General features: G+C 38.6%; 1 protein-coding gene across 1 annotated transcript; it reads left to right on the top strand.

The window, feature by feature from the left end:
- Positions 1-13,999: 13,999 nt before the first annotated feature.
- Positions 14,000-47,157, top strand: FAM204A (family with sequence similarity 204 member A). The gene is made up of 8 exons (XM_069460235.1): positions 14,000-14,035; positions 20,174-20,415; positions 20,979-21,066; positions 21,199-21,229; positions 21,455-21,554; positions 30,635-30,724; positions 45,533-45,639; positions 45,948-47,157. The coding sequence occupies exons 2-8, from the start codon at positions 20,182-20,184 to the stop codon at positions 45,997-45,999; spliced, it is 702 nt and encodes a 233-aa protein (XP_069316336.1). The 5' UTR covers positions 14,000-14,035; positions 20,174-20,181; the 3' UTR covers positions 46,000-47,157.
- Positions 47,158-72,089: the final 24,932 nt, after the last annotated feature.

The following is a 72,089-nucleotide window of genomic DNA, read 5'->3' as shown; positions in this document are numbered from 1 at the left end:
GCTCCTTCCTTCCTCCTCCCAGTCTTCCCCAACCCCTTCTGGGTGCCCTGTGGCCTGCTGGTCTTCCTGTCCCTCATTAAAACCACCTCTCCTGAACCCAGATAGTCATCAGTCACATTGCCGAGCAGTTGACTACTAAAGCTTATTGTGTTTTCACTCCCAGGATAATTTTTGCTTTGACAGGGACAAATTCTGGAGAAAATATTTAGGGACCAGGAAAATGTCCCAATTACCATCAAATGATGTGACTTGGCTCAATGTTCTCCATTGTTGTACACATTTTAGTTGTAGAATTGTTGAATGACATTTGGAAGATCTGAGTTCCTTTCCGGGTCCATGTGACAACGTACTTTCTTTTTCTTTTTTTTCTTTTTTTTGGTATCTCCATATACAAAACTGGGATAATAAGAAACCTCTCATATGATTATTGTGAGGAATAAATTAGTTAATATGCATAAAAGCACTTGGAATAGTACTGGCATTTAGGAGGTACTCAGTTCATTTTTTAGATGCTCTTCTTTCCCTTCCTCATCATCCTTTTATTTCTTGAGGGAGGCACTGTGGTACAGAAGAAAGCACATGGGCCTGGAGTCAGGTGATCTCGGGCTCAGAGCCACACTCTGCCATTTGCTAGCTATGTGATCATAAGCATATGACCTTTCCAAACTTTAATTTCCTTTAGTATAACACAGTGATAATAAGAGTAACTCATATGGTTTTCATGAAAATTAAGTGAGATAACAAATATCTTATGCTTAGTAAGGTGTTTTGTACCTAGCAAACACACATTAGTGAATTATTATTATTAATGCTAATAAAGACAAAAGACATACAGATATTTAAATTCAACAACACAATTTAAAAAATATAAATCGTCTCTTACAGTCAATTAAATATGAATGTCAGCTTGTTTGCATTTAAATAGTGTTTTCAGGTTTATGAACCATAGACGCCATTTTCTTTCTGTGAATATTTTCCTACTATCCAAAGCAAACAAACAACTGAAAAACACAATGGTATTACTTGGAGAAACCATTTCAGTGAAATAATAAGGAGATGCTAGTGACTGAACTATTGGTATAAAGAAAGGTTTAATATATGGGAAAATATGAGGTATATGTTAATAAGACTTCAATGAACAAAAAAAGTAAAAAAGAAAATACAGAAATTCTGTTAAGCAAAATTATGGATAAAGGTTCTTGAATTTCTATTTAATTGAAAAATTAATAAACTTGGAAAACTATTTTTTCTCTCAGCATTTTTCAAGTCCCTTTACTAGTTAAAAATAGTTTATGATTATATTAAAATAAATAGAATGTAAAATAATTATCTTTATATCAGAAAAAAATGAATCCTATATATACCATATTAAAATAATAATATATAATCTACTTTATAATTTCAGGGTACTTTTTTTAAAGAAAAGAAATTGGTTCTAGCTGTTTCCATTAAACTCCCTGAATTTTACTTCTTTCCTTCCTCCATAGAAATAATTGCTAAATTCTTTATATTTATTCCCTCTTTTTCTTTCTTTCTTTTTTTTTTCAGAGCCTATGCCTGAAATAGAAAACACAATCTTTTGTTTGGGGTTCAGTCCTATCAATACTTTTTACCCAGATTATTGCTATAGCCAACTAATAGGCTTCCCTAACTACAGTATACATGTCTCTATTAACCTGTCTTTTAAGAATCTCTACAATTTCATCTGTACTCAATTTTTCCATTTTTCTGATGGTGAAACTGAGGTTCAGGAAGTTTAGATAGTTGAATATGGTCACACATCTTTGTGACTTCACAGTCCAGGGTCTTATCAAACCATGCTACTCTTCTCTAAATATGGCCTATAATTTCCCAAGTTTTCTTAAAATGCATTTTCCTATCATACACACCTGTTAAGCTATTTATGTCCTTCCTAAGGCCAATATATATCCTACCTTTATCAAGAAACTCTCCTGGAATCCCAGTCTGACTTCATTGCTTCCTACTTACTGCAATCATGATACTTCACTCAAATTTCAACATAGCACTTAAAATTTTCTGCTTTATATTAGGGTTATTTACATCTGTCTGTCTCCCCAACTAGATTTTGGATTCTTGGATGGCAGGCACCATGTCTTGACTGTCTATTTAATCATCCTTCCCTTTCATCCAGTGTTTCCCACATTCAGTGTTTCCCACAGTGCTTTGCATCTAACAGATATTATATCGATGTTAAATAAATTGAATTAAAATTCCATTTTAAAGAGAAGAGAGTGGGGTTCTGTGTTTTGTAGGAAATTTGAGTGTGTGTTTTCAGTTATAATGGCAATTTTTAAGAAAAATAGCAATTATTAATTGGGTATTCTTGCACAGAATACTTTTTCTCAACAAGGATACATTCTGTATAGGTGAAGAAAATTTGTGCCAAGTTTATTCATTATTTATCATTTAAATATTTACCAAGTTCCCAGTGTCTAGCACTGTAGATAAATGATGCAACTGTCAAGGTGGTACTGCACCTAAGTAGTATCAGTCCTTGATCTTAAAAAACATAAGCTAAAATGAATAAACTCTAACAACAAAAAGATTTCGTGAGAAACAAAAAGATTGTTTAAGAAGATATGCACATCTGTCTGAATTGCAAACACTTCTACTTCCCAAGTAAGCTCCTGTCTGACAAAACTTTCTGCAGATAGTAACTATAAACTCTGAAAGAAGCAAAATAACTGCCTGAAGGCATTGAAGAAGAAATAAAAGTAGGCAGATACTGGAGAGGTCAGATACTTGGAAGAAGAGGAAGGCAAAGGGTGCATTTACCATTGTTTTGCAGCTTTATAAAATTTATTTTTATTTTTATTTTTTTAGAGACAGGGTCTCACTATGTTACCTAGGCTGGTGTGCAATGGCACAATCATACCTCACTGTAAACTTGAACTCCTGGGCTTAAGGGATTCTCCTGCCTCAGCTTCCCAAGTAGTTAGGACTACAGGTGGGGCCATCTCATCCAGCTAATTTTTTAATTTTTAGTGGAGATGGGGATCTTGCTATGTTGCCCAGCTGATCTTAGGCTCCTGGCCTCAAGTGATCCTCCTGCCTTGGCCTCCCAAAGTGCTAGGATCAAGCCACTGCATCCAGCCTATTTTCCAGTTTTTATTGTGAGAGCAGGCCGTAGCCAGAGCTGGGTAGGAAGGCTAGAACTTGAATAGAAATCTGGTCTTACATGGGAAAGAGTTTGGGTCAATAATAGCTGCTAGACAGCGAAGGGGAATATTGGAAAGAAGAGAGACAGAGGGTGATCCTAAAGTCTACTTATAAACTATGCCCTAATCTCTGGATGACCCTTGAACTATGCAAGTGAAGCACAGACTTTAAGGAGCCCAGCTAAGGCTAAAATAACTGAACTTAAATTTGAATTGCACCTATTACCAGGGAGACAAAGCTTGCACTTTGGGCTTAACCAAGTTAACTGTCTGCTTTTTTTTTTTAAAAAAAAAAAAAACAACTAATATTCTTTGGAGAAGCATAATAGACTCCAGAGTGTCTACAACATATCCTTCATAATTTCCAGGATAAAATCCAAAGTTACTTGTTATATAGAGATACAGGAAAACACGAACCAGTTACAAGAAAAAAGAAAGTCAATGGAGACTAACTCTGAGATGACAACAAGGTTGGAATCAAAAGATTAGAATTTTAAAGTATTAGTAATTACGCTTAAGGGCTTAAAGGAAAATACATTATAATAATGAAAAGATATGAAACCTCAGTTGAGAAATATAAACTATAAAAAAGAACTAAATAGAAATTCCAGATCAGAAAAAATATATAAAATAAAAATTTACTGGATGGCTTAAACACAGAATGGATATGATAGAAAAATCAAGAGAACTTGAAGACAGATCAATAGAAATGATATACTCTGAATAACAGAGGAAAAAATATTTTAAAAAATGCTCAGAGCCTCAGAATCCTGTAAACAAATATCAAAATATCTAATATTGGAGTAAAGTAATGAGAGAATGAATTAGAGAAAATATTTGAAGATCAAAAATTCCCCATATTTGGCTAAAGACATAAATTTTATAGTTTGAGAAGCTCAGTGAACTTCAAGCAAAATGTATAAAACATAAAAAGCACATCTAGAAACATAGTCAAACTGTTAAAACCAAAGATAAAGAGACAGTCTTGCAAGCAGCCAGAGAAAAATGACCAATTTTCTACTTGGGAGCAATGATTTGAAGGACTTTCAACATCACATCAGGAACAACAGAGGCTAAAAGTGGAACAACAGCTTTAAAATAATAAAAGACAAAATCGTCAACCTAGAATTCTATATCTAGAAAAATATCCTTCAAGAATGAAGGTGAGTTTCACTTCTACCTAGGATGTAGAAAGCTGCGAAGAGCATTGATCTTATCCTAAAAATAAAAAAGTGCTATGTAAATAACAAAATTATAAATTGCCTTGAATCCACAGGACTCTAAGTTTACAGGGCAAATAAGTAACTGGAAACCCAAGGAATGACAGTTTCCTTCAGGAAGCAATGAGATAAGAGTACTATCTTCTGAGAAAAACACAGAAAAAAGGAACAAGGATGAAATGGCATAAATAGAAAATATCTAGAAAGATGGTACATTTAAACCTCACTATATCAATAATTACATTAAATATAAACGCTCCACCTATAATTAAAAGAGATTGACAGGATAAAAATGCAAGACCCAAGTATGAATTGTCTATAAAAAACATACTTTAAATGTAAATGCATAGATATGTTAAGAATAAAATAATGAAAGATATGTCACACAAAAACTAATTTTAAAAAAGCTAGAGTGTCTATATTGATATCAAACAAAATAGACTTCAGAACAAGGACTATTACCAAGGAGAAAGATGGCTATTACATAATGACAAAAAGGATAATTCACAAGGAAGTCATAAAACCCCTAAATATATATACACCTAAAAACATAGCTTCAAATACCAGAAGCAAAACATCTAAATGAGAGATAGACATATCCATAATAATGGTTGGAAAATTCAATATTCCTCTCTTAGTAATCAGTTGAACAAGTTGACAGAAAATCAGTAAGGAAATACAAAACCTTAACAATGCTAGCAACTAACTTGACCTAATTGATGTTCATAGAACAATCTACTCAACAACAACAAAACGTCTGATCAAAAATTTTAAATTATTTTTATATAATACCAATGAACAGTTGGAAATTGAAATTAAATATAGTGCCAATATGGTTTGCAATAACAATTTACAATATGGCATAAAACTATTAAATAGTTAGGTACAAATCTAAAAAAAAGTGTGTGATCTACATGCTAGAAACCACAAATTATTCATGAGAGAAATTTAGAAAGACTTAAATAAATAAAGACGTAAACTGCTCATGAGTTAGAAGACTTAATAATGTTAAGATAGCAATTCTCTCCAAATTGATTTATAGATTCAATGCATTCCCAATAAAAATCTTGGCAGTATTTTTTGTAGAAATTAACAAACTAATTTTAAAATTTGTATCCATAAGAAAACAAACTAGAATAGTCAAAACAATTTTGAAAAAAAAGAATGTAGTTGGAAGACTCACACTACTTGATTTCAAAACTCATCATAAGCCACTGTAATTAAAACAGTGTGGTATTAGAGAACGGATACACACATGGACCAGTGGAACAGAATTGAGAGTCCAGCACAAAGATCTACACATACATGATTAATTTGATTTTTAACAAAGGTGCAAAGGCAATGGATGAGGAGTTTCAACAAATCATGCTGGAACAATTGGATATCTAGGTGCCAAAAAATAAACCTTGACTTATACTTTGCACCACATATATAACTGATGCAAAATGGATCACAAACCTTTCTAGAATAAAACAGAGAGAATAATATTTGTGATCTTCAATAAAGCAAGGATTTCTTAGACGTAATGAAAAGCACAAACCATAAAAAAATTGATTAATTGAACTGCATCAAAACTGAAAACTTTTGCTCTTTGAAGCACACTGTTAAGAAAGTCAAAAGACGAGCCAGAGACATCATAATTCATTAGAGAAATTAAAATTGATACCACAATGAGATAACACTACACACTTATTTGAACAGCTAAATTTTTTTTAATGTCCATACCAAAGAATGTGGAGCAACAGGAATTCTCATACATTGCTGATGGGAATACACAATGGTACGGCCCCTTTGGAAAACAGCTTGCAGTTTCTTGCATGGTTAAACATAAACTTATCATGCAACTCAGCAATCCCATGCCAAGATAATACCCAAGAGAAATGAAAAGCTTTTTTTTTTCCTCCACAAAACCTATATGTCGGTGTTTTTAGCATCTTTAGTCATAACTCATAATTCCTCAAATTATGAAACTGAAAACAATCCAAATATCCTTCAAGTGATGAATAAATTGTATTAGAGCTAAACAATGGAATATATTACTTAGTAATAAAAAGGAACAAACTGCTGACACATGCAACAACACGCATGATTCTCACATGCTTTAACACATTGACTGCCACACTGGAAAAAAAACTTTTTCCCTGGGGCCATGGTGTTTTATTAAAACAAAACAATCCTTTCTAATTTGTTATTTTTTATTGTTTTCTGTGTGTGAGTTATATGCAGCACAATCCATGTTTTTAGAATTAAATTGTCAATATTAATTGTAACAATAAGAACATCAACAAGTAAGATTTTCATGAACCAATTGCAGGGTTTTGTTTCATGTGGCCCTGGGCTCAAAACTAGCCTGAGTTAAATGCAACTCACATGGCAGTCAATGTGTTCAACTATGTGAACTAGGTCTGACTCAAAAGACTACATAATATTTGATTTCATTTATATGACTCCATTACGGAAATGGCAAAATCATGAGCATAGAGAACCTTTCAGTGGTTTACAGGAGCTGGGGGTGGGAGAAGTGGTTGACTACGAAGTGGCATGAGGGAACTTGAGTTGATGGCAATATTCTGTATATTGATTGTGGTCATGTTTAAATGACTATATGCATTTGTCAAATCTCATGGTGTACACATTATAAGGGGTGAATTTATATTGTATGTAAATTATATTGTATGTAAATTATACCTCAATAAACTTCACTTGAAACAAAAAAGAATGAAGGTAAAGATAAAAGAAAATTAAGAAAATCTGTCGCCAGCAAACTTATACTACAAGACATGCTAAAGGAAATTCTTTAGAATGAAGGTAAATGAAAACAGATGTAAGCTCAGACTTATAGGATGGGATGAAGAATATCGGAAATAGTAAATATATGGAAGAAATAGTCTTTTTTCCCTTTATTCTTTTAAAATACATATATAGTTATATAGTTTAAAGCAAAAATGATTCACTTAAGTGTGAGATTTACAATTTATGTAGATATAGTATATATGACAACAACAAGAATGGGTCAAGAGCATTAAATGAACCTGTAAAGTTCCAAGGTTTCTACATATTAAATGAACTGTTAAAATATTAACTTTAAATGGCCTGTGAAAAGTTAAGAATGGATACTGTAATCCCTAGAATGACCATTAAAAATAAAACAAGGAGGTGTAGATAAAAAGCAAATGTATGAATTAGAATGCAATTCTAGAAAGGATCTGGAAGTAGCCTGGGAAGAAGCAAGCCCTTGCTCTAGGGGTGGGGAAAGGCTCAGAGCTGAGAGGGCAGGAAGTTAAGGTCTATGTGGCTCAGCAGCTGATGTGGTCGGTAGGCTGAAAATATGTCTATAATTCAAGACCACAGAGTGCAGCATGCTTTTCTTAACTGAAATTAAATGGGTATAAACTTACCCAAAGTTTATAGAAAGCAATTTGAATAAGTTTCAAAGACAGAATATAGTAAGATGAAGATTATGTGAGGCAGATCATTAAGGACGTTATCAATTTGCAAATACATGGTTTCAAGTATTTATTTCTAAATAGCAATAGGAAATTCAGAATAGTTATTTCTTTAGAGGCAATGTTCTGAGTGGTGATTAGATTCCTAGGCCATAGAAGATAATGCCACATTGCAATACAAACCAAACGAAATATTTAAATAATAACACTGAATAAGAAATGACTTCCCCTTACTTTGAATGGTAGAAACTTTGGAAATGATTCCGAAGGGTTCTTCTGGGCACATTCAAGGTGAGATGTTTTAATTAGGTTTTTCACTTTAAACTTACAGCTTTCTTTTTCTTCACAAGCACATTGTTGCCTTGTGCTCAGAAGTTATGATTACTGTGGTGGGTAGTGGTGTTTTGTGGGTTACAAAAAAGAGGATGGGGAAGAAGACACTGAAGTTACTGGACTAAAACTGGTGAAGAGGTTTCTAGATGATGTACCTGTTCCTGTTGTCCCTGTATTTGTGTGGAAGAGATTAGCTGATGTGGAATTTTCATGCCCCTTTGACCTTTAAAAATCAAAGGAGAGGCAGAGAGAACTTTTTAGGCTCTCTCTACACCAAAAGGAAAATGTGCTGGGTCATCCCCCAAGAGGACTACCAGGAGGCCACCTACATGATCACCAATCTCCTGGAACAGCTTCGTTGTTGTTTAGAATAAGCTGAAAATGTGGTGCTGAAGGTGGAAAGGAGGTTGTTTGTAGGGGGTGTTTGAAAGTCAGATTTAATTAAACATGTGAAAATTTTAGTAAAAGAAATTTACTGAAATTTACTTTACATTCTGAAAATTTTAGTAAAAGAAGTATCCCCAAGGGCTGGGTTGAATTCATAAAACTGAACACAGAATGTAGGGAGCCATAAGAAGAGTAAAGTCATAAAAGCAAGAATGGGAGGGAATGAATAAATGAATGGGGAAAATATTAGACTTGATGCTCAGAATTGCCTCTTATACTCCCATTGCTTTGGCCAGATGCTGATTATTTTTTCTATAAGGCCTTCTAGCTAGGTGCCTTTCATGTTGGTTCAGCTACCTCCAAATCCACCTTTCATAATCACCAGACTATAGCATCAGTCTCACTGGAGCACCTACTTCGACTTGTCACTCTCTCGACTGGGATCCTATCCTTCTCTCTACTGTATCAAGTTAGAACTTATCTGTTTGCCTTAGGGGAGGCTCCATAGTCTGGCCCAAGCTGGTTTCTTATGTCTTCCCTAAATGATGGCATTCTTGTCACTCTGCATTTGTTCATATGATGTTCCTAAGCCACCTTCCCCATATTCCTTTTCATACCATGCACTGACATCTCCACTTCTGCCATCCATCCATCCTCTCCACAAACATTTACTGAATACCTACTGCCTGACAAGCACTGTCATGCAGGAGCTCGCAACCTATCAGAGGAGATGACCCATGACAACTAATCGTATTTCAATCTGATAAAACCCTAGCTATGCTAAGTACCAACTATCTTTAAGACATAGAGAAAAAAGGTGTGAACTGCATGAGTCAGGAAAGGTTTAACTCAGGAGGTAATATTTGATCTAGGTTTTGAAGGATGAAAAGAAGTTTAACAGACATAAAAGACAAAGGTATTTCAGATAAAGGAAACAGTATATGCTAAATTCCATCTAGCTTATGTTTCCATTCTTAGGACTTCCATAGTTTGTACTTACATCACGAACCTCATGATTTTAGTACTTACTATATAAAATACATCATTTATAACCATATTACATGTCTCAGACTCTAAACTTCTTGACAGGCCAGTTCCTATACAGTACTTCTTATGAATTCTCAACCTTAGCACAGTGCTGAGCATTGGGCACAAAGTAAGGACCACAAAGGTATTGACAAATTAATACGATACTATATCAACATTTATGGGCTTCACAGTTTTTACATGTAAGGGAAAGAAGCTAATATTTACCGGCCATTGACTACAAGCCAGGCTCTATGTGAAAGTTTTACATGCCTTCCTCCATTTAGAGAGATTAATCAGGCGGTGAGGTATTTTGAGAGATGAGGGTATTTGGAAAAGGGAGACTAACAGCAACTTCAATGCAGTAAACCAAGAATGACTGAAGAGGATGCCTTGACAGGCATCACTCACTAGGTACTGAGGGGGAAGGAAAAAGAGGAGACATTTTGCTCCCAAAGCCTCTCTCTTCATGATCTCCCAGTGGATGAAAGATTTCACTGTGTAGTAATGAGGCCTAGACTTTATTGATGACATTGTGCTGGGATTCATCAGGAACCTCCTCTTAAAAGAGGCAGTATGCAACAGTGGGGAGAGTGTGAGCTTTAGAGTCCAGTGCAACTTCCTCACTCTGGTTCTGCATGTTACTAGCTGCGTAGCATTAAGTAAGTTTCTTAAATTCTTGAAGTCTTAAATTTCCTTATCTATAAAATAGATACAATAATAGCTATGTCACAAAACTACATAAGATATTAGATATAAAATACCTAGCATACAGAAATGCTCAATAAGCTTCCTTCTCCTGTTGTGCCTCTCTCCCTGTGTACAACCTGTTGGACCTGAAGAATTTAAAAGTCCTAGATACAGCCAATAAAGAAAAAATGGTTTTCTTTGGCAACCTCCTATACAATAGAAATTTTGTTTCCTTAAATGTCAACTCTCATTGATGTTATAGTGTTAGTTGTTCAACATATTCTTGGAATAATAACATTATTTATAGATGCTTCAGTTTTCAAACTTAAAAAGTAAATCCAGATATAGAAATTGTCATTCCTTAGTCATGAAGGATATCAACACAATCCTTAAATTCAGAACTCTCTGGTTTCAATTCTTTTGCTTAAGTCACTAGACCATTTTTTTCCTTCAATGTCAAAAACAGGCATTTTATACAGAAGGAAATTAATTATTTTCATTCTCAGTTTCAGCAAGAAGCACATTTATTATATGTTAACAAAGTTGTATTCACTTTTGCCAACTGACAAATATTTAAGGCATTTCATTATATTTGGAGAAATTCATCAATCAGAGATTTAGCAGCCACCATAAAGAACTTCACAATTAGTCTTTTGTATCATGGGTGTGACTGATAATCTCTACACTAAAAAATTATTAAATATAAGGAAAAACTGTTCATAAACTGTGATATTTCTTGGCAAAGAAAAACTGCTTTGTATTTTTAAAGATATGGTTGAGAATTTAAATGAAACTTACATGTTTGAAATTAGTGCCAGATGCAACACAATTCAAGCACAATTCACTAGCTGCCTCAAGTATTTCACTGTGATTTAGTAAAAGGTATTCAACAATTCTATGTTTCATAGAAATCTCACTAATACAAGTATTTCATTCACAAAATGCATGGCTTGGCAGGTTTCCAGGACAGGAATTTGCTGAAGGGAAGGTAAATTTATTGATTAAAATAAATCAAAGGACTGACATTTCCCCTAAAAAACCGTCCAAACAATAATACTCAGAAATTGACAGTCTTACAACCAGAACCAGAAGAAAATTCTGAGCTATTATTTATATTTATCATAGGAATCCAACAGTGTCATAGAGTAAACAATCTGATATTTGAGAATTCTCAAATTAACATTGAGAAACTTAATTTTAAAATGCTAGATATTTTTGAATTAGGACTTTCCAAAAGCCTTTGATATGAAATATGGTATTTGTAAGTCTTCAGAGTAGTTATAATTATATATTACCTGTATTCCTTGCACATTTATATGCACTAAATAATAAGCATTCTTTGAAGGAATACATATAGACACAATCCAGATAGTTCTTTTTTTTTTATCATTAATAACAATTTAATTTTATAGGATTAAAGAGTCTAACAGTATATCTTGTTAGATACAGTATGTCCTCATAATGTATACATTATTTCTTGTACAATGATATGAAATAATATGGGAAATATTCATGATAAAATATTAAGTGAACAATGCAAGTTAAAAACAACAGTTTCATTTTTTTTTTCCCCACCCCCCCTTCCAGATAGTTCTTAAACAAGTCAACATCACTTCCTTCTTACCTCATGCTTCAGTTCCTCCCCTTCCGCTCTCATTCCCCATTCTGGTCACACTTCCATCATCAGCAATTATCATGGACTGAAGGTTGGTGTTTTCCCCAAATTCATGTTGAAGCCTTATTGCTGTATTTGGAAATGGGGCCCCTAAGAAGGAAATTAAGGTTAAATAAGTTCAGAAGGGTAGAGCCATGATCCAGTAGAATTAGTGTCCTTATAAGAACATAGAAGAGACACCGGAGAGCTCCCCAAACCTGTGTACACAAAGAAATGGTCAAGGGGGGCACAAAAGAAGAGGGGGGCTGCTGTCTACAAGGCAAGAGGAGGGGCCTCAAAATGAAACCAAATTTTTTGGTACCTTGATCTTTGACTTTCCAGCATCCAGAACTGCAAGAAATAAATTTCTGTTGTCTAAGCTACCCAGTTTGCATTATTTTGCTATGGCAGCCTGAGCACACTAATAAGCAATCGAGAGGCCTAATGCAAACATTTAGAATACCACTTTCATACACATCCTTTCTTTAACTGCTTAACTTTTTAAAGATTTGGATTTAAGGAAAATCCTACTAAGAAGCTGAACAGATATGGCCAGGAGAGTTTCATACAAATCCTTAAATCATTCAGCCTTGCTTCTATTCTAGAATCAGAGAATGTGAGCATGAGAAGGGGCCTCAGCGACCCAAGTTTGTTGATTCAGGTTTCACTTTGATTCTGGGGTTACAGAAAACCACTCTAAACTTGGCACATCTCCTGGAAGATGTTGGAGGTCAGGTGGGGTAGTGTATAGTTAAGCAAAAGGCTTAAACATCTGTCTATGCTAAACAAAGATATATTACTGAGTGAAACACAAAACTTTTATACACTATTAGCTTGCTTCAAAGAAAGACATTGCTGATCATCATGTCAACAACAAATATCTAAAACTGAAAATTACTGTGAGCCAGGTAATGTGTTAAAGGGTTTATGTGTATGGTAATCTCCCCTATCCACCAGGACTACGTTCCAAGATCCTCAATAGATGCTTGAAACCTGGAATAGCAACAAATCCTATTTATGTTTTTTCAGTCTGACAACTGAGATGACTTCTAAGTGACTAACGGGATGGTAGCATATATAGCATGGATACACTGGATAAAGGGATAATACACATCGCTCAAGATTTCATCAAGCTACTCAGGTGTGCAAATGGAAACTTATGGATTGTTTATTTCTAAAATTTTCCATTTAATATTTTCAGTGAACCCCTGGTTGACCGCAGGTAACTGAAACCAGTGAAGCAAAACCTTGATTGCGGGGGACTACTGTATTATATAATCATCACAACACTAGAAAATTGACAAGTACTCTTAACCTTATTCTTATTACACAGCCCTATTTGCAAAAATGCAAGCATTTCTAAAATAGCCCTCCTCTCATCTCTATCACATTAGGCTACTTTATTTCCTTCACAGTGCTTTTTTCTTGTTTGCTTTCCCCCCCATGCTCCTCAACATTCTGGGCAGGGCATAACCCAGTGCCTTCCACGGAGAAGGAGTTGGGTCAATTTTTGGCCAAGGCCACACAGCTGGACAGTGAAGCATTCCGGACGGACTCCATCACCAGATGGTATTACCAGGAGAGCAGGAGTTGGAACCGGTATCCGCTAACCAGAGGCTGCCACGGTGCCTGGTACACAGTGGGCGCTCAATAAGCATGTTCAGGGGGGAGGACGGGGGAGAAAAGAAAAGAAAAGAAGGGAGGGGGAAAGGATGAATGAATGAAAACGTTTGCAGAAGGACCTAGAGAGCGTTGGCAACCATTCTCCCTCCTGGTGGCCTGAACTCAGTTCAATGTCTTCGTCAGCATTTTCCTCACCCAGATGCGCTGCTGTACAGCAGGGAATGGAGAAGGAACAAAGCCTTAAAAAACGTTCGGAAGGGGAAAGCGGTAAGAGAAAAGGGGATGGGGGAGAACAAGAAGAAAGAAACTAACCGCCTCCTTTAGGTCGCCAGAAAAAGGAAGCCAAGCAAGGCCAATTGCCATGGCGACTGTAGGGCCAGAACGGCCCCAACCCATTGGCTGAGACGCCGAAGCCAATGAGAAGGCGCGATGTTGGCGGGGTCATAAGATGGCTGCCGGGACGCCGCTTTTTGACGGGTGAGTACGGGTTATTGCAGGCTGGTTACCGGCCGGCCCGGGCTCTGGCGTAGAGAGTCCGGGAGGGCTCCGTGCGGGCAGCTGAGGGAACCAGAGTGGGCGGCCCCTCAGCTCCTCAGATGAGCTGCCGGGAGCGGGTTAGAAAAGCCCCTGGCCCGGGCCCAGGGGAGGACGGCGGGGCTGCCCGCTCTTCAGAAGGGGCGTCGCGGCGCCTTCCCCGCTCTGTTAGTGGGAGAAGGTTTCTCAGTCCCACCCCAGCCAGAGTGAGGGGGGGGGCGGTGAGGGGGGTTTGAATCGGGAAAACAGCATTATATTTACAATTGCTGTATCCCGGAAGACAGCTCCAGTTAATGGGAATGTCAGCAGGCCAGACGTCCTACGCTGGAATCTGGGGCGCTTAGTTCTGTGTCCGGGAGGGGATTCTCCCCGTTTGGGGATTGGAGTGTGGCACTGCCGCCAGCGAGTCTGCGGAGTTCCGGGTTGTGCAGCCAAGCAGGAAAAGGTGTACCTTTATAGAGCCACCCTTTTGCAATCTTGAACATTGTAAGTATTCTCACAGCAGAATCAACTTAAAATGAACCTTGAAATGTTACTGGATAATTGTAGAATTCCATGTAGGTCTGGGGAAGTGTTTTCCATGCCTCGACTAAACAAACACTTTAATTAAAACATATGCATACGTGGAAAATCCTACTAAATAGTTTATCTGGATAAGCAGATTGTCAGTTTCAATTCGAATTCAGGCCTACGATCACTTGTACTTTCTGTACCTTTTTGAGAAAAGGCAACACATTTATTTCATAAAAGTAAATAAGACATTTTTGTTAATGTTTATGTTACATGCTTAAAAATATTTTAGTTAAGTAACCAATTCCAAGTCAAAAGAACTGATTATTGTGTAGATTATTTAACAAGATCTTTAGATTGTTGAGTGGTGGCTTATGCTTGTTTTACAGGTAAGATTAGTTTTAGATCAGACAGGGTTCAGATTTCTGGGATTATTTCTAATTGAATATGAAATATGAGAAATAAGACAGCTTCATTTGATGAAAATGGAATTTAAATTCTGGAATATTAGAGACAGGAAACGTTTAGCCATGGAGCCGCTTAGATTATATCTTTTGAGTTTTGGTTATAAGCAGCTGCCTTGTCTTCCAGAAAATATGACACTATTACTCAAACCTCTGATTGTGACTTTGATGTATACAATTTAGTATAGCATCTTACATAGTTTTTTGTACTTAAGAAAAAAAATTCTTAACCAAATTCTAACAAGTCTATAATTAGAGGCTAGAGTCATTCTTCAGACCCACTCTTAAATCCTTGTCTCCATGAATATGTTACCACTTATAACTTTGGCCTCTAAAAATTCATAATGTAAAGGCTTACATCCCTATTTTTGTGAAATGAATAGATCACAATGCATTAGACAATTAAGTTGCCTCATCTGTAAAAGGGGTATAGATAGTGATTCCTAGTGGAAGGATTGTTGTGGAGATTACTGGTAGACCAAGACTTGCCACATTGTTTGTATGCCATGTGTAGCAGTGACTTGCTTTGTTTCCCCTTTCTGGTTCTGTTTCTTCCGTCTTCTGTTGTAACTAGAGTTTCCTTCCCCTTCTCAGTGTCCTGAGGTACAGAGCCTTTCTGTAAACTAGTAGTAATCTTGGCTGGGTTGCTAGGTAGAAGGAAAAAAACCTTATCTATTGGGGTATTGGGGTTTAATAAGAATTGGATCTCACTAGGAGAGAATGGAGTGTTACAGAAAAGAGTGAGTGAGCTGGGTCTGGGCATTTGGGGCACTTATTGAGATCATAAAGAGACATTTTAGAGCTTCAAGACATCTCAGAGATCATCTGAGCAAACCTTCATTTTATAGCTTAAGAATGGAGACCCAGACAAACACAGTGGCTTGCCACTAATCACGTTGCTTAAGACTAGAAACTGTCTTCTTTCAAGACAGTGTTTCCCCTCTGTAACCAATGGTTCCGAATCCTTGCACAATGTAGAACCATTTTTATTATAATTTGATATCGCCATAGATGCTGTGTTTTGAAAGATTGTGTCTACTATATTCATTAATTGCTTTTCTTATAAAAATCAGGCCTATAGCTACTAATCAGAGTCTTTGATGAGCATGTGGTGAAGAATAATGCTTCACTGAATTTTTATCTCCTCACCTAATGATGGATGATACTGTCTCACTGGCAGGAATAATAAAATATGTTGGGCTTTTTGAATATTGAAATTAGCTTAGAGACCCCCATTACCATCTTCATAAAGTTTGTGAAAACCTTAGATTAGAACTGCTGAACTGTATCCTGTTCTTGATGCATTGTTATTTGACCCAATATACTAAGTAATAATGACTATGGTTGATTTTCAAGGGCAAAAGAAAACTTAGCTATTTAGACTAGGACCGTACATAAATATTTTCAGTTCACAGTAAATTGTGTCAGGCCAGGACTAGAGATGCATTCTGTGCAGTACACCCAGAATGTTTTTGAGAATAATTGTGGGATGGAATAAATCTTGACTCTGGAGGTAGAAGGTGTCTAAAATGAAGAAGAAGGTAATATTCAAAACCTTAGAGAAAAAACATTTTCCTTGGGGCTAAAATAATTAAACTGAAAGTTATTTGTGTTGTAGGCTAAGAAAATGAAAGCTTATGATTTAATACCTTGACTGTTATAAAGACCTGGCTGTAATCTGCACCAAAAAAATTAAGTTTCTATTTCTCTGGTGTTCCACATCTCTTGAGAATGTCTGAGTGAATTTTCACAGTTAATGGATAATTTGGGATTATGTGCTTTAAAATAAAGAAATACACTCCAAAAGGCACGAGTAAGAGACATTTCAAAGAAATGCAGAATCATCCTTTAGAGCAGCCAAAACAAGAATACCAGGAGGCCTAACATGGTGCCAGTTGGAAGCTGTACGAATGACATATATATGCTATGAATAGAAAGACAGTGTTTTCAAACATGAGCCCAAAGCAAAAGTCACTAAGTAGCCTCTCCATATTGGCTGATTTGTGATTGAGCTGCTTCTTACATGGGCAACTCCATTTTGAGGCTCCACAGTGAGTGGCAGCAGTTATCTGTGTCTGTGAGTGGCTCCTGAGTCTCCCTTGTATTCGTTTTTTTTGTTGTTGTTGTTGTTTGTTTGTTTTTTTAACAGTCACAGGAAAATGGCTCATGACTTTAAAGATTTTTAAGAACTGAGTTCAGAAACATACCTTATTTGAATCTTGCCTTATTTTATGGATTTGGAGGTGGATTCCACTTTTTAAAAGTTATTTTAACTTTTGTTTTTTCTTTGGGTACACTTAAATTATCATACCAGGCAAATGCCACACTGAGGATAGTTCTTAATGCCACATCAGCAAGAGCTACAAATAGGTAATCTTGAGAAAGTCCAAAAAGCCATTGAAAATGCACAACTGCTTGAAGGTTGATTAAAAAAAAAAAAGACATGCCCTCTCCAGGGTAACTGAGACTGCTCCCCAGAGAGAAGCATGTTTGGGTGCCCAGAGCATAGACTGTCACCCTGCAGAGATGCTAAAACAGTCGTCCAACAGGAAAACCTGTGCCACTGCCCATTGGAGCAGCACATGCCTTTTTATGAGCAGTCACATCTGAAGTCCAAGTTGAATGATACTTGGCTGCTGATGGACAGAAACCTGCTGTGTGTGTGTCACTCCATGAGGCTAGGGATTTTTGATTGTTTTATATATTTCTGTCCCCAGGGTCTGGAAGAATGTCTGGCACACAGTGGACATGTAAAAGCTGCTGTGGACAGGAAAAGAAGACCCCAGTTAGCATCACTATTTAAATTAAGAAAATGTTACTGTCCTTAAGTCCTTAAATGGATAATGAATCTGAAGATATATTATATGCCAGTGGCAAGTCATGTTGGAGCTTGTTACTGCTCTCCTCCCGCTACTCAGAACAGTAGAAATCTTTTTATTAATAGTATAACATGTTTTCTAAAATTGGCATATTTTTCATGATGTCTTTTGTGCTATGAGAGACTCTCAAGAGTACCTCTATTCCAGCTTTTAAAATCCACAGGCGAGGTTTAGGGATGAGTCCAGGTTTTGTGGAACCTGGGATTATATAATTTTGATTCTCTTCTTTTAAAAAAGAAATGCAAATTCTGGATAGAAATTAGGTACAGTGCTTTGGAAGGACCTGTGCAAATGAGGAGCTTTGATGTTTAAGCTCCCATCATCTTCCTGGTAATTTGCCTCTTTTTTTAGTGCTCCATTCAGAAAACCAAATACTTAAGTTTTTGTAGACACTTGATGGCAGACTGGATATCAGGGAAGTAAATGATTTGCATCACTTGCTAAATGAATACAACACAAATATCAGAAACTTCAAAACTATTTTATGAACCCTGCCTCTGACAATAGAAATGACAAAAATGCAATACATGGCCACAGAAATAATAATAGCAAAAAGAACTTAATATTTATTGAACCCCTAGGACCTCCTAAACACTGTGTTGAGGGGCTTATCTCATTTAATCCTCAGAACAACCCTATAAGCAGTATAATTAACCAAGCATTACAGATAAAGAAATTGAGGGTCAGAGATGTTAAGTGATTTCCTCATAACAACACTGGTAGGTGGCAGAGTCAGGATTCCAGTTGGAACAGTTAAATGCTGGAGTACTTCCTCATAAAGAGCCAAGAAAATATTTGGTGAGGATATTGCAGAGACCCCGCAACTGATGAGGCAGGATCAAAACCAAAAAGTAAGGTCTGATTCTTTGGACCTAGGATGAGGTCCTTAAAAGATAACAGAAATTTATTAATCAGATGCCGGTGTCTCAGAGAATGGTAATGGTTTTCTTACTAGGTTAATCACAATATGAGACAGGAAACGTGGCCGAACAGATTTCTGTCCTTCCATTTTATTCCATTAGATTGGCAGTAAGTTGTGAGTGGTACAGCCAATTTCTCTATTTTAGACATATCTTTAAGGAACTGGTTTTGGCTCAGTATGTATTCTAAAATAAATTGTACCATGGAGACCAATGAAAATGTACTCAAGTATAATTTTAACAAATGATACAACTTCTGATTTTTAAAATCACTTTTATTAAACTTAACTGCTAATGGTTCTCTCTACCTGTATAGCTGATGATAAATGTTATCCTGAACTTTAACATTATTTTCCCAAATATAGTATTGTTACTCAGGAAAACTGTATGTTTTTGTTAAATTGTTAGGATTATATTTCGTTTAGTATTATTTTAGCAAATAGTATTAAATTTCAAACTAGGTACTACCATGCCTTCCTCAAACTTTTTACCATAGCTTAAAATTTTCCTTTAAATGATTATTTTCCTGCTCCTTAGACAATAAGCTCCCTGAAAGTTTTATTCATTAAAATATAGGTAAAATATCCATCTTTATTTTCTCTAATTGATGAAGTTTGAATATGGTATTTAAATTGCTTGCAAAGTATATTATTAGGCTATTAAAATTCTTGGGCAATGAATGCTTTACTGAATTTCATTTTTTTTAGATAAAACTATCCATATGTTAGAGAATCAAGGTCCTACTTTCCTTATTTGTAGGTATGTGTTGTAACCAACTTGTTTAAACTGCTTTTAAACTGTTTTTGGTTTTTACACAGTGAAGATTTTAGTTATTTTAATACAGAGGGTTCATCCCATCCCATCCCATTTCAGATTTCAAAAAAAAAGTTTAGGTGGACTGTTATAATCCCAACCATTGTTATAATCATTAGGTTCCTGGGGAGTCTTCTAATGTTTTTAACACATTAACTACCTAGTCAGTTGTATTTAACTCATGCTAGTTTTGAGCCAGGGGCCTCATGAAGCATATATAACTGCAGTGGTTCCTGAAAATCTTGCTTGTTGATCTTCTTATTGTTACAGTTAATATTGACAATTTAATTGCATATAACTCACGCATGGAAAACAACAAAAAATAACAATTTTTTTATTAGAAAGGATTGTTTTGTTTCTAAAATTTTTATTCTATTTTCATAATAAAATACCGTGGCCCCAAGGAAAAAATTTTTTTTTCTAGTGTGGCAGTCAATGTGTTAAAATAATTTCCATGGCTATTCTATAAGACTAAATTCATCTTTTTCTTCATAGAAGAAAAGATGTGGAGTGGGCTGCTACCTTCTGGCCTAAATGAAAGTGATGTTGAGTCAAATTCTGAAGATGAAGCCACATTAGGGGACTCGGGACTTAACTTACAGGAAGATAAAGAGGATGGAACCATTCAAAAAACAGAAATCTCAGATTTCCCAACAGATGAATCTAAAACTGAAACAAAGGCAAATGTAAATGCGTATGAAGAGTGCCCTTCTGGAATTTCCTTAAATATGTGGAATGTAGGTTTTCTCTGATGTGCTTTTTAACGCCATGTGTACGCGCGCGTGTGTGTGTGTATGTGTGTGTGTGTCCCTTGTGTGTGTCTGCCTTGGTTAAGATGCATACGTTCTTGGGACCTAACAGGTAGGGAAGATGGACTCAGAATACTTTTGCTATTCTTTGAGGCAGTGGCCACTTTGATACTTGCTTTTATTTTTGTTTTGTTTTCATAAAAAAAGGAAGGAGAAAAAAAACGCTATGTAGGATTAGCTGTTTTGCCTAACATGAATACATGAGGAATTTCTGTTTTTATTTTATCTCTTTTATCTATGGACCTACTATTATCTATACGAGTCGTTGAGTTTCACTTTTAAATTATCAAATGACTTATTTAGAAATAAATGAATATCAAAACTCAGGTTGTGAGACTCTCAGAGACTAGAGTATCTCAAGAATTGACTACTTTTGTTAGATTGGTATCTTTATACATGGTAGGATATAATTTTTTTTTACTTAACATGTTTTTAATTACATGTTTTTCTGCAAAGTATATTTGCTTCTTATATTTTTTTCTTTTACATAGAAATTTCAAGAATTGCACAAAAAACATTCTGAACAGAAAAGCTCAACCTCAAGATTCAGAAGGAAAAAAAGAAAACGCTCCAGAAAAGGTGTTTTGTTTTAATTCAGTTTGTCAGTAGTGTTAATGCTAAATTGTGGCTCAGTTCAGCTATTTTTTGAAAACATAATTTTGAAATAACAACCAAATACACAGGTATTGACACTTTGTGAATTCTTTTCAGATAAATTGAAGAATGAAAAAGAATCTCATAGGTGGGTAGAATTTAAAATAGTTATTTATTCTAGACAGATGTAGAACTTATCCAAATAGTTGAACTACTTATCTCTGATAGTGATCAAACGTAAGAACTAGTAGTTGTAGTATAATTGTAGTAACCAATTAAAAACGGGTAATATAATTGTAACTAATTAAAAACCGTACAAATAAAAATGAATACATTTTATGTAAAACAAAACTTATTGTTTATCTTCTTGCAGTGAACAGTCCTCAAATGAAACCCAGTGGAAGGAACTTACTCAGTATTTTGGAGTCAATGATAGATTTGAACCCCCTGTTAAAAAGAAAAAAGTTGAGAAGGTAAGAACTTTTTTACTGCATCTTACATTAGCTATAGGATATGTTTTTGATTAGCCTTTCCTAAGGTACTTGTCTTTATTAATTTATTCAGTTAAAAAGTTCACATGCCCTCTGTGTACCAAAAAGATGCTAGATAAACAAGTAAATATATAGTTACAAATAATTAAGAAATATTAAGAAGAAAAATAACAGGTTGTTGTGAAAAAATTAAGATGGATATCCCACTTTAGCTTGGGTGGTCATCCTTTCTTAGAAAATGCCATTTCATGGAGACCTGAAGGTGGGAATAAAACCATCTCTATAAAGAATGCTAGTGCTGAGGCATGGGGAAAGGTCCTAGGGAAGAAAGAGTGGTCCTGGGAACACTTGGCAAACTGTAAGAAGGCCAGCCTGGCTGGAATGGGGTCAGCAAGGAGGAGGGTAGCCCATGATAAGATTAAAGACGCAGGCAGGGAGGGACCAAACTGTATAGGGGCATAATAAGGAAATGGCTTTTATTCACAATGTGGTCAAGAGTCATTAAAACGTTTTAAGTCAAAGGAGTGACATGGTCTACTTTATGTTTAAAAAGATTGGTCTGGCTGTTACATGGTGAGTTGACTGTGAGGCAGCAAAAGTAGATGAGAAGAAAACAGGACACTTCTAGGCACATGAAGATGGTGGATTGAACAAGAATGGTGCTGCTGAAGGTGGAGAAAAGTGGATAGATTTGAGGTATAATACAGAAGTAGAATTGATGATATTTGCCTCTGGATTGCTAATAAGGTGATAGGGAAGGGGAGAGAGCCATTCCATCTTTTGCCTTAAGCAATAGTGTGAATAGTGATGCTAGTTACAAAGATAAAGTTTGGGAAGGGAAAAGATTTAGATTGAGGCCAATGCAAACTATAGTTTTGGGCATGGGTATTACGGAAACAGAGTACATGGTTAGCATAATGAGGTGGTGCCTCAGGAGAGTCTGAGCTTGAGATACACATTTGGAGTAGTCAGTCTCTAGGTATATTAATACTTAGTAAAGGCTTGAAAGAGTGAGTAACTCACGTATTCACATAGGTGAATGTTGACAGGGCAATGTCAGTAAACTCAGAAAATCAAGTGTGGAGTGGTAGAGCTAAAGGTGCAGGGGCTAGGTGAAGCCCAAGTGTATCGTATTCTGTGTTTATAGACAGATGCTTCTTCCATGGATCATTGCTGTAGACTACTATGTGTACTCAGAGATCTTTGCCATTATTCTGTTCAGTCAGTATTTCTTGTGAAAAGCCTCTGATTGTAAATCCATCATTGGTTGGTATTGTGTCATTGAGAGTGCACACATTAAGGAACTGTCACAACAGAATTTTATATGTGAGTTTTTTGATTCCAACTTTGCAAAGAATTCTTATTCTCTAAAAATAGTCCCTAGAATGCTAGGGAGTTGGAACCCTTTTGGCCGCAGCTAATTACTGCTGCTGAGCAACTTCCTTTTTACAAACATTGTGCAGAAATGCTAAATTTCTTACAAAGAAAGATCACTGGTAGAGTTGAAACTAAAACCCAGGTTTCATGACACCATACTCAGTTTCCTAGGCTCGCTGCAGAAGGGTTGGTAACTGTTTGAAAGAAAAATTGGCATGCTGTTGACCCTTGTGGTTTTGGTGGACTGAGAGGAGTTGCCTTGTGAAGGGGGATGCTCTTGACTATACCAAATCTGTTCTAAAGCATCAGAGAGAAGGATCATGCTGACAGCTTTGGCCCATGAGCCATCTCTGGCAGACCTGCTATATATAGTCTTAGCCACTGACTGGATTGTTCTTTTGAGAGAATGAATGGTTAAATATTGGTTCTACTAGGAAATATTTTTAAAGTTTTGCTTGTGAATTAGTTCGTCTTTGATTTTCAAGTATTTACAGTATTTGTTATGTTTTCTCTTAACTATAATGACTTTAGAATGTCTAATTGTTTCTTAGTAAAGTTAAAGCCATGAAATTAACTTTGTAGCCATTCCAAAGAGTAGAAATTCAGAGAAATTTTTTTTACAAACTATCTATATTAAAATTTTATTATCCTACATATTAAATTGTACCTTCTTGATACTGGGCAGAAATGGCTAACTCATTCATTGTCTAGAGTTTAGAATTTGTGTGGAGTTCCTTTAATACAGGATACTAGGATTCTTTGTGCAAAATCTTTTAAACAACTCACTTTTAGGAACTACTGTTCTATTTCACATTATGCATTAAATGTGTTATAGAAGAAAATTATAAGCCAAACACCGTTTTAAATATGAAATCTCTTTTAAGGGAGACTGCCAGTAAGTCCTTTTGTACTCACCCATTGATCTATTTTATGTTTGGGTGTTCTTAAGAGTAGACATTTCTCCATATAAATGGCATCTGGCTAAGAAAGTTGTGGCAGTCTTCTAAACAAGGAGACTGACCTGGCCAGGCTTACATCTGGCCAGGATTTTGCCAGCACTTAACGTCTTTCAATTAAACACAAGCATAAAAGGAACGGAAGGATTTAGTGAAACCAAATTCTTTCATATTCTCTTGGTAATTCAGTATAATTGCATGCTAGCAGGTCCCCATTTGTTCTTTCCTTGGGATCACTGTTTTATATGGTATCCCTTTTGCTGTTCTGCTAAAGTCTCTACTGTTAATACAGCAGAGTAAATAAACTTAAAAGAATGTCCACATTGGCAGCACCAAGATAAAAGCCAAGAATAAATGTAAGTCCAGCAGATAGTAACTATTGCTCATGAAATCTAGAGAGGATCATGAAAATCCGTGATGCAGTTTGGGCAAAACTAGCATGGATTTCCATCCATTATTTTATTTCTCTGGAGCAGAGTTTGATCTGTTACTGTATCTCAGAGAGCCTTTTTATTTTGTATTCACTCAACCCTCTAGAATGGTAAAACAAAACAAACTTCTTAATCTTACATCTATCATGCAGTCTTTTTCTTTTTTTCCTGTTCTTTTTTTTGTTTTGGAACACTGCCAAGCTGAAACTGTTGTTCAACCAAGAATGTCTATTTACAACACTGCTGTCACCTGCTTCCCAGACAATGCAGAGGCTTGTAGTTTTTAAGTGTAATCTTCCTAATATCCAAAGCTGTTTTAAAATGTTCTTTGTATTAAATACAGCTATAATTGTGTTTCTGGCAGCAGTTCTGGGACTTACTAATAATTCTGTAATCATAACATAATTATTTCAAATCTGTGGGAATTTCTTTAGAATAAATTTCACTCATTAATTTCACTATAAATGTCTCAGATATTCTTTGGTTGAATCAATTTGATTAGTCAGCAGTCATTATTGAAGTAGTTTTACATATACCTAATGGATACTTTTTGGCATGAAAAACCAGAGGTACTTTATTAAATTTTGGAGTGATTGTACAATGTCTTTGATGATTTTTTATAGTTGTTTATGAGAGGAAACTGCTATAGTGTAGCTTTTTCAAACTTATTTTTTTCTTTAGCAGAATGCTTTTTCCAACCAGATACTTACATGGTTACTCCAATACATAGATCAATTAAAAGGCTTGCTACCTTGAGTGGGTGGGGAGAGAGGTGTAGGAGTGTGAAGGGAGAGGTGTGGGGGTGTTGTAGTGGTATCATGAAGTTCCCCTAGTGTTGGTTAGAAAGCATTCTCTCTTGATCCCTATGTAATCCCTGTGGAGTCGGTAGGTAGGGCTAATAGTAGTCTTGTAATACAGATGAAGAAACTGAAGCTCAGCATAGTTTGCCTAAGGAAACAAACAGCAGGTAAGAAGTGAAATGAGACTTTAAACCCAAGTCATTTTGGTCCCAAATTTAGATTTTTCTGAAGTAACAGTCGAACTTAGTTTTTACTTACTCAAATAATTTAAGTGGCTATGATTTATATATAAAGGTAACACAATCATAAATAAACACATGACTTACATATAAAGGTAACTCTCCCCCAACCCTTTATGGAGAAATTACCTCATTTTTTTCTTCTAGTTGTTTAGGTCCAGTGAAGCCAACTTCAGTAGATAAGTCATAGGTATTAACCTTTAAAATTAAATATAGTATCCAAATGTTTAGTAGCAAAATTTCTGTAGAAATATAATGTGGTGCAGTTTGACTTTAGGAGCTTTAATCGTGTAAAGATAGTCTACATATGCACACATGGATGTTAGTCCATAATGTTAAACCTAGTACCCATAAATTTCTTAAATATTTGTAGTCATGTCTTTTGACATCTGCAGTAAAACTTTGTTAATTAGAGGTTAGTTGTTGCCTTGTGGGAACCTGTTTGATATTGCCCTTAGATGAATTTTCCACCTGTGGCCAAATTGCCATCCCAAAGTTGCTTTGTCTGCGTTCAGATGTATCTTAAGCTATATTTTGATTCTGGCCAAAAAGCAACTTAGAGGCACATGAGAACACTGCAAGTTGTCGGCAGCACTGCTGTGTCTACTGCCATGCCTGTGGTATGGAAGATGTCGTCGTAGATAAAGCAAATAAAGGCTACTCTTGGGTCCAACTTAAAATTTGCAAAAAAGCCTTATGCTCAAATTCTGTTTCATGAGACTACTTACTGACTCTTGGGTTGAATTCTTGGGTTTTTTGTGCTTGGATCTGAGTTCTTAAAGAACTATGATGAAGTCTGTAACCAATAGAGATGAGCCTTCTCTTTACATTAATGGTATCCTGATATTTAGATAGTAATAATAGAAGTAGCTTATTATTTATTGGATGATCACTATATTCTAAAAACTTGGCTAGGTATTTTACGTATATTTTCTTTAACCTTTATGTTAACCTTGTAGAAGATGTGGTTTTATTCTCTTTTTACTGCATGCGAGGTAACTGTAACCCACAGAGGTTTCCACACTCATTCGGGGTTGCTTAGTTCATAAGTAGAGGAGCTGGTATTTGAACCCAGGTCTGACCTTGCCAGCTGAGCTCTTTGTAACCTGCTATGAACTTAACGATCTTAAGGAGATGGAAATGTTTTACAGAGGATTTTTTTTTTTTTTTTTACTAATATAAGCATTTTGAATGTACTTGGAATGTTAATATGTTCTTATAGAAACAAAGTTTGAATATACATGTGGAACCAGAAATTTTTCAGAGCTAAAAGGCATGATTATACTTTACTTAAATAAATTGCCAGAAAAAAAGGAAACGGAGAAAAAGAAAAACAGTTGTATTGAGTGAAACTTTGTTGAAATTTAAAAAAACAAACAAAATACTATTGAAAGCGCTAAAAATGAAGTTGAAAATGCATTAGAAACTTAGGATTTTTATTTCTAGGAGGAAATTTTGATCATTCAAGCCACTCCTCTCATTATCTCTAAGGAAACTGAAGCTTATGAGTCAAGTACTTCATTTACCCATAGCTTTGACCACATTGTCTTTAGTCTGGTGCTGCCAATATATTTTGCCCTCACCGTTAGATGCTGCTCCGAATGGCTGGGGGAATGGCAGTTGGTTGATGGTGAAAAGATAGATTTGTAATTTTCACTGATTTATTTTCAAGTGGAAATTATACCTATAAGCTCTGCAGTTCATATGATTTTCTAGAAAAGAGGAGTGTTCTTGCTTTTTCCCCTTTGTGATGTTAACTTTTAAATTGTGGCTCCATGGTAGCCAAGAGGAAATTAGCAAGTTGATGCAGCAAAGTGACTCCATGAGCAGACCACCTGTTTATTCATGGGCATTGGTGGCAGAAATAGAGTGGATGCCTTGTTACGCACTGGTCTGTGCTCATTTTAGGTCCTGGTGTAAAGGAATGCAATACCCAGATCTTACATAATCTCCGAAAGCCTAGATAATTGAAAGGAACAGACCTGCTGTGTGGTACATACAGGACAGGCTTAAGAATGGATGCTGTTAGTGACCATGTTGCTGAGATGAACAGGTCTGGGTTGATGGATTGCTTGGATGTGATTGGATAAGGTCTGGGTTGAGATATTAGGCTATCCTAGAATTTGTGGTACAAGGAAATTGAAGTTTGATATTAATGTATTTCATATGTCTCAATGGCATTTCAAGAACTACCTAATATTTTGCACAGGAAGGAGAGAGTATTGAAATTACATTTTTTAAAGAAAATAACTCTATTTCCAATATAAATTTAAGAGTAAATATAAAGTTCTAGGTACAGGTACTGTACTAAGCTCTGGGAACCCAAAACAGAGAAGATATTATCCATGCCCTCAAGAAATATATATTCTAGTAGAGGGATAGATTATATCAAGTGCAATACATGTGACCCTTTTTTTAATCCTAGGGGCATTATTATTTCAATATTACAGTTGTGGAATTCTCTTGGGAACTTTTCAAAGCAGTGGATATATAATAAATGTTCGCAGTTGGGATGGAGTCCTTTCAGTGCTAAAGCGAGCATGGATAACTGCACTGTGAATATTAGCTCTAAGCACAGACTGAGTGAGTGCCTCCTGGGCAGAAGGAACTGATTAGATTCTGGGAAAAGCCAGTGACATACAGTCTGCCCTTGTTGAGCTCTTATTGAGCATAGAACCCAAGGGGAAGACAGAGGCACAACTCACTGCAGTGTGTCAGACCAGTAAGTGCTGTAGGGACACGAGTTATAGCAACAGCACAGAGTGGAGGACAGAAAGAGAAGATCAGTTTGGAAATTATTCTAATATTCCAAATAAGGGATGATCAGGACCTGAAGAAGCACAGGAGGACAAAGTGAGCAACTCTGCCAAAATAGAGCTCACATGGGAGCAGGGCTTAGGAGCATTAAAAATGAGGATTCAGTCAAGGGTGACCTAGTAGGAGGAGAAGCAGGGCAGGAAGAGATGAGTTTGTTGTAGATACAATAAAATGGAAGACTACCTTGGCAAGGCCTTCAATATGAAGATTACTAGTAAGTAGGTAGAGATGTAGATTTTGGTACAGGGGAGAAGTCAGATGTTTTGAATTAGAAATATAAATCAGCACATGAGAAGTAAGTGAAGCCCCAGGATTGAGTAGATTACTGGGGAGAGTGAAAAGTAAGAAGGAAAAAAAGCTAATCACAGAACCTTGAGGACTTCTAAGATTAAGGGACAATAAGAGATAATGGATAGTTTTAAGAATGAGAGTGTAGTTGACATAAATTTTAGCCTGCATCAGAACTGTGTGGATTGCTGGGCCCCAGCCCAGCGTTTCTGATGCAGGGAATTTGCATTTCTAACAAGTTCCCAGGTAATGTTGATACTGCTGGTCCAGAAGGTAAACTTTGAGAACCACTGGCTTAGAGTCTAGTTTGATAAGGTTAATCATGGGTTGCAAACTAGAGAGGGAGGATGAAAGAGTCTAGGAAGGGACTGAGGAACTGTGAGAATAAATATGAGAGTGCCAAGGATTAGGTTCCAGATAAAACAAAGTAGGCTTATTGGGTAGGAGGATAAGTGGATGAATTATATTTAGGAAGCAGAATTCTAGATTGTGAAGCTTGGGGGTAGAGCTTTCATGATATCTACAACATGACCTATAGCAATCCTCCTCAAAGTACTGGTCTGCAAAGATATAAGGAATGTGTGCCTGAATAACTCAGTGTACTATCTTCCTCAGTGAGAATGTCTTCTTACCTTCCTCCTGCCCAAAAGTCATGTAGACAAAACTGTGCTTAGTCATGAAGCGGATTTGCATTCTGGAACAAACTCCTTATTTTTCCCATGGATTGACACTGTACACTGACCAGAACTGGTACATAGGCACTGGCCTAGAGTATAGACTTCTGAGGTGGGTAGAGTTAGAGGTCCCTGAAGATGAAGAATGTTGGAAAAGTGAGTCCAGGATGGTGTTTGGACCATGAGGAGAAGAGTTATGCAGAAATACCAGAAGGGGAAATTTCTGGAAACTAGTAGATGATCACAGGACAAAAATCGGAGAAGACCATTAGAGCCATATGGCATAGGGTCAAAGACTACGAAGAACTATTGAGTGAAGGTCTCTAGCTGCAGTGGGGAGCAAGGAGAAACGCCTGTTGGCCTCCCAGGTACTTAGGTGGGGTCATGGGAAGGAACAGTTTTCTCTTAACAACAGACATCAGTGACGACCTCACTGGTCTTGTTTCTGTGGTCTTTTTAGGCAAATTATGTTGTAGTTATTTTTTAAGTTTCATTTCAACAAAAGCTACACAGGAACAAAATTTCTCTCGGTTGACTAGCATAATCAAGCATATTCTTAGGACTTCTGTTATTAGATAAGGAGGAAGAAATCTGTAGTAGATACAATATTAACTGAAAATGTGGAAGTTAAATGATGTACTAAATAATTCATTGTTAGAAGAAAATTTTTTCATAAGAATCATATTAGACTATATTTTAAAATTTTTATTACCTGTAATAACTATTTTCATAAGCTAGAACTCATATTATTTAAGTCTGAATATCTTTTCATAAATGTATCATGAGTTTTACCCTAGTCGGTTTGGTAATCCCATGAAAATTTCAGTTATGATTTCCTGAAGTATATGTCATTTCCTCCCATGTTTAATATTCAGCCTAATGTCCACAAAGACTATGAGGGGCTATTAAATAAAAGTCTTGAGTTATAGAAATGGGCAGTATAGACAAGGAGGAAATTGTGGTTGAGAACGGAGGCTCTGAGCACACCTGGGTTCACATGGTGGCCTTACTACTTACAAACTGCCTTTGGCCAAGTTAGGGAGTCTAAACCTCTGTTTCCTCATCTTTAAAACAGGGTAACATTACTATTTCATGGAGTTGTTATGAGAATTAACTGAGCTTTCTTATAGTACTAAGCCCAGGGTCAGCCACATATTAAGCACTCCATAAATTTTAGCTATTATTATCATCAACATTATTATTGTTATTAAGGGAAAGCATAGGCTTTGGAGTCACAAAAATCTGTATTTGCATCCCCTTTTTATTAGTTCAAGAAGTTATATGACCTTGGGTAAGCTATCTAATGTCTCTGAGACTTCTGGCACCAGTGGGCACGGTACCAACTATCTTATGGGGTTATTGTGAGAATTAAGTGGTCTATGTATGTAATGCATTTGGTGTAGTCCTGTGACATAATCTTGGCTAGCACATGTTTGCCTTTCCTTCCTGCCTTTAATTTTTAGGTTTCTTTTCTTTCTAGTCAGGCCTTGAAAAGAGGATAGACCAAGCTGTGGAAGAGTGGAATATTGAGAAGGCTGAGGAACTCAGCAACCAGCTAGCTACTCGAGAGGTGAGTCATACTGATGACACATTTTCTGTGTTTCCATATTTTCTAAAATGAATATGCAGTCATAGAATATGCATTCTTTTTATGATTATTAAGTTCAGCATTAAAATATTTGACCTAAGATTTTCCTGCTCGTCCGTTTTCTTCCCTCTTATTCCGTCATTTACTTTGAAATGTTATGTTTTATTTTTGTCTTTATTGTTTTTAAATTATTCTGGTCAAAAATTTATGTTGGAAATAACTCATGATTGATATTCAACCTTAGATTTTACCTAGATCAGAAGATTTTTTCCAGGTATGATTAAAAGGCTAGCTTTCTTTTTCCATTTGCATCTTTCACTCAGTTTAACTCTCCCTGAGGGCTGCTATGTATTCTAAAATCACATCCCTCAGCCTTTTCTTAACCCCTGCTAAAATGCTTTCTTACTTATGTGCGGCACATCTCCCTCAGCCCTAAAGAATTCTCAGGCTTTTTTTCTATAGTATAAAACTAGTAGATATGTTGAATATTCTTTTTCCAAGAAGGCCACAAGAAGATTGTGACTTATACTCCCCAGGGCAGGGGGCTAGTATTCCGCCAGTTGAGAATTAATGTCACATATAAAGAGCTCAATATTTGCATGCATTTGTTGTTGTTGTTGTTGTTGTTTTGTAATACCTTTTTGTCCTTTCTAGGAAAATCTTTACCATAGCTTTTATTTTAGTGCCCAGATCCTTACCTCATTCACTTCATACTTTAACTACTCTATTGTGTTTAGTTATGTAGAGAGCATAATGGGTTATCTGTGTAAACTGCTGGCCACACTTGCTATTGTATGTAACTCACTTGCAGGTAGACTTTTTTCCTAAACTGAGACTAGAGATAAGTGTATGATTTCAGCAAATTCTTCTATGGAAATACTTTTATACTCTTGCATCATTAGATGTCAAAAAATCTGTCACTGATGGCTGTTAGTTTGATTTTTGTGTTTTTCTTTCTATTTTTGGCTGTGGGCCTAAAGTATCTTGTAAATTTTACATTTTCATGTAGAAAAGAAAACAAGCTCAGAAAAGGGATTCAGAAATCATCTTTTTTTCTTTAAACCCTTGAAAATCATTTGTTACATTAAATACTTCTAAGGGCTGGTTCCAGTGGCTCATGCCTATAATCTCAGCACTTTGGGAGGCTGAGGCAGGAGGATTACTTGAGGCCAGGAGTTAAGACCAGCCTGGGCAACATAGTAAGACCCTGTCTCTAAGGGAAAAACAAAAAAATTAGCCAGGCTTGGTGTTGCATACCTGAAGTCCCAGCTACTCGGGAAGCTGAGGCAGGAGGATCTCTTGAGCCCAGGAGTTTGAGGCTATAGTGAGCTATGATTGTGCCATTACCTTCTAGCCTGGGTGACAGAGCAAGACCCTGTCTAAAAAGAAAAAAAAAAAAAACCCACTTCTGTGTACAATTCAACAGTGTGAGCGAGAGAGAGAGAGAGAGAGAAGTGTGTGTGTGTGTGTGTGTGTGTGTGTTAGAGGCTAATATAAAGAACTTTATAAAGCCATGGGCTTCAGTTAGGGGCATAAGCAAGAAGTAGCATAAATAGCAGTTACGTGGCCTTTCAAAAAATAAAATGACATTTTTTATGAAGTATTTTTTTATTGTGGCAAAATATATAACATAAAATTTATCATTTTCACTACTTTTAAGTGTACAGTTAAGTGGCATTAAGCACATTTACACTGCTGTGTGGCCATCACCACAATCATTTCCAGAACTCTTTTTATCTTGTAGAACTGAAACTCTGTACTCATTAAACAGTAACTCCCCATTCTCCTCTCCACCCAGCCCTTGACAACCGCCCTTCTGTCTCTATGGATTTGACTACTGTAGGTGTCTCATATAAATGGAATCATATAATATTTGTCCTTTTGTGTCTGGCATATTTCAGTTAGCATAATGTCCTCAGGTTTCACCCGTGTTGTAGCATGTGTTGTATTTGTTACATTCTGGGTATGTGTTGCATTTTGTTTATGCATTCATTCTGCAGTGGACACTTAGTATAGCCTCCACTTTCTGGCTATTTTGAATAGTGCTGCTGTGAACATGGGTGTACACATATCTGTTTGAATCCCTGCTTTCAGTTCTTTTGGGCATATAACCAGAAGTGGAGTTGCTGGATCATAAAGTATTTTTAATGTTTACTTTTTTTCTTTCATCATTTTCCCTTTCCCATCTTACAGTCCTTCCTATGCCTGCAATTTGACAATTACTCCATTTCGTCTCTAAAGTCGTCATATTTTGGTTCATTGAGTATAGCTTTCATTGTATATAATAGCATTTTATTACTCTATTTTAGAATAGAAAGGTAGACATTTTAGATTTTAATAAAGTGAATTTGAAAGTATGTTGAATGTTGCCACAAACTCAGTAGGCTTTCAGTGTTAATTCTTGGTTATTACAATGGCTTCTTCAGTATGAATAAGATAGGGGTCTTTAAAATTCTATTCAATAAATAGCATCTATTGTTTGTTAGTAAGTAGACTATTTTGGCATTGGAACTTATATGTCTGTAGAAGTACTGTTAGAAACAGTGGCTTTGTTTCTTGGTCAGCTTCAAAGTATAGTTACTTTCAAGTAACTCTGCCTAAAAGTATAGCAAAATTATACCAGTAGTATATTTAATCTCCAAATCTTGGAGTTGACCATGAAAATGTCAGGGAATGGCGGGGAGGGGCAGTGCTTGTGGGTTTGGAAGAGGAAGAGACTCCGGTGGGTGGATACCTTCTGTGACTGTAAGGGTGGGGATAGTGAGGAGTGACTCCAGGTCTAAGGGGGACTGAAAAGCATATAAGGCAGCAGTAACCAATCAGGGGGTTGTGGAAGGTGGTGGCAGCCTGGCCTGAATACCTGCCTGCCTCATCTGGATCAGGAGCAAAACCTTTCAGAGAAGTGGTACTTACATGCATCACAGGTGAAAGTATTCTATGTTGCGCCACATGGAGAATAAGCGTTTCTAGAATCCCTTAAAAAATTCTGGGAATATGTTACTGGTTGCTGTCAGATGCTGGCTGGTCTGGAATCTGCTAGATAAAAGCTTAAGGTGGCCACATAAGAAAAGCCAGCAGAGCCTTAGCGCTTGGCTGCCCTATTGTTTTTAGAAATGCTGTGGATTTTGTCTCTTTACTGGTCTCTTCAGGATCACGGGACTCAACAAGCTCGTGTCTCATTACCATTGCTTGTTCAGCCTTCCTTTTGGAAGACCCAAGAGTTACGTATTATATGATCTCTTCCAAATGACGAGGTGACTGACCAGCAGAGTCCCTCAGGTGGCTTAGTTTCCCAGACTTCCGCCTTGCTACAGTAAGAAAGAGTATGGCAAAGCCTAGTCTGAAGTGTTAAAATATGAGCCCTACGTGATCGTCAGTGGCTATTTTTCTTTGTGTCTTTTTCTATTTATTATTACCCTCACCTGAAGCAAGGGGAATTTACAGAGAAGCATTTATTTTACTGCAGGTTCTATGCTGCTTTTAGCAGTTAGTTATGCTGAAATTTTGAGATAAACACATTTTACATTTTTTAGAAGAACCTTTTATTTTGAAATTGTTTCAGACTTTGAGAAAGTTGCAAAATTTATAAAAAGATTTCCTATTTGCCCTTCACTTGGATACCTGGAATGTTAACATTTTACAACATTTGCTTTCAGTTTCTCCAATTTATGCACCTTATTTAAATTTGCCAATTCCACTAATTTCCTTTGTGGCAAAAGAAAATTTTCTTTTTCCTGGTGTACGACATTGCACTTTGTTATGTTTCTTTAGTCTTCCTTAATCTGGACTAGTTCCTCAGTCTTTGTTTCTTAAGACTTTAACATTTTTGAAGAGTGGAGGCCAGGTATTTTGTAACATGTCCCTTAATTTTGGTTTGTGTGATGTTTCCTTATGATTAATTTCAGGTTATGCATTTTTGGCAGGAAAATCACAGGAGTGATGTGTCCTTCTCACTGTAAGATATCCAGAGGCATGTGCTATTTTTCTCATTTATTGATGGTTTTACTTTGATTATTTGGTTAGGGTGGTATCTCTGGCTTTCTCTATTGTGAAGTTACTGTTTTTCCCATTGTAATAAATAAGTATCTCATGGGAGATGGGAGGTAATCGGAAACTGTGTAAATATTATCTTTATCATTTATTTGCACCCACTAGTTTTAGCTTCCATTACTGATTCTTTCTTCCATGAGACAATTATTATTATGGTGATTGCCAAATGACTTTAGATCTTTAAAACATGATTTGTTTGTACTTTTCATATTTACCTGGCAAACCAAATCTAAAATTTGGCTTAAGTGAGATATTGGATTATAGAATCTTTTATGTATCCATGTTAAATCTCTCAGTGTATCTGGACAATTGAGAATTGGGTATAGTATTCCTAAATGGTGCACTGGGATGGGGTCACCATGTGACATTCTGCCCACCAGCACCTGCCTATGAACTCAGTCCTTACCTGCTTCACTAGTAAGTAGTATGCACTGGTGAGCTTTCCTTCCTGTGTGCAGTTTGAAGCTGCTTGTCACAACATACAGAAGTAGTGCTTTAAAGGCTTCAGAAATGTGTTTCTTTTCGGGATATTAAATTTCTGTTTTGCTGTTTTATTTTGTCATATTGCTATTTTAGAATGGGAATTGTGTAATACTGACGAGGTGTTTTACATTTTAAGGACTATTTCCTGGCACACACTATAACAAATGAGATTGCTTTAGAAATACATGATATTTTCAGCACTTGTAAGGATAGTAAACGTTTTTCTGGTAAAGTATTTTATGGTAAAGTAAATTCATTTGGTATAGAATTATAGAATTCTAATTAAAAGAAAGAACAATAATTCGGGCCCTGTTCTCCCTGTATAAGTGGGAAAACATCTGGAAAATGTTTGCTGTTCAGGCACAGACGTTGGAAAGATACTGGTGTCATGTTCATTAAACACCCGTGAAGAATAACTAATCAAGATGGAATTCTTGAATGAACAGTTTAGTTTGAGATTTAATTTTTCATATTTATCCCTTGGTGCCAATCACTGTTGATGTGTGTGGATGGGATTTTGAGAAGTAAGTGTGAGTTTGGGGGCAGAAGCCCTTTATGAATTAAATGTATACATGCATGGTAGGTGTCCTTTTGGAAATCAGGTATATTGGTTTTTAATCAGTACCATTTTCTTTTTTCAAGCAGAAGTGACTGGGACCTGCTGATAAAGCCTTTGCTCAGAGGCACAGATCCCAGAGTTCTTAAAGCCTTTTCCAACCATAATAAGTGAAACTAATTTTTGATGTTTAACATTTATAAGCCTGTGAAACCAATAGGGCAGTATCAGTATTGAGAAAAATGAAGCCAAAAGTAGAACCATGTCTGAGAATAGGCCTTGAAAACAGTTCCTCAAAAAAAAACGGTATGCCAAAATAAGGCTGTCAGTGTGCTATCGTGGTGGCACAGCAAGCACATGGTTTTCCAGAATCTCATTCCCTTAAATTAATGATGACATTAAGGATGAATATAATCTGATTTGGGAGGGATGACTCAATCAAGATTGTGCTTTCTGTCATTGTTGGTTTTGCCATGTAGTAATGTCATCATTTTGAGACTGTTTCCTCCTCTTGGTTAAATACTTCTTAGTTAACAGGGGGGATAGATGAAGTAGGAACATATACTTGGGTTTGTGTTATACTGACAAAACTGTTCCAATTTAAAGTGTGTGTGTGTGTGTGTGTGTGTGTGTGTGTATTATGCACATACAAGTATTTGAGCGTATTTGTGGCTCAGACTTGGTTGGAAGTACATTCCATTCATTGATAGTAATCCTTGAGAATGCCATCCTTTGGTAATGTCTTTTCTTACATGTTATCTTTGTTACAATCCAGATCATACCAATTTATAGAAACCAGTAGAAACAGGTATTTTAAAATTAAGTATGAAAGCCTAGATTTGACTAAGTAAGAAGCAGTCACATTTTGTAAAGAGGTTTTCTCTCTAGGCATCTTTATGTTAGCCTACTATCGATAAAAACCAACTTTGGCAGCAAAACAGTGAGTTTCGACCACCCAGTGAGTCATACCTACATTAACTAACTGGGTATATTGCTCAGATTGATTTTAGTTATCTCTGTACAGTGTGATGGCAGAAATGAATGGGGAAGAGAGGTTGTCTATGAATTTCGTTTAAGCATTTTTATGTTCTTAAGGATTAAGCTTTTTTTGTAAGGAACTGAAATAGGATGGTCTTTGACAACACCAAGTAATTGACTCCTTAAAAAAAACGCCAGTAGTTCATGTTGTAACATTATAACAATTCTTTGCAACCTAGAAAGAGTAGTCATATTGTTTTTTGATGATTTGCAAAATGTTAATATTCACATCTGAGATATTTGGTTATAATACACTTCCATCTTTGCTAAGAACAAAACTCTTCAATTTATAATGATATGATAAAATGTTTCATATTTCAAAGCTCATTTTATAGAACTTGTAAGTAAGGACCTGAGACACTGACATCAGCTTTTAGTGCTGTTGAGTTTAATATTTATTTAGAACATAACCAAGGTATCACAGGTAGAAGTGATTAAAAAAGATAAAAAATATATATCTCATTTTAATAGTATCTTCTTTATAGATATAAGTAAATATTATATTGGCAGGATGAATTAAGCCAGAAATTTATTTTTACTTTTATTATATGAAGTAGACTGCTTAAATTTTTAGATTGTAAAGTGTAGGTAAAGTTAATAATGTTGAAGTGTTAATAATCTGTTAATTCTTAAAGAAGACAGGAATGGCCATTTAAAAAAATTAAATTTGAATTGATTGAGTTGTATTCTTTCATAGCTAAGTGAATTAAGTGCTCTCTAAATTTGTGCAGACTATTAATTTGTAGCCTAACTTCTATTTTTAGAGTAATTCCTAGAAAATCTGAAGGTGTTCTTATCTAAGAGGGTTATATATTTACATTTGAGGAAGCAGGTTCTGCATTTTATTTTACCATAAAAAGTAGTCTTTTCTCAGAAATGCTTTGGATGCTGTAGCACTTGCTCTCTAGCATTCAGAATTTTTCCAAGTTATTGTTAGGCTTTGGTTTCCCTGAGAGGGTTTGACTGCAGTTCGCCCTTTTCGTTTCAGTTATCAGTTTTACGTAGATGTAAGTGCTATTGTCTTGATAGAATAGGGGCTTGAAGTCCCCTTGCCCCCACCCTCCAGAAAAATCCTTCCCAAACAATACAATTTTGACAGATTTACCTGTCAAAATACCTGGAGTATTATTATATCTAGAGTTGAAAATTGAAACATTTGCTTATATTTTTGAACTAGAGATGTTTAAAGTTCATCAGTCTTATCAGTGCTATTGTTTGCATCAAAAACAAAAACAAAAAAGAACCTGAATTGAAAGACATATTATAGTGAAGCAGATCTTTCAGTTCTAAACCCTTTATTCTATAATCCAGAGAAGAAAATTGTTTTCTTCTTGTTTTTGTAAATACTTTCTTTGGGTAGAAATATCTTGACAACCATGTTTCTAAGGTAAAACAATTTGCTTGGATAGAAAGGTGAACAGTATATTCCAATTAGGTATTATAAAAATTTATCACTGGAACCTGTTACCCTGTTGAAGGATGGCAGGTCCTTTCTGTTGTCTTAATTACTGTGATTTCTAGCTGTTGAAGATTGGGTAAACAGTAAAAATGCATTAGATTTTATTTATATATATTGATTTTAAATTTCCTATCTCCATTTCAACATTTGATTTTTATGGAAAGGAGGTTATTTTGTTACAACTACCAGGGGTGTATGTGATGAATACAATCTAACTGTAGGGGTTTTGCTCTAAAAGCAAATGGTTGTTTTTTTTTCTTAAATGATTATTTTATTTGGAGTCATATAATGTCTAAAAACTCTCTTGTAAAATACGTTTTATGTCTTTCTTTCAAATTTTTCTACTCTGACTTTAATCCTTTACTTTTTCATTTATTTATTTTTTATTTTCTCTTTCCAGTTAGGCAGTAGAATTTAGGACCTTTTTTTTGTTTTTGGTATTTTTTCACTGATTAGCAATGGGAAAGGATATAGGACTCTAAGGAGGGAAAAACCTCACTGAATAGGGTTCTGCTGGTCAGCAGCTTAAGCAGCCACCTGGGAAAGTTGGGAACTCTCTGCCTTTGGGAGGGGCATGTGTTTCTGTTAAGGATCATTTAGAATTGACTCCCTTTCCTTAACCTTGGTCATCTCTCAGTGCTTTCTAATTTAAAACTTCCTCTGTGTATCATTTGTAGTCTGCACATAGTCTGTGGGAGGCTTTTAAATGGTTATTTTAATTCTTTGAAGCCTTGTTCTCCTTAGTTCTTATAAATAATTCAGTTATTACATATAGGTGAATAGTTAAGACAATGTATGGAAAATAAACTATATCTGTTCAACTAAGGGAGGGCCTGAATGAATTCCTTTACATCTAGTTTGAAGGTATTTTTGTTCCCATAAAAATTGTATTCAGCAGTGACATTAGAGCATTTTTAACATCAGAAAAGTAAGATTAGTGCTCAGTAATGGTTTTTTTCTCAGAGTTTTAGGTGTGCCTACTCAGATCTCATTGCATTGAGGATGTTTTCTTTTAACCTTTGGGGTATGATTGGGTGATCACCTCAAATGGTGTTCCTTGTGCTGTCTTTTAATTATGTTTATCTGTGCTTTTAACTAACCTTAAAAAAAGATTTCAGATGTTACAAGTCTAATTAAAGAGACAGACAAAGCACAGTTTATACTGTAGATTTTTTCTGCAGTTCAATTAATCAGCATGTTTTCTCTTTTAATTAAAACCATTTTAGTAAATTAAAGCCCACAGCAAAACACATATATAATTTGTTTGTAATTAGCTCTTAATTGGTGGTAGTTGAAGCTTAGCACCCTTGGTTTCTTTCTTCATGATTGCCATTTTATTAGCAGCCAGTCATTAATTAATCTTTTTCTAATTAGCTTATAAAACTGTTGATGGCACATTATTGTAAATGTGATTTTAAGTTCAAAGCTTGTTAATAGGCTTTCTTACTTAGAAGAACAGAGATAAAGAAATTGCTGAAAACAGTACTACAGTTCTTTAAAAAAACTGTCTTTCTGATGGGGGCTGTGTAAAGCATCTTGCAGCTTATGGTTAATTTTTTAATGCTTTTCTTCCCCCTTATGAATGGAATAAGTTCCTTGAATATAAATGTATATATCCAGGACTAATTTCAACAGTATAACATCTTTTCTCCCTCGTTCGGAATACTTGAATCTACGTATAATTTCAAGCCTTAATAGTCATCATTAAAACAGGTGTTATGTAAACTATTTCACTATGAAATTGAAGTTGAGTATATGAGTCATATCTTACGTACATAGACACACGATGAAAGGTTTTTGTGAGTGGGTGATGAAAGGTATTTGTGAGTGGGGGTGTGTGTGTGTGTGTATATATATATCTTTTTGGTATGTTTTAAAAACAGGATTTGTTGGGTTATGCTTTGAAATAAAGTGATAATGAAGTTGTAGATATAAAAATCAATAATAGGTGTGTGCATAGTTTTACACACGTAGGTATATGTATAGTAAGCAAATGTATGCAAACTTGTGCATGTATGTTTTAAGATGACAATGAAATTAGGTGATTTCTTAAAGAAAATGATTTGATTTAAAGTCAGTTATATGACTGGATATGGTTTAGCTTATTGACTGTCAGCAGAGCTTTGGCATTTCAGGTGTGACAACGGAGGGAAAGGTACCAAACCAAATGTACATGTCCTGAATTTACTATAGCACATACCATATTGAATTGTGGTTTGAGTGAAACACACTAGCCACATTATATTCTTTATTTGAAATATACCCCCAATTTCTTAAAACTCCTTAACTATGTGGCATTCTGAGCTGTTTTTTTTAATCAATATTAGTGCAAAGTTTTGAAAGTTATTAAAAAACCCACAGCATCATTAGTCATTGGAAGTGCTTTTTCTTATTTGCTTCTTGAACTTTGCATGTTATTTCAACTTTGGCTATTTCTTTGCTTGTTTTTTGGAAGGCATTTTATGATGCCATGCAAGAGACACTAGAAAGGGATAGCTGACAAGGAAAAAATTAAAAATTGGATAAAAAGTAAATGAATAATGTCATATTACTAAAAAGATGAGAGGCTAATTTGTGCCGACTTTTTGCTAATTTTGTTCAAGCCTCAAAATGAGGAGCTGTCACCCGTTCTGTGTAGCACTGATGACAGTGCCAATGATCCATGAAATAAGCTGCCGCTGGCTTTGTTCTGATAAGAATGAACAAATCTGCACAATGTTCGGCTCCCAGAATCTCATTTTCATACTTGCATGCAGGCTAAAAGAAATAAGCTGTTTGCAGGCTTGATTAATCAGACATTGGAGGGGTTTTTGTCTCTTTGATCTCTTTCGTCTCCTAGGTAACTTGCTTGACATTAATGTTGAGCTTGAGTAAAGACAATCAGGAATTGTCGACCAAACTGATATAAAAATTAAAGACCTTAACACTTTAAGTACTCCAGTAATGGTTCCGCTTTACTTCAGAAAACATCTGTTTTCATTTAATTAAAGAACAAAAGAGAATGGCATAAATATTTTTCATAGAGACCTATTATTCTATAAAAAGTTAAAGTATGATAATTGGTATTTTTAAATAAGTGCCTTGAAAGTGTTCAAAAGGGAGGAAAACTTTATAAATCTGTTACAAGCTAGTAATTTTGAGTTGAGTAAAATATTTTTATGAAATGAATAGGAAATTTACAGTTATGCTAGATTAAGCTGTTTGAATCAGATGCTTCAAATGATTATCAGCAAACTTTATAATGACAAGATTTTGCAAGAAAAACTAACTTTATTTTGAAGTTTGTCTTTTAAAAATCTGTACTGAGTTACAAGGATGTGCCATTATATCTATTTTACAACCCAATATGATTTACACAGGCTAAACCTGTAAAATTGAAAGGAATTAAAAAAATGTCGCTGTGCATTTGCTTGAGGTTATGCAGACGCTTTTACAAATCTTCCAAGTGGCTGTAAAGATGAATGCCTCAAGGGTCCAGCCAGGGCCCTGCTTTTCCAACCAGCTAAAGCCCTTATCTTAAATCCAAGCAAAGTACCATTAATCTTTTTGAAAGACCTTTTATGGCTTTTAATATATCCCAAATTAGAACATTTTACACCCTTGGTTCCTGAAATATGGTGATAAAAAGCCTTTAGAGCTTAATTTTCCTTACTGCATGCTCTGACCAATTTGCAGTTCTTTGTGATAATGTTTAGACACCTTAATTAAAATGCAGCAAAATATTGGATGTTCTATATGGAAAATGCTGATACTTTGGCTACAAATACAAAAAATTTTGTATGTATTTTTATTCATTTTTAAAAAAATTCTTCCCACATTGTGTTGCTATAGTTATCTGATGACCTGAAACTGTTTTTTTAATATAAAAACCATTGACCAAGCTTTTGTGATGTTTACATTGGGCATGAAGATGCATTTTTCTTTTTATAGAAGGGAAAGGGGATTCTTGTCGGCCTATTTTATTTGTTTGTAATACTGAAACACAGCATGATATTCTTTTATATTCTGGAACTCGAGTTTGTCATCTTGACTGGGAAACTGCATTTCTTCTCAACCGTCTCTTCCATAGAAGGTCTTATTATCCTTTTATACTTTCAGATATTTCTGTCCTTTTTTTCTTCACAGAAATAAGTGAAACACATTCATTTTAAGCATGTGAAGGACACAAAAAAGCTATGACTTTTCATCATCATTACAAGCTAAAAGATTTTTTTCTGTAAAGAATACATAGACCAGGTTTGTTCAGTGTTTACCAGTTGAACATTTCACGTAACCTAACCCAAGGTAACTTACAGTTAGAGAATATATACCTTTTACAGGAACAGGTCTGTCTGCAAGTGTTGCCTCTGTACCTAATTGTTTATTATATTTATTTAATTCACACAGTGATGAAATAGTTTAATGTGTTCTAATAGATTATTTCTAACCATTTTATACTGTATTAAGGAGCATATGTTCTAAATCTTTACTGTGATGCTGCTTATGCTGGATTTGGTCTTAGTGTTGCTGGAACACTAAAAGCTTTTATATTGTTAGAGGACATGATCATGTCAAAGTGAAGAGTCCATTGAAGTTAAATGACTGCATGTCCGGACCCCTGAGATGCTCTTTGGTTTGTCTGTCCTAAATCCAGGACACTCATACTGGGAAAATGTCAGCTATCTCTTAATTTTCAACCAGTTTTAGAAAATAATTTTCTCACATAGTTAACGGTACATGACAAGTATGGTTCAGAGCATTTTTGTTTCTTACTCAAAGTATAGGCTCATTTAAATATAAGATAAATTAGCTGACTGGGTCTTTTTTTGGTGGGTGAGTTTGGTAAAACTATATTATATGTCAAATTTTGATATGTAATACATAGGAATGGTGTTAATGGAATAATATAGATTTTTATGTTTTACCTTTGGGGGCTTGGGGGAGGGGAAAGAGACTAAATCGTCCACATGAATGTGGAGAGACCTATGTATATCTTAAGCACAGATAGCAAGCTGTGGTGTATATCAGAAGACAGTTTATTAGGTACATCTACTGCTCCCCTAGTATTCCATTGTACCTCCACATTTCCCAGCCCCCTTGCAATTAGCTGTAGCCATGTGAGTAGTTCTGACCAGTGGGCTGTGAGCAGAAATGTGTCACTTCTGGACTAAAGCATTTAAGAGCTAGTATGAGGCCCTTCAGCTCTTGTTCTGCCATAGTGAACCTGAAAGCCGTATGTTGAGTTGCTGGCCGCCACAAGGTGGAGGAGAGCCTTGCCTATCCACAGGGACTTTAAGTAAAACAAGACACAAAAGTTCAGCCAGTGAGATTTGGGCATTTAATTCTGCAGTGTTGACTAGCCTAACTAGTTGACAGGTACTAACTTGATGCTTTACGTGTATGACAAATGGGATAGCTCTTCAGTGTATAGGAATTCCATCTTCATGATAGATAATGCCACAGCATCCTTCCAGACTTTCCTTTTCAACTGGGATGATTATGTTACAGCCCTGTGAGTCATAGCGTTTTTTTTTCCCCCTTTGGTTCCCTTAGGTGACCTTTTCTATGATAAAGAACTGGAATTAAAAAGAGAACCAAAAGAACAGAGCCAGTATTGAAGCAGTCAAATGTAACCGATAACCCCTTCCTCCCAGCCTCACAATTTGAAAACTTCCTGTTTTTCTCAATGCTGTATCTCCAGCACCTAGGACAGTCCCTGCCAAAAGCAGTTGTGCCTCCATAAAATTTATTGAATGAATGTTATCCTGTAAAAAGGATGACAACCACATTGCTGCTAATACTGGTTTGAGTTTTGAGAACAGACACTGAGGTTGGTCTGTTATACAGTTAATCATTCTTTCTTCAGTGGCTTTCCTATTGGTGTTGACCCCCTTGGCGTCTTTGTTTGATTGTCAGCTTCCTTACGTTTGCTTATGTTCTTTATATGTATGCTTCCTGGACTGAAAAATCAAATCTACTTTTGCTTTCATTTATAAACTCCAGCCAGTGCTTGATTACTGCTTGTCCATTTCACCCTAAAGGGAACTCTTCTCCAAGATAAGCTGAAAGACATTTCAAACATGCCAAACCTCGCTTTCCTAAATTGGCCTCTTTCCTTACATATGTGCTGTTAACCTCCTGCCATGCAGATCTCTAAAACTTAGACTTTAATACATTGACTTCAGAGTGGCTTCCAGGTCATTTCTTCTCTTCTACAAGTCTGCCTGTTAATATGAATTAGGTTGAGTATAGGGATAGAAAAGGCAAGAAACACCAGAATGAGATTTTTAGCTTTTGTTGTTTAACCTGAGTTCTTAATGGATACTCTTGAGCCATCCAGTGAGCGGGCATTTTAAAACTAAGAGTACCTAAAACAAGACGATACCACTATGCCCATCCTGGAGTCCTTGCTGTGGAACAGCTCTGCAGCCAGAAAGCTGTGTAGAGCAGAGTGTGTAAACTGTAAGGTTATGGCATAGAAGCTGAAGGGCTGGAGAAATACAGAAACAAGGACTGTTTTAGGTTGAGGTAGAGAACACTTCTGGGATGGGGGATTTCATTTTGAATGGACTTTGTAGGACTGACATATGGGTGTGAGGGGGTCACACAGAGGGCTCTGCACAGGAGACGCCTCGGTACTCTTCGTCCTGGCGTCCAGCCTTTTGCCTCTAAGCACTCCTATATTTTTTCTCTCAGTGAATTAAAAGCTGTTGCCCATCATACAAAGTGCATTTATGAAGTAGTAATTAGTTTTGCCATGTTTTATTAATCACATCTATGACTGCCAATCAGAGCTTCTGATCAGCATGAGATAACTGGTGTGACCATACTGAGTTGCTATAATTCTAGCCCAGAGCAAAGAAACTTGATGTCTCTGTCAGTGTCTGCAGCCTTATCAGGCATAAATTCCTGCTCAGCCTACTGCAATGCTGAAATAGCTTGAAGATCCTCATTACTACCTTGGTGGACCCTGGAGGGGCCTCTTTGGGAAGGATTCTGTCCAGGAGACTGGTATAACTAGGGTAAAGAGTCTGTTGGGAGTTAAGGGAAATATGGGCCATATCGCTGTATTTGTTATACTTTGTCTGAGGGCGCCTAACATAAAATTTCTAACTTCTAGACATGGCTTTCTTATCCACAGGTTCTCAATTATTTGTATTATTATTGTTGTTGTATTTGCTGGAATTTTTATTTTCCCCTTTTTTCCTTCTTTGTAAATTCTTAGCTTGGTGTAAAAATTGCCAAAGCAATTGCCTGCCACAACTTCGTAAAAGCCAAAAAGGAGGCTGAAAATTCACAGGCTGCTCGAAAAAAGAAGAAACTTGCATGGGGGTAAGTTTACTTAAGATTTTTATTATTAATTCTACTGACTTCATACTGATTGCAAAACTCCTGCTAATATATTTTGTGAATCCAGTTTGTGTGTAATTGTTATTATTTTTACTCTTTGTATCTTTGTTGAATGCTTATCAGATTATAAATATAAAGGCATTTCCCTCATCCTGTTTGATGTTTATTTTGTAATCATTGGAGTATGACAGATTTTCAAGTCTGTCTTACTTTGGTCTCTTAGTAAACATGTTACTTTAGCAAAGTATTTTTTTAAAAATACATTGAGTTTTTTTTGTTCTTCATTTTAGGTTTGAAGCAAAGAAGAGATGGGAAACCAAAAGCAACATGGGATATATGTAACTTGTCAGAGTTCTTCAAGACATTTGTAGACTCAAGTGCTCAATTTACTGAAAAGATTTTCCTGCTTATGTTAAATATGTCAGGAAATTGATAGAAGTAGGAAAAAATCAGCATAAAATTTGGGAGTTGATTATCAGCTCTTTTCAATCTTTCTCTAAGGAATTCATCCTATTGAAGTGAATAAAATGAAGCATTCTGTTATTTGTATGAAGAAATCTAAGAAAAAATATGGAAAAAAAGGATAGGATTTTATTCATTTGTATAGACCTACAGTATAAAATCAATTTTGCTTTTTATCCATTTGGTATAGCATAGCCAGTGAGCTCCTTGTACTTTCTTATCTGTACTTGGTATAACTGCACTTTTATTGGAATTGTGTTTTTAAGATTGGCAAGTGTTTATAATGGATTAGTCATAAGTGCAGAAACATCTCAATTGATACTGTCTATACAAATGATTTAATTACTTTAATGTTATAAAAGTAATTTATTGATTTTCTATTGGAGGCAATTAGAGTTGACATTTCAAAATTACATAGTAAAAACAATTGATTAATTTTTGTGTTGATAAAATATTACAATAAAAAGGGACAGAATATAGTATTTGGAGGATGATTTAAATTGAACTTTGCCTAGAAATATCTTCCTAAATATCTTTCTTGGCTATATCATTCTTTAAATTATGAGGTGGTTCCTAGAAGAGAAAAATGGTATAATTGTATTAAACAGACAATTATAACTCAAGATAATATAACTTTGAACCTTCTAAGACCTCGTTTGTTTTTAAGACCTAAGACTTCCTGTTTCCCACTACTCTTTAAAAGATGGAATGAATTAATGAGGAGAAAGGGAGGATTGGTACTATAGGAAGTAGTTTTCCTTAGATGTGTGTGCTCCCTGGTCTTCCTGAGAAGGAGCTTGGAGGAGTGACGTGACAAGCTGGTAGAGAAGACCACAGATGGATGTTTTAGCACCTCCCCACTCAGTGCTCAGCAGAGGTAGAGAACTACTTACTGTGGTTTTCATCATCTCTTTTCCTCATCCTTTGTTAGAGGTTTTCTAGCTGTGTGATATAAACTTTCTCTGGGTTGATAATATAACCCAGGAACGTATAAAATGAGACATGATCATAATTATATTACTGTTATTTTTAGACTTAAAACAGTAACAAAATTTTATCAATTAAATGGTGACACATTTTATGTTTTTTCTGTGTTCTGGAATAAGTGAATACCTAGTTGCTATTTAAGAGGCTAAAAATCATAGCTTGTTTCCATTTAATTGAGAAAGCCAAGAGAAAGCACACTTTTAGTAGATTGCATGTCATACTAATTCATTATGAAAAGGTATCCAGACCTCTAAGATAAGCTTGGAAAATCTTATATTTTATGATTTAGAATTCCCAGTTCCATTTTATGGATACAATCATGTACAGTTTACCTACAATATCCACTTCAGACTGCTAGTAGGTAAATACAAACTTACAGGAACCTTTCCTCTAAAAATCCTTTATAGGGAAATATCTACCACACTGTCCAGTGGTTTTGTCTGAAACATTAAAAATGTTATTTTTGAGCAGGTGAGTGGTGTAGATATTCTCACACATGGGGCCCCGACACAGGCATTTCCCTTTGGCCTCTGCCTCATTTTTGTTTTCCTGTATCCACTCCATAGAGCGCTGAGTGACACACCTGCAGGCACGTTTCACTACTCAAGCAGAGGCTTTGCCAGAGTGGCCTCCCGTAGGGTCTGTTCTGGGAGCCTGTCTGGCCATGGAAGCCCTTCTTTAGCCCACTCTAGTGCCAGGATTGCTCCTTCAGCACCTCACCCAGGGTTCTCACGTAGAGGGGAGCATTTCAGCCGAGTGGAAGGCATTGTGGTGGAATCTGATGTAGCAGGGGACCCGTTTGATAAGGGAGGCTACATCTCCTAAGTTCCCACTTTTTTGGGGATGTGGGTTGTGGAAAACTTTAAAACATGGCACAGCAGAAGAGAAGGGGTGGGAGCAAAGGATTTGGGGGAGAGGAAGGGACAGGTTGTCTTGGGTTGACCCTGCTTGCATATCATTTGAGACCAGTTTTATTTAATCAGCTTTAATGTGAATTAGACATTTTACTCATTAAAGCAATAAAATGGGAACATTATTCCTAGAGTACCTGTGTTGCCTAAAGGGTATAGTCATTTGTCCTCTCCATTCTGGTCACGGCAAAATAAAGATTCTTTTTGGATCAGTAATAACTTCAGTTCCTAAAGCTTTAACATGTGCATTTACTACCACCAGAATGCCTGAATTAGATTAGTAATGTAAACGTCAGTTATTGTTAACTGAGATTAATATGTTTCAGGCCATCGGTATGGCATTAATGTAACTGTGATTTACTATTTAAGTACTTCAGGCTAAAACAACTTACTAAAGAACAGTAATTTTGAGCTTTACAGTACTGGTTTAGAGAAGCGAAGTTGGCAGTGCATTCTTGTTTGGGAGCCCTCAGGATGTTTCTGATTTTCAGCAGAACATTCTATTTCTTTTACCAAAAGGAGAGTTTGAATATATAATCTTAGGTTTGCTATAATTAGGTCTGATGACAGAGTTAAATACCTCGGCCAAGAGTATAAATCAGTACTTAAACAGGTTTCTGCAACTGATCATAAATCTTAAACTCCATATTTTAAACACTTATTTTTTTAGGCAGACAGATAAGGGAGGAGCACGCCAAGGACAAGAATAAAATGTTATCTGAACTTTAAGTAACAGCTCAGAACCTCACATTTGAAATCTACTGATTTTTTCTTTATATCTTTTATCTAAAATATTATCTTTTAGATATTTTAATAACTTAGTAACTTTAATAAGATGTTTGCATCCTGAAAATATGAAGATACAGTTTGCAAAATGTCTAAATTTTTAGATGTTAGGTAAAGGTACTACTTTTAAGAAATGTATATCTTACAAACTGTAAAAAATACTGTATGAAGTTGATGTTTAAATAAAATGCAAATTGTGTTATTTTTTTTAAGAGATATTAGGGGAAGCAAGCTGATGTTATGTCAGATCCCATTTTGGAAAATTAACTTAGTGAAGCCTAGTAGTCAAATTCAGAACCCACTGAATTCAAGTTTTTCCATGTTGGCAGAAGTCGCTTTTATTTTTAGTATCTGGCAGAGCAACAAATGCTTTGCATGTCAATTTAATATTTTTTCAAGCCAACTGTTTATTCATTGGCTTAAAATTTACACTCTACTAAAGTCTTAGCTCTGACTTTCATGAAACAAATAGAAATATTTGGACAAAATATGTACATTAAAATCTTTTTCCAGAACCAAATGTAGATTGGCATTTGTGGCATCAGTGCCTTCTAACATGGTAACAGTCTGAAAGTACTTTGGAAAGTCTAAGGCATTGTACACCCACAGCAATGCATTTCAAGTAATTAATTTTTATTATAAGGTAATCATAACATCTTTCTAGATTTTCAAATTTAAATGATCAGGAATCTTTATGCTAGAAAGTAGAATATGTGCTAGAGTAAGTTTCAATGAACTATCAAGAGATATTTTTATTACTATATATTTGTTCTTGACCTTTGTTACATACTGAGACAATAAGGTCCATTTTTCATTTTTGAGGTTGGGGTACTCTGTAGATATTGATAAAATGAGCAGAACTTCATTCTGTAGTCTTCATTATTTTATCCTTCTTCCACACTACTCACTTTAAAAGGAAAAAAAAAACCACACGCATTTCTTAGTGTGTAGCTGTAATCAGCACAGAGACTCCCTGGGAGGGGATTCTTGCCTTCAGTAAGGGACGCGGCAGCATGTGGCCGAGGATGATTGCCGTGAGGAAACTTAGGAGTCGAACCGTTTTGCTCTAGTATCAAAACCAAGTGTGTCTCCCCTTCAGCAGTATCTCCTACTCACTTGTGAGTACTCTGGAGGTATGTGTTCACTTTGCTGGAATTTCTTCAAATACAGGCGGGCTGTCAGAGTAGCTTCCTGCCACATTGGCTTTCGTGATCTTAATCCCTGAAACACAATTATAGGCTTCCGGGGGTACAGTTTATTAAATGCCATGTGGTATGGTAGGTTTTCAGATGTGCTTATAAAATCAAGAATTAGCTGAGGGATAATTATCTTTTTATTAGTAACTCATTTTTAGATTCAAGTAGAAAAAGCATAAAATTTTTCTAAGAGAGATAGCATTTTTAAGAAACTGAGTTTAAGTGCATGTCTTTTATATCCAGACCCGTTTTCTTAGGGAAACATAGAATACAGAGGAATGAAAGGGGAAGGGAGGGTAGTGCCCTGGAGAGGCCTCGGCTCCTAAGGGTTCCTCTGCTGGGTTTCCCCTGTGCCTGCTCACTGGCACCATCCTGGCAGCTCCAGCCCACACCTCCTGGGCCCATGGGCTGCCTCCTGCCGAATTGCTGCAGGGGGCCTGCTTTGTGACAGGTATGGAATGAGGTAATCTTTTTCCACCTCTAATTTCTGAAGGGTGTGTCTGTCCAGTTATTACTTGTTCACTGAACTTAAAGCTTTAGAAAGTAACAGCTATGGTACAAGCTGTAATTATTGATGTCTGTTTCATATTCATCTGTAAGTTCTGGCATTTGATCAAGAAGTTAATATATCACTTCATCTTCAGGCTGAATGCCTCAGCTATAAAGGTTTTATTGTTTGATGGATAGCATATAATTATGACTGCCCAGAATAAAAAGTGTTTTCATTTGTAAGGTGGGTGATACTAGAAGAAGTAATTATGAACGTCACAGGGAATAGTGAAACAATGAAGCTTTGCATTTGTTTTTCTTCTTGAGACAGGTTCTCTTCCTGTTGCCCAGGCTAGAGTGCAATGGCGTCATCATAGCTCACAGCAACCTCAACGTCCTGGGCTCAAGGGATCCTCCTGCCTCAGCCTTTCAAGTAGCTGGGACTGCAGGCACGCACCACCTCACTCCACTAATTTGTTTCTTGTAGAGATGAGGTCTCCGTATGTTGCTCAAGCTGGTCTCAAACTCCTAGCCTCAAGTGATCCCCTACCTCAGTCTCCCAAAGTGTTAGGATGACAGGCTTGAGCTACTGTGCCTGGCCAATGTTTTCTTTGAATTTCTCCCTAGGTAATTTAAGAGAAACATTTACTGAATACCTACTATATGTCAGCACTAAACTGACTTGCAGATTCAAAGGTAGATCAGCACAGTCTAACGGGAAATATATGTAAGCTATATTTTGGACAACTTGATTTTTAAATGGGCTGTTAGAAAATCAGTGACTTTTTCTTTGCTGAATATGAGGAAATAATCTACATGTAATAACCTAGACTTGAATTTTTTAGTTACCTGAATATATACAGGATGTTGAATTTCCCAGTGGGGCAATTAGCTACCGTTGCTCACTAACTTAGTGACTGATGCACACGTGCTTACATCAGAGTGGGTGGGATTGACACCCTGTCACCTTATTTCTTACGCTTACCCTACAGGTGAGGATCATTGTTGGGCTATGACTCAGGAATGAATGCAATTATCTGTTCTGCACATTAGACTCAGTAATTTTAAGCTTAAAGTTTTCTTACACTGTATCAACATGTCCTTTAGGTTAGAATGGCTGTGTCACAGCACCTGCCCACGTTAGGGTAATGCCAGCTTCTGCAACAAATATTCCCCCCAAAATATAACGACTTAAGCCCAACAGAAGTTTATTTCTGCTCATGGGACAAATGAGGATGTCACTGTCATTGGGGGCTCCATGTGGTCACACAGACCCAGGCTGACAGCAACCCTCTACCTTCTTTCGCTAGTAATGCTGGTGTCACTGTCTCAGTCAGCTGGAAGGGAAGTTACAGGCCTGGCCTGAAAGTGGAACACATTCTAGCACTGGCTACAGTTTTGTTACTTCACCTCACCTGACTGCCAGGGAGGCTGGGAAATTTAGACTGGCTTTTTCCCAGGAAGAAAAGGAAATAAATTATAGTAAATAGATGTAGTATCTGCCACTTTGCCGGAATCACGTATGACCTTGAAGTGGTGACTAAGTTTTGCTGATGTTAATAGCACAGACTGCTGTTTGTGATTTGATGTGGTCATTTTTACTTGGACGTGTTGACAGAGCTGAGTCAAAATAGCCATGCATGTAACCATGTAGTGTGCACGATGCCTGGTGAAACAGCATCGGGCGCTCAGGGAGGCAGAGGTGGTGCCTGGTGTAAGTCACAAAGCACTACGGGGACTTCACCAGGTAGGTGCACTGAAGCAAGTGCATCCCAGGCAGAAGGAGCAGCACGACAGAAGGAGGCACAGCAAGGGCTTAGCGTGGGGCTGGGGGGTGTGAGAGCAGGGAAGTGGGGCGGCAGAGAGATGATGCTGAAGAGAGTTGGCTGGAACCAGCTCACACAGCTTTGGAAGACACACTGGGGAGTTTGCACTTGTGTGGGGAGGGTCGGGTGCCTATGGGATGAGCAAGGTAGAAGAGCAGGCTTTTGAATAAGAGTAATGTCAGTAGTTTAGTCATATCAAATTAGACATTTAGTAATATATTTAGTAATGTAGTTCATATTTAGACTTGTGTCAAGGTACCTGTGGAATGTCCTGGAAACGTCAAATTGACAGCTGTATGCAGAAATCTGGAGGTCAGAAGAGAGCGTTGTTGCAGAAGTCAGGTTGAGGAAACAGGTTTTAAAAGGTGGCATGTCAACAGCAAGAAGCACCGCTGGGCTGTCAAGCAAGACAATGGTGGGGAGGCGACTGTTAGAGTTAGCATCAGGTGCCACCAGTGATAGTGGCCTAATCAAACATCCAAGCCAGCATTGCAATCAGTGATGCCTTAGGTCAGGTTTCCTAGAAGCAGTACCTCAGGTATCTCCTGAAGGTGATCCATGAAGGTGATCTATGAAGGTGTGCACTTTATGTGCCTGTAAGGGAGAGAGCAAAGCCGAAGAGGAAGGGGAATAGTTGAACAGGGTAAAGCCTTGGCCTGGTGCACAGGGGGAAGGCCCTGTGAACCCCACTTGTGGCAAGGGAGCTGGCCTATAACTTCGTGTCAGTCAGTGCCCGGGGTGCAGGCCAGCTTTCTACAAGGATGAAAGGATGGGTGGGTGGATGGATATATACGTACATACCTGGTCCTTTCAGTTAAAATGTTTGAAGTCTTGTCTTGATGTCCTTAATAAATATTCATTACTGATTGAGAACATAAGCCTTGGAACTACTATTGTTCTACTGTAAATTTTTTTAAACACTTAGGATTTATTATTATAATATAGCTCCTTGCCTTAAAGAGACACTTTAGTTCTACATACATCTTAGTTCTATATGCATATAAATGTCTAGCAGATTAAAAATCTAAAATTCTTTTGTTACTGTTTCCATACGATGCTGTGTTCCATCCCTCTAAGGAAGCCAAATACACATTATGCTTGTTGTATAGACGAGAAAACCAAGGTGCCAAAAAGCTTAAGGGAGAACTCTGCAGCCATCCGTCTGGAAAAGGGCTGGGATTAGGACCCAGGCCAGTGGTTTTTGCCTCTTCCCTCTATTCCAGTGATTCTCAAAGTGTGACTCATGCCCACCTGCCAGCAGAGTCACTCCAGGGTCCCTCTTTGGGAGCAGAGCATGGGATTCTGCATTTTTAAAAGCTACTCTATGATTGGTGCATACTAACAAAGACTCATTGTCTTGGAGCAGCCCCTCCTTCCTACACGGGGAGTCTGGAATGGGAACGAGGAAAACAAGCCAATGAAACGTGCACATGTCTTATCACAAACCATGGGGTGGGAAGCTATACCGTGTAGTATAAATTCTGAGTAACTCCGTTAATATAAATGCTCACATCCCCAGACAGGTTGGTTGTACTCAGTGTACCACTTCCATTTTGAAAAAAAAGAATGGAAAAGACAGGTTCCGTGTCAAAGAAAATTGGAATCCTCACTTGTTACTTGCTTCCTTGCCAGCAGTGGGCTCAAAAAGAAAAAAGAGAAAGAAAATCCAAAGCCCATGTACATAAAAGTTCCATTCCCAATGGTGGAGGGCTTAATTAAAGTCCTCAGATGTTTCTTTGCACCTTGGAAAGCATTTTTATGAAATTCATGTGTTATTAGAAGTGTTTCCAACAATCTTGCCATCAAAAACCTCGTGAATTGTGTGGCTCCATCAGGAGCAAGCTGCCTTTTTCAAGATTCACTGTCCTGGACCCTTTACATCTGCGGTCCCCAACCCCCAGGCCCAGCACCGGTCCATGGCCTGTTAGGAACCTGCTGCGCATCACCACCTGAGCTCTGCCTAACCCACCCGCTATCCCCCAGCCCCCAGTGGAAAAACTGTCTTCCATGAAACTACTTGAGGACCAGGCGGCACAGCAGGAGGTGAGCGACAGGCAAGGGGGGAAGCTTCATCTGTATTTACAGCCAGTCCCCATCACTCGCACCACCGCCTGAGCTCCACCCCCTCACCCCTCCCCACCTGCATCCGTGGAAAAATTGTCTTTCATGAAATCCGTCCCTGGCGCCAAAAAGATTGGGGACCGTTGCTTTACCTCTAGCCTGTGGCAGTGAGGACTGCTTAAGGGCCTTCAACTGCCAGGATGGTACTAGAGGGTTTTCCAAAGTTAAGGTCAGATAACAGAATCTGGATGAAATGGATCCTCTGCCCCCATTTCCTTTCCTCATTCTTTCCATAAATATGTATTGAGGGCTTTTGATGTGGCTGGCACCATAGCACACAGTGAGGATGTTGCGCTGAACAAAACAGAAAAATCCTAACCTTCCTGGAGCTCATATTCTAAAGGGAAAGACAGATAGTAAACTCGAACATCACAGTGGTCTCCAAAGCAAGGTCCAGACCAGCAGCACCAACAGCACCTGAGAAATGTAGAAATGCAAGTGCCCGGGCTCCAGGCCAGACCTGAATCAGAAACTGTTGTAACGGGACCTGCAGAGGCTTCTGATGTGCACCAGAGTCTGAGGAACACTGGACTCTCAGATGGTGATAAGCTGTGGAGAAAGAGAGGGCCCAGAAGGGTATGTTGCTGCACATTGGGCAATGGAACAACCCAGATTCTGATTCCAGCTCTGCCACTTACGAGGTGTGTAACCTCAGGCAGGTTACTTAATCTCTCTGTACCTTGCGTTCTCCTGAGAAATGGAGATAATAATAGTACCTATCTGATAGGGATGTGGGGATGAAAGAAATTAATGAGTATGAAAGTGCTTAGATAGATCCTGACACATAGCAAACAATATACTTGTTGGGAGACAATTCTTGCATTTCTGCACATCTTGCAAGCAAGGCACTAAGTACCTTTTTGATCCAAACTGTCTTTGCAAGGATGTTTGTATATAAACAACCTTGGGAGATTGAGATAGTGTCTCACTCTGGAGCAAAGAGCAGTCATGCTTACTCCCGTTATGAAAGATTCGGTTCCCTAAACTCAGAGATACTCTTCTTTAATGAAAGCCGTCAATGAAAGTGTACAGGTGTCATTTGGCCCTCTCAGTGTCACACTGTAGGAATCAGTGCAAAAATGCTGATAGCTACTTCTATTACTACGAGTAATAAGCTGTCTTTTGTCTCTGACCCAAGAGCCAAGTGTCTTCTATCAGCATTCATGAAACAGTGGCAGACTTGCTAACTCGCAAGCAGGGTGAAACCTCAGTCTCTTCATGGCTCCTGATGATACCGTGTAAGTGTGTAAGCGTGTTACAGTTATTGTAGTTATTACTCACCACTGTGTGCCAATATTCTGGAAGAAACAAAAGTGTAACAGATGGCTTCAGCCTTCGAAGAGTTCCCAAATGAGTCAAGGAGGTTAAATATCTATATAAAGACGACACAAAAGACATAGAATAATAGGAAAGCTCAGGCTTTGGAATCAAGCTTGAGTTTGAATCTAGGCTCTGTATACTCACCAGCCATGAAAATTCTCTAAGCCTCCATATCTTACTTGTAAAGCAGTGTTACTAATAATGCTTACTTTGTGAAGTTGTGAACATTGAGATAATGCACGTAGAAAGTTTAGCACAAGGTCTAGTATGCAGCAAGCGCTCAGTTATCATTACTGGTATTGCTGAATTCTTTTTGTGCTTAGGATATGGCCAGAGCATTTTCGATCCTCTCCCCCGATCTTTAGGGAAGTAAGTCTCCAATACTGTACTACTTTCCAGGCAGAAGCTGCTTCCCTTGGAACCCCCAAATAACAACTCAGTATATCCCTGGATTCTCCCCCAAAGAATTTCCCAAATCTAAGCTATGGGTGCAGTGGCTAAAGGACTGGCTTTGGAGTCAGACAGCTCTTAGTTCATATATACTTTGAGGTTTAATATGATAATATAATATAAAGTTTATGTGGTTGCTGGTGAATATTTTATTAATGCACATAAAAGTCCTAGCCCACAATAATGTGTTCAACCAGTGTTAATCAGTGCCCTAGGGGGGAACACCATGATTTAATGGGCCATTCAGTTTTCATGACTATCCCAAGGACCTTTCTGAATGACTCATACATAGTAGGTGTTCGATAAATATTTGTTGACTGACTTGATCTGAATGTCCAGCCCACTAAGACAGCCAAGAAATCACATCCATATATCTGTCCCAAATCAGCAAGATCATGGACAATCTACAACACAATTATTGCTATTTTGTTCCTCTAGTAAAGGCCACACAAGATCCACTTCCAATCTACTTGTTATTTGGGGGTAGCAAGGGTTAAAGTAATTTAGGTATCAGGGGTTCCTTTTAGTAGAGTTGTGGTTTTTAAGACAAGCTAATAGTTAAGTTATTTGTAAAAATAGGTTCACTCAGTCTTATTGGTCTTGCTGTATAATCTTGAAAATTCTACATATGCTTTTAATAATCATATTTCTCCTCCCCTCCATCCTCTAGTTCTGAGAAAAACCAATTGTCAAAGAATTATCAAGCATCCCTTGGCCCTAGGGGACTGGGCAGTCAAGACCGTTCTGGAAGTAGAAAGGAGGATAAGACAAGAGGAGGTTTTCCAAAACTTAATCCTATCAAGTGCCTTACTTGACCTCAAAAAATACTTAACTGGGGTTGGTAATTGATTGACCAGAAGAGGAACTCAAAGAGGGAAGTGGGGAATGTATGAAAACACATAAGTAGTACTGCCCAGAGGATGAACCTAAGAAGTTCAGCCATAGGTTTTCTGAGAAGATGAAAGTGTAGGTATTAGTGTATTCAAGAATTAGGCAGAGAGTTTTCCCCATTTGGAAGCTGAAAAAGAAATGATCTGACACCCAAGACAAAGAAGAAAATGATTTGGGCCCAGAGGGAACTGTCACTCACATGTACACTGTCCAGGGGGCTGTAGAAGGATTACAGCCGCCATTTTGGCTTCTCTAGAGTGAAGCAGCAAAACAATGTCTAGTGGTTGCTAGGCAACCATTAGCCCATCGCTGCCCTTTTCCATTAAACATTATCTGCCTTCTTAGATTGTTTTAATTTATTTTTTAAACAGGAAAGGTAATGCAACAGAGAATTACCAGTGCGACCTAACATTGAAAATGCGTTTGAAGTTCCCAAATCAGTGAAGGTTTTGCAAAGGTTAGATCACTCTCGAGTGGATGTTGAAGACAGTGACAGTTGACTGAAACACCTTCCCCAAACATTTCTTCACTTGTCCCCAGGTCTCCTAGCGCCAAAGATAATAACACTGAAGACAAAACAATAGTCTCTGAATGCTGTAAGACTTAGGGCCCAGGATCTTTACATTGATCCAGTTTGAATAATCTGAGTCCTCTGCTATGACCTGCCCCAAGCTAGATCTTGCCCTAAATCAAGTTTCTCTGTCAGCGAAGAGTGGTTGTCAGAGGTGGTAAAGTGGAGCTCTGGCTCTGGTCAGCTTCGCAGATAGCTAGAAGCATATTATCCACAGAACCTGAGCACAAACACTTGGAAATAACCACCTGCTTGTGTAAGGAACACTTTCTGGCACAACATTAAAAGTACCTGGTAGGAGAGAATAAGCATCTTTATTCAGAAGCCCATTTGCATTCAAGTTTTAAAGATATGCAGATGACTTATACAGCAAGAGGGTATTGAGGTGCCCAGCAAAAGGGAGTAAAATCAGGATGGGGAAAGAGTTAGGGCTGGCCTGTCATGCACCACGCACATAGCCTATCTTTTCAAATACCTGTGGGGACAGTCTAAGAAGGGAATCAGGGAAAGTGGAAGAGTTGATTCTGTGGACAGGCTCAGAAACTTAAAGCCACACACATAATGCTAGTGCTCTCACTCCCACGCGGCCAAGGTAAAGGAGATGGCAGTGGACCTGCAGCCTGCGGGGGGGCCCATGCAGATGGCTCGGTTCCCAGTCTCCTCCCACTCACTCGTATGACCTTGGGCAACTGTCTCGGGTTCTTTTTCTGGAAGTGAGGGTAATAATAACCTTGGTAATAATAACTGCTGGTTGTGACAATGCAGCAATATAACGGATGGTAAATGGCAGTTATTATTATTACTTTATGGTTGCAATTACCACCACCTCCACCTCTAGCACTGTCCCTCGACAGCTAGAGAAACCCAGTGTGGTGTATGTTGTTCAGGCTGCTTTAACAGGAAGGGACTCCAGACATGGCTGTACCCATCAGATTTCTGGCCTCTGAAGTATTAATAATTGATACCCTACCGGCAAGGGTGGGTCAACATTGTGACATCTGCCGGGATGTGAACCCTGGTGTGACAGGTGTCAGTCTGATTGTCCATGCAGATCCTCACAGGTACTGAGATACAGACAACATCCTTTTTTTTTTTTTTCGTATGTGATCAACACGGTGCTAAGTACTTCCTATGCACTATTTTATTTAATATTACAACTCTGTGAAGTAGGTACCATTATTATCTTTATTTTACACATGAGGAAGCTTACGTGCAGAGAAGTTACAGAACTTGCCCAAGACCAAACCCAGAGCTCTGCTAGTGCTGTATTCCCATGGTGGCCCTGGCCTTGCTGAGGCGGGCCATCTGGTTGTAAGGGAAAAGGAGGCCTGTGCAAGTCACACATCCACATGGTAAGGTCCCCATCTTCTGATTGGGCAGCCAGGTATAGGACTATAGAGGCTCCATCCAGCGCAAAGCATAGCAGGGGACAGCAGCAGCATACATGTGACCTGCATTCCCAAATGACAAACAGGTCCCTCCTGATGCAGCCAACAGGGGATCAGAGACATTTACATGAGATGTGCATTGTGGTTGGTAGGGGTAGAGAATAGGTATGTGAGTCAGTAGTGACTGGGGAAGGAGAAAAGTTGGAATTAGAGGAATTTGGTGTCTAGATTCAGCAAAATGAGAAGAAATTCACTCAGTTATTTATTCCTTTGGCATACACTCAGTACTGCATGCCAGCATATGCCGTGCACTGTACCAGGTCACGGTGCTAGAATGGTGAGCCAAAAAAAAAAATAAATAAATAAATAATGGAAGTCGATCTTCCCTTTGTGGTCACTTCCCTTTTACAGCTTGCAGTCTAGCGCAGAAAGACTTCATCAAAGAATCGCCCAAATAGATAAAAAGTCTACCTGGGTTAAATGCTATAAAGGAGTTTGATAGGGGGACTATGACAGGGATGTGACTTGACTGGGGAGACTTCCCCGAGGAAGTGAGCATGGAGCTCAGCTCTAGAAAGTGAGGCGGGAACCAGAACAAGAGAGTGTGGAAGGGCTCCCTAGGGAGGGAACAGCCTCTGCAAAGGCCCTCTGGTGGGAGGGAGGAGGGGCGTGGCTAGGGAAGCGCTTGCACAATCTCTAAAATTTGTCAAGCCCACAAGGAGTCCAGGCTCAGGGATCCCAGGGCTGCTCGTGGGAGCGGGGCCAACATGTGGACGGACCTTGCCCCAGCTCCCTGTGGCAGCAGCTCTGCCGTGTTCTCAGCCTCTGCGAGCATCACTGGGGGCCGTCTGCCTTTCTGGACATCTGTCACGCAGTTTTGTCACTGAGTCACAGCCTTTGTTGCCCTCTATTGTTAAAGAGCTTTCACTTAGAGCTTTTATGTCTGCTGTGGTCCTCTGCTGCCCCGGGGGGACTATGGTCGTGGAAGAGGCTGCACTAGGTGGGAAAACTGTCCCAGGAATGCAGCCACTTGACCACGGGACATCCCCGGGTGCTTCCCATGCATTCTCAGAAGGACCAGCCCGCCTGTCCCCCGACCTGGGCTCATATTCCTCCCCTGCACTTCAGTTTCGAGTTTTAACCAAAAGTCATTGCTACACAAATCCCCTTCATTTTTTGGATTATTAGTACTATGAAATTGGTACATCATTGTAAGAATCCCATTAAATTATTGTATTTTGTTAGGAAACGATAAAGTGTTTTTCGTCTGGAGAGTTTTAGGGGAATTATGGTCCAGCTTTTCAAATGGCAATAAATACTTTGAAACCGGAGAACTTGGCATTTAAGATCTATTTATGGGGTTCCTGAAAATCGTACATGACTGGAGCTGCCCGTGGCCAGGCCGCTTCACAGAGCGTCTCCAGCCATGAACCGTCTGCCGGGAGAGCACAGCCGCCCGCACCCGCGTGGCTGCATGTTCACGCCCAGATGGAGCACACACTGTTCTGGTCTTGATTGCAGGGCGTTAGTGCTGCCACTGTCTAGGCAGGGCCCACGGGGCATGATGATGCAGGCTGAGGCCACCCTGAAGACTGCCCGTTTGGTCACCAAGAGGTGTTGCTGCGAGGCTTTGCTGCAAGTCCAGACTTTGGAGGAGTCGCCACAGTCCTGGTCTGGCCCTCACTAGCGCAGACCCAGCCATCTGGCCTTGCCAGACCTTCAGCAGTATTCCCACGCAGGGAACTTGACTTGTGTGGGATGACTTACCTTACGAGAGCCTGATTTATGTAAACCAGACGCTAATTTATTAATTTACAGTGAGACACAAAACTACCCAGGGAACTGGACTCTTGCATCCGTCAAGCTAGCAGTCTCTTCTCGTAAGAAAATGACACAGGAAGCCAACATCCCAACCTGCCATCTTTAGCCATGATGCCTTCCTCCTCTACGCTTCTCCCGCAGGCCCCTGTCCACCCGCCACCGCCACACTCTGAGGGGCACCGTCTTCCTTTCTCTATGTCAGCACACTTCCATCAGCTTCCCATCCTCTAGGTCTTTCCACAGTGCCTTTGCTTGTCTATGTTCCAATCTTTTAAGCATAGAGTTGTCATTCAATCCTCTGAGACTAAACCTATTGGCGTTTCCCATCGCTGCAGGGGAACAGCCTCAGGATGGCTTCTGATGGTGTGTGTACTCCACAACCAAGCTACTTAAGCATCTTCACACCTCCCCAGAAAAGAATACAATTAGCTTTTCCCTTTAAATAAACTTTCCAAGCCAGTCTATTAACAGTTATCTGCTATCTGCCACCAGGGAGTGTGGGCAGGTGGGGAACAGCTCACTCGCCTCTGTTTGATGAGAGCTGGGCGGTAAATTATAAATGAGAACCCACCTGCTCAGAATGGCCCTGCTGGCACGTCTGACCCCCGGAGAATGTTAACTTGCACCAGAAGAAAGCAACCGGATTTTCCCAGAAGCGACCACGCTTACCTCCATGGCCCCCAAGTGGAGCTGGGCTGGGTAGACCAGGTGTAGACAGAGGTTCTGCCCGAGGCCACCTGCAAGGTCAGGCCACGTCCTCCCGGGGCCTCGCTCAGGCTTTGGTCTCTCAGAAGATGCTGCTTTGCCGGCCTTTGAGGGGTTGAAAACCAACAGGGTTTGTCACAAAGAAGTATAAAGTGTGACTCCGAGCAGGGAGCGAGCGTGGAGGGGAGAGCCTGGACAGGACACCGGGTGGGCGAGCTGCCATTCATGCTCCTCTGGCTTCATCACCCTTCTCTTCTTTCTTTCTCTTTGGCCCAGGAAGTGATTTAACATGTGGCTCACAGCTGACTCTCGCAGGATCTCAGATGAACGATGAGAAGACAGGTAACACCTGGGTACCTTTTTACCATTCTGTGTGGACAGAAGATGGGCCAGATGGCCAGTCTCCCCTCCCGCTTTGTTTATGGAAACCTTCCCTCGCTTTCCAACAGGGAGAGAGAGGGAGGGTTGCGGAGACACTGGGATTATTTGTTCAAGGACAAGAAACAGTGTGTGTGAGTCTTGGGGTTCTGCTAAGCCAGTGGGTGTGGTCGTGGTTATTGGGCTCCTGTCCCTTCCCAAAGCCCCCAGCTGATCAGGACTCCTTGAAGGTATAATAACAGGTAACACTCTCATCGCACTTACCCTGAGCCAGGCACTCTTCTAAGGGCAACAGCAATCTTTTGGGGTACATGTGCTGTTATTCCCATTTTACAGTTAAGAAAACTGAGGCCCAGAGAGATTAAGCACATTTATCCTGCTGTGTGAGTGATAGAGCAGTAACGCAGATCTGGAGCCCAGGTTCACAACCATCTCTCCACTGCTTTCCAGAGCGGAAAAATCCTTGAGGTCGACTCAGCGTTTCACTGTCACTCGCTCCTCAGCCACCTTCATAATCTTTGCAATATCTATAGTTCCACCTCTAATGTTATTTACTTAATATTTTTCTGTTAATAATTCACTATGTTTACTTGAATTCACTTATTTTAAGAGGAGTCTTGATATTCCTGGTAGAGATGAAAAAAAAATCAGCATTTGCCATAAATAGAACGAAAATGTAAAAATAAATGCAGTGAGAACAATGCTATTAAATTTTGCTTAGGTACTGCTGCCCACACAAGTCCTGGAGCCCTCGGTACCTGAAATGAAGGACGAAGCAGTACTTGTTTCTGTGGTATTTTGTGCTCTCTTGGGGCCTTTGAAACCTCCTTGCCTGCCTCCTGTGCTCTGAGAAAGCAGCTGAGGCCAGGGCTCTCCTCTCACCACCAAGGAAACTGAGGCTCAGAGAGGGAAACTGCTGTGCCCAGGAGCACATTGGTGGCCAAGCAGCCCAGCAGTCTGGGCCCCCAACTCCAAGCATCGTGGCCTCTGCACCCATTTCTAGGTACATTTTTGCACATGCCTCACCTGCCAGGTTGATTCCTGGGTTAACTCTCATGACTTACATCTTAACTCTGGCTCTGCCACCTCAACTTGCCCTCTGGTTTGCACGTTTCCAGAGCAATTCCAAGCCTCTGCTGTCCTAGCTGTTGTAGTCTATTCTGAAGTTAGCTCCTGGCCACGTGTGCTGGGGGTGGGACGCTGAACTTGGGATCAGGACCCCTCGACCCAGTGGAGTCTGCCTCTCACTGCGGCGTGGGGCACTTAGTCCAATCTGCCAACCCATCTATAAATTGAGGCCAATGGCACTGTCTCTGTGCACTGCAGAGGGTTGTTAGGATCCTAGTGAGGTCATAGATTTGCAAATACTCAGATGAAAAACGCAGCCCTAAAAATGCGAGTTCGTATTCACTCTAACACTCGCTTATCGGGCATGCACAAATATGAGATCCACGAAGGAAGGGAAAAGGTGTTCGAACAGACAAAACAGGTGCCCGCAGGTTGACTCACGCATTCGAGGGACATCTCCTTATTCTGCTGTGTCACGTGCCAGGGGCCAGCTGGGTATCAAGGAACACAACTAGGATACTGTGCGGCCTCTGGCTTGAAGAGATTCACAGTGTGTAAAAGACAAACAGTGTACAAAAGCGACGTCCTTCTTCATGTCACACACCCTTACCCGGAGCATTATCAGCCTTATTTAGACCCAAATCTGACAGGTTTGGTCCTTTGCTTTCCCAAATCACACGACTTCGCAGCTAGCACATGAGAAGGAGGGAGGGGTTGTTTCTGGGGCAAGGCCAAACTGCCCCCATGAAGATAAGAAAACTGAGAGTCAGGAATTTGTGCATTGAAGTCTGGGGTCACTTAGTGGAGGGACACAAAACCTTAATAAAAACTTACGAACTTCATAGACCCTGAGGTGTGTATTAACGAGTAACCAAAATTCATCATGATCTCCTGAATCAAGGGCTTTGTACTTGCTGTTCCCTCTGCCAGCCTGATCCTCACCTGCTTTGGTCTCTGCTCAAATGTCCCCAACCTCAGTGAGGCTCACCCTGACCACCCTGTTCTAAATTACATCCTGTTCTGGCTCTTGGAAAGCCTCCTCTATGTTTTTTTTTTTTTTTTTCCATAGCACTTAGCATCTTCTGACATACTATTTGTTATCGATCAGTGTATCTATCCATCTACCCACCTATCCATCTGTCTTTGTGTATCACTTACTGTGGCTTTTGTGTGACTCCCTCCCACGTCTGCTCTATGAGTGCAAGGGTGTTTGTCTTTCTGCCTGATAGAGCCTCTGGCCTGAACACGACCCGATCTCTTTCCATCTCTGCCCAAGCCAGGGCTGGGCACGTGGAAGCCATGTCCCTTCTTGGGCCCGGCCTCTTCCCATGGACTTCTCAAGAGGGCTTCCCTCTAAAGAGCTTCTACAAGAGAAAGAAGTTTAATTTTTTTTTCCATTTGCCCAATGTGCTTTGACTATTTCTGTATTTCTTAGCTGATTCTTCACAAAGTCATTTATCAGATAACAGTCAGGAGCCCTGTGATATGACTGACACGGGGAGGGCGAAAAAGCAGTCAGTATCGCAATTTACTCATCCATATGCATTCGCTTAAAAAAAAAAACTATAAAGGCAAAAGTTTAAAATTAGCAACCAAAAATGCCCCCGCTTAACTTAAATTCTTTTTAGGAATACTGTTGCCATAGCAACTCAAGGCCAATCTTGGTGGTCACTTTGTGCCCAATTCTATTGAAGCTGAAAATTACCTTGGTCTTGTGCATATGCTCGGCCGGCACAGTGAAGACTGGGTTACAGAAAATTAAAACTTTTTTAGGCAGTGAAATTACTTTTACTGGAGCAAAAGAAAACTCTCCAATCTAAGTGTTTTTCTTCTTTAAAAAAAAAAAAAGCATAATTTGTTGGACATTAAAATAACAAAAGGGCTTTGAGAAAGGATTATGGGTTTCTGATGTTTCACCACTAGAATAGATTTACTTTATATCCGACTGATGTTGTAATCTTGCATTCTGAGGTAATGTTTTAGCTCTTTCTCTTCACATAAATAAAGATTTCAATGATAGCCCTTCATTCCTTCTCTGGAGAATTCCTTTAGATTTTTTCCCCCCTCGGACTCTCAGACTTATAAACCATTTCACCGGGCCGGCGTACAAATTGGATGCAGGACTTCTGTCTCCGGCAGGGAACTCATTACCAGGGGTTTTATTGCTACAAGCTTAAGACGGAAAATGCTGAAAGTTTGGAGAGTTTGAATGGGGATGCTCAGCCTCGGACGCTTTTCCTCGCCAGGAGGAGGAGAAATTCAGTTTTTGAAACGGAGAGTTCAAAGTTCTGTTCTTAAACCAAAAGGCGCCTGACCTTGGCATTTCTCAGAGCCCAAGACTGCAGTTGAATACTTTCTGGAGGGTAATTCTGATTTCAGGGGGGAAAAAAAGCGCCTATGTTTATAACCCTGGCGGGTCTGCTAATCACATGCACCTCCTCTCCCCCTTGGAACCTTGGGCCTACTCGCCTGCAACTCTCTCCGGGCAGCATAGATTTAATTAGGGCTAAATCTCTTTAAAAATTCACATATATATTCCTTTCCATGTAAAGCAACTGCAGAAGCTAGCCCGGCTTTGAATATCTTTTGAAACCGAAACAACTGTATGTAAATAAAGGACTGTTATTTACCAACAAGGGAACAAAAAGCCCTGGGCACCCTCTCAGCTCCCAGCCCGCTGGAGGACTTCTCTCCCCAGCAACTTCATACTTATTAGCTTGATTGCCAACTTGGGTTTATTATTCACAAACTCACCCTGAGCCCAGCCTTTGAATGCAAAGAAAAAAATGGTGTTTATGTTCCAGATTTTTTTTTGCTTTATTCTCATGACTGAAGTAAATGATGAAGTATTTTCTGCTTCAGCAGAAGCAGCAGGGAGGAAGTACATGCTGTAATTACCTTAAACAAGCAGGCAGCAGAGAGGAGACCGCTTCTGGAACTGCGTGGTAGGGGCCCCAGAAAAGCTGGGGACACTGGACTGTTGGGTCTACACCCAGCCTTTCACATCTCTGCTCCCTTGGGCAGTAGGAAGAGACCCACTTACCTTGCAAAGGTGGCCTATGGCCAACTTAGTGACAGAAATGCTCTCTCCAGCCGGTAAAATACCTCCTATTAATTGAGTGTTCCTTGGATTATTTTTATTTATTTATTTATTTATTTTTAATAAGATATAATTTATTAAAATGTTCAGGAACACTCAAGGAATCTAACAACATTTCCTGAACACAGGGACATGCATGTCACTACTATACGTATCATGAAAAATGATGTCAATTTATGTATGTGGAGTGAATATCCTTGGATTATTTTTAAAGATGACTATTTAGGAAAATGTTTCAGTGTTTTAAAGGAAAATCATTTGTATTTGACCAACACAAAATGATAGGGGCAAAGCTAAACTTTACTCGAAAAAATTCTATTAAAATATTCATCACAGTAAACACAAATCTGAATCAAAGATGCCTTTGGATAAAGATCTTGATCAGGAAAAATAAATCAGGCAATTGTCAAAAATACAAATAGTGTTGTGTTTGACCTCAACAATAATCTCAAATTCTGATTTGGAATTTGGTTCCAATATACGCAACTTACCCCATGATCACTAAAAAATAAAATAAAATAAATCAACTATGTCTTCATTTTATTTTCAAAAGCATTTGTCCTTGGGGCTTAGGCTTAAAAAAAATATTTTTACTAAACACAATCTTCCGAGCTTCTCTGGCAAATAATAACTCCTGACTGTCCTTGCGGAGGTTGGGAGGGGAGCAGGTGACTAGTTTGGGTCATTTCGGCCCGCCCTCATCGCCGGGTGGCACTAAACTGTGCGCTCCTTGTTTCTTTCCCTTGAGAAAGGTGGCAGATTTATTTCTCCTAATTTCTCCTGCACCAGAGTGTGTGCGGTGTTCCTTCTACTACTAATTAATGTGAGAATAGAGAATCAAAGAGGGTATCCCTCCAAAGAGTTGTTTTTGAAGAGTGACAAATTAATCCCCTCGGATATGTCTGGAGGCAGGCAGGCAAGATATCTTCTGTTTTGTTCTGCAAAATTCTGCAAATAGATGTGCAAAAAATTCATTTTTAGAAAAGATTTTGTTGACAAATTTCATCCACTTCAGAAAACACACACACACACACACACAAACACATATGCATGCACTTACACCATTTCTGGGAACCAATTCTGAGAATATATTTTTGGACAATTGAAAAACTCCTGTGCCAAGTTCTATGTTTTGCTGCCTCCCCCAAATGCTATTTCCTCCCACCCCACCCCTGAGCAGCCAGGTGGGGGGTGAACACTGCTTTAAAGAAAGAACTTGGACATCTCTTCCCTCATCTGAACCCTACAATAACCCTGGGAGGTATTATAATTGCCCCCATTTTACAGATGAAGAAACTAAGGCTCAGAGCAGGTAAGTGGTTTACGCAAGTAGCATAGAGAGTAAGTGAATGCTGGAGCCAAGACTCGAGCCCACATGGCTTTAATGCAAATCGCAGCTTCTTCCCACCAGTTTCCCCTGACTTCCTGCAGATTTCATGGACAGGAGCATGAAAGTTGGATCTTGCAACTAACTCAAAGATTAATATACGAATGGAAGATAATTACAGGTCATGCTTTAAAGTTAAATATTTAGTTTTGCTTAATGCCCACAGAATTAGGGCATTAGTTTCTCATAGATCAATGCCCTTCAATCAATTATGCTCTTATTAATAGAAATAAACCCTCAGGGTAAGCCATAATCAGGCAGGCTAAACATGCCATCCATTGAAGTCTTTTTCCCCACCCCCTACTTAAAGAAGGTAGCTTACTTAGTAAATCACACTGGAATACCTTCCTTTCTCCAACTTCATTTTGTGCCAATTCCTCCTCTCCCCTCCCTGCTACCGGTTCAGGAATTGGTGCCCAGGGCATATAATTTGCTTTATTTTTTGCATCAGTTCTTTAAAGCATTATACTTCGGCCAGACTGCATAAAATAACATTGAGATTTGCGTTTTCTTTTTTAAACCCTCAAGGGGAAAGGAGAGGAACTGACATTTCTTGGGCTCCTGCTCCATGCTAGGCATTATGTGCCGCGTTATGTTGCTCTATCTGTCCAGCAGCGCTGGGTGGGTGGGAGGAATCGTGGTTTCTGTTTCATGGATGCACGGATGTGGTCTCCAGGAGGTTGAGAAGTGAATATGCCTAGGGTGCAGGGTGAGTGAACAGAGCACTACCGTGTCCTTCCAGCCTTGCACAACGCGTCCCTAACAGCAAATCAACAAGCACGTACAATAAGATGCTGGAACAAACAGTTCTTGCGAGAAGCTTCACTGCTGCAGTCTTGGAAGACAGGTACTGTATACAGTCACTAATCGCCTCCTCAAGCCCACCTCGGAGGCGGGGAATCTGCAAGGACGTAAATGATTTACCCAATGTCTCTCTCTCTCTTTTTTTTTTTTTTTTTTATTTCAGCTTATTATGGGGAGTACAAAAGTTCAGGTTACATACGTTGCCCATGTACCGCTTATCCCCCCAAGTCGGAGCTCCAGGCGTGTCCATTCCCCAGACAGTGCGCATTGCACTCATCATGTAGGTACACACCCATCCCCTCCTCGCACCCCCCCTCCGCAAGTCAGCACCTTCAAGCGTGACCATTCCCCAGACGGTGCGCAACGCACTCATCATGTAGGCATACACCCATCCCCTCCCCCCACCTCCCACCTCAGTCTGATATCCGATTGGTATCATTCCCAGACCAATGTCTCTTTACATTTACTTTGGGGTGAGGCAGGATTCAAATAGCAGTCCTTTTTCTTTAATTCCATGCTCTTCTCACTTAATGCAAGTTGAGCATCCCTAATCCAAAAACCTGAAATCTGAAATGCTCCAAAATGCAAAACTTTTTGAGAGCCAATATGATGCCACAATGGAAAACTCCACACCTGAATTCATGTCACAGTCAAAAGTTTGTTTCATACACAAAATTATTAAAAACATTGTATAAAGTTGCCTTCAGGCTATGTGTATATAAGGTATATGTGAAACATAAAATCAATTTCATGTTTAGGCTTGGGTCCCATCTCTGACATATCTCATTATGTATTTATGTATATGCAAATATTTCCAAATTTAAAAAAATCTGAAATCCAAACGCTTCTGGTCCCAAGCATTTTGGAAAAGGGATATTCAGCCTGTACCATATTTCTGTCAAAATCATTTAAATTCATTACAGAATAGTAAGACTATGGCTGAAGGGCAGCAAGTAGCATTGCCCCCATTTTAGAGATGAGAAACTTGAGGATCAGAGAAGCCGGGTCAGTTGTGGTTGTTGTATACCCTTTGTTACAGTGTTGGCATGATTTCTGAGTTCACAGAGCTAGTGTCAGAGGCTGGACTCAAGCCCTTATCTCTGGTTCCGGGATCAGTGCTCTTGACGTCTCCATTCTACATGACACAGATTTCTTGATAGTACATTTTATATTACACATGTTACTTTATATTATTTGTTTATAAATATTAGATTAATGTCTATTCCTGGCTGATTCACAGGGAAGGGCAGATTGTGGCTAGGTAGACAGTTTGCATTTGGACTGTGATTTGCTTTATTTAACTGAAAATTACTGCCTTCACTAAGGGGTCATTAGCACATCAAAATGGTATTTGTTGAGTCAGGAAAAGTGATACATTATGCTTGCATTTATTCTTTGGTCCCCAAAGACTAATTGTTGGTTTGTATTTTTAAACACCCTTTCAAGCGCTAAGAGCCCCTAATGAATTAAATTAACAAACTATTAGGCTTAAGAATAGTGGTGTCAACGAAGACAACAGTGTTCCAATTACTGATGCTGGACACCAGGATGAGACGGTGTATGCGACACTCCAAACCCCTCTGTTTCTAATGCTACTGGATCTTTAACCAAGTGTTTCCTCTGCATCATTGTGTGATCCATGTGTCAGTCCTTTGACATGGGGACCGAAACTGCCATTTTACAGATGAGGATGCTGAGGTTTACAGAGGTGAAGCGGTGTGCCAACTCAGCTAGTAAGGCATATTTGCATGTGGGTTTGGGGAACCCAGAGCCCCTGCATCACCCAAAAGAACACTGATTTTGCAGATGACACTTGGTTTGACTTTGGGCATACACAACATTTTTGGAGTTTCTAATAAACTGCCCAGAGCCCACCTCAGTACTGGTGTGAAGGTGATCTCCTAGGATGCCACTTAAAGGTCTGCCTTAGATGCAGAGGCCAGTCTCTCCATGCAGCTCATTGACTCCAAGGAGACCATTGTAAGTACCATAGAAAGTTGTTAAAAGAGACGTTTGGGGGCTGCCCCTCACATCTGATGAGGTGCTCAGCTGCTTTCTTTGAGTGGAAGGAAATCCAACCCTGTTCTGCGAAGATAAAGCAGCAGCCACGGTAGGAACATCTGGAGACATTCTCTAAGTGAATCTGTTTCCAAGGGCCTAGAATACCAGTGTTTTGGGCTGATGTTCTTAATCCTAATTATCACCATCATTTTTAGCTTACTTGGCATTGAATGCTTAGCACTACATGTACATTTATGATATCAAATCATCTCCACTGTCTTATGAGGTCAGCACTATTGTTTTCCTGTCTTGTAGCAGAAGATACCGAAGCTCAAAGTGGCCGAGGGGCTCTCCTGGAGTCAGAGTGGCCACTCCTCAGACCGTCTCCCGCGGCACTTTGCCTGAGATGTCCCAGCTGGGCTCCTTCTGTGGGTTGTTCTAGCTCTGTTGCTTGTCTTCACGGTCCTGCCCAGTGGAGCTCCCGAGGCAGCAGACTCATCACGCCCTCTCAAGCCAGGACCTGCGCTAACCTGAGATGGTCGGCGAGATGAGTCGGAAGGAGGTTCGGGTCACTGACATGGCCTAAATCAACCACAAACAGCCCTTGTATTTTAGGGCACCAGGGAAAGGAGCCAGGAATCGCTCAAAATGAAAGGCCTCCACTCTGTGGGAATTGGGTTTCTGTTGCATTTAGCAAAGTAAATTGGCCCTGTAGGAAGTTTTCTAACCAAAATCTAGCTTCCCAAATTCAGCCTCAACCCCACCTACCTGCTGTTCTGAGATGTGTACCACTAATGGGGGCCGCTTCACACTGGGGGAATTTGGCTTCTCCCTAATGTGTAATAATCATTCTTACCACTCAATTACTTAAGTAGAGAAGCACAGGGCCATGTTGTTTCAAAAGAGCCTCCCGGCCGGGCGCGGTGGCTCACGCCTGTAATCCTAGCACTCTGGGAGGCCGAGGCGGGTGGATTGCTCAAGGTCAGGAGTTCGAGACCAGCCTGAGCGAGACCCCGTCTCTACTAAAAATAGAAACACATTATATGGACACCTAAAAATCTATATAGAAAAAATTAGCCGGGCATAGTGGCGCATGCCTGTAGTCCCAGCTACTCGGGAGGCTGAGGCAGTAGGATCGCTTGAGCCCAGGAGTTTGAGGTTGCTGTGAGCTAAGCTGACGCCACGGCACTCACTCTAGCCTGGGCAACAAAGTGAGACTCTGTCTCAACAAAAAAAAAAAAAAAAAAAAAAAAAAAAAACAAAAGAGCCTCCCGAGAGTAGGGCTGGAGATCTCCAAATGTTACCCAGAATTAGCTGCGAGAGGGCAGGCGATCCGATCTTTTAATATGTACCCAGGGAATAATGCATATATCATATACTAGTAACTCAGGCAGTGCCTTAACTATTCCTCACGACTCTCATTTTAGGCTCAGATCTGGAAAACACCCTGTTCCTTCTCTTCCTGCTAAGAGAGAGCTAGTCAAATAGGAAGAGAATTCAGTTAGGTCTTTTCTGTTACTAGCAGTGGGGAAGGACAGGCTACCTTCCTCCCTCGCAAACTTAGCAAACTCACCTCCTGGTTGGAGATCAAATAGCAGTTTGGCAGAGATGGGGGAAAAATCAGTAAACGAAGCAGTGGGGAAAAAAGAAGTTAAATTGTTAGGTATTGTGCAAACAAGAAACCCCCCTGTATTGTAAGACATTTCCCTATTCCCTTTGGGACATCAGTGGCTACCTTCTGTTTTGGGTTTTCCAATAAGTGAGGATTTA

The sequence above is a fragment of the Eulemur rufifrons genome, chromosome 28 (assembly GCF_041146395.1).
Source record: "Eulemur rufifrons isolate Redbay chromosome 28, OSU_ERuf_1, whole genome shotgun sequence".
Taxonomy (NCBI): domain Eukaryota; kingdom Metazoa; phylum Chordata; class Mammalia; order Primates; family Lemuridae; genus Eulemur; species Eulemur rufifrons.
Note: the sequence above shows the minus strand (reverse complement) of the source record. Positions and strands in the feature narration are given on the sequence as shown.

Coding starts and splice junctions, on each gene's coding strand:
- FAM204A (XM_069460235.1), top strand. CDS start 20,182: ATGTGGAGTGGGCTGCTACCTTCTGGCCTAAATGAAAGTGATGTTGAG. Junction 20,416..20,978: donor TTTCCTTAAATATGTGGAAT/GTAGGTTTTCTC, acceptor TCTTTTACATAG/AAATTTCAAGAATTGCACAA. Junction 21,230..21,454: donor AATGAAAAAGAATCTCATAG/GTGGGTAGAATT, acceptor ATCTTCTTGCAG/TGAACAGTCCTCAAATGAAA.